At 39.3% G+C, this 60948-nt stretch overlaps 1 protein-coding gene across 1 annotated transcript; it reads right to left on the bottom strand.

The window, feature by feature from the left end:
- Nucleotides 1-717: 717 nt before the first annotated feature.
- On the bottom strand, nucleotides 718-36693 carry LOC135466208 (exportin-7-like). Its single transcript, XM_064743612.1, has 30 exons — nucleotides 36675-36693; nucleotides 33359-33505; nucleotides 32775-32868; nucleotides 31914-31984; nucleotides 31335-31430; nucleotides 29996-30064; nucleotides 29240-29389; nucleotides 28706-28832; nucleotides 28054-28127; nucleotides 26815-26934; nucleotides 26153-26299; nucleotides 25737-25912; nucleotides 24283-24340; nucleotides 22970-23102; nucleotides 22477-22582; nucleotides 21623-21758; nucleotides 19579-19652; nucleotides 18865-19009; nucleotides 12302-12458; nucleotides 11864-11931; nucleotides 10978-11066; nucleotides 10245-10352; nucleotides 9608-9690; nucleotides 9346-9400; nucleotides 8753-8912; nucleotides 8007-8145; nucleotides 7065-7225; nucleotides 5454-5552; nucleotides 4809-4936; nucleotides 718-4128 (listed from the first exon to the last, which is right to left on the bottom strand). Exons 1-30 carry the CDS (start codon nucleotides 36687-36689, stop codon nucleotides 4032-4034), a joined length of 3282 nt encoding a protein of 1093 aa, XP_064599682.1. The 5' UTR covers nucleotides 36690-36693; the 3' UTR covers nucleotides 718-4031.
- Nucleotides 36694-60948: the final 24255 nt, after the last annotated feature.

Below are 60948 nucleotides of genomic sequence, written 5' to 3'. Positions count from 1 at the left end.
TAGAATAGGAAACTGTTAGTCTGAGTTGTGTTTTCCACCGTAGTCAAGATGACAGTCAGCTAAATAAGAGGAAACAAGGGAGTAGTCAAAGGAATCATCGCACAGGGCCCACCCGCTTTTCAAGATTTTTGCCCCGAATTTAAATATTTTAAAAATTTTTTATCAGTACTACAGCTTTAGACCTCGCGACGGGGCATAAATTAACTCAGAATAGCTTAAACTTGGTCAATACGGCTATCTAGTGGCGCTGACCCTAGCTCGTTTAATGTGCTTGGATACACATCCCCGTCCCAACAACACTATCTTTTTATCCTTGTAAATTTTACCGCTCTGTTTGTCTAGGTGGTCCAGCTGAGAATGGCTTTTCAAGAATATGTTCATTGCCTGATGTGTTAGGGTAGACTTTTAAAACTTTTTTTTCACCACGTCACTTTCCCGGCTTAAGATCACATTTCTTGGTGCTCCAAAATGGCCGAGATCTCATCTACGGCAACCTACGGTTGCGGAGCTTGCGGGGCCCGTTGCCTAATTTGCTACAATAATCGAAAAGTTACAGACCAGCCGACGGCACTTACATTCGAACACACAGCCGGAGAGGCCAATCAAAAGGCACAACTTGCTGTTGCACATAAACTTCAAGGACATACGTATACTCAGGTATAGCACAATGTATCTTTATCTAGACCAAAAGACGAACACATACTTTCATATTCACCGTTTTTTATTGCATTTTCATGTGTGTTTTGAATTTTTGAATATTTTAATATAACAAAAGCATGTCAGCCAGAATACATGAAATTCAGTTGCTCTTCGCATGATTTACACACATTATACAAATCCCATTTTCCTGCCACTATACAAGTGTAGGTTTCTACCAGCGACTCTCATGGCGGATCACATCCATAGCCAAGTTCACACGCATCAGTCCTTTATACATGTACATGAAAACACACATAACCCATACCGCTCAACCAGTCACCAATAAAACCATCAAATATACAGCAAATCCTGATCTATATGACCACCTGGACCACACCTCCATGCAATCTGTACAAGCCCAACACTTATATATAAGGCTAAAACGTAAGTGGTCCAAAATAATGCATATGGCGCTGCTTGTCACACAGTACAAATTGTCACCTATACATGCAAGTAGATGGTTCTATACTTCGGCAAGAGAATGTTGAGAAATTATGTCCGTTCACTTCGCTAAAGCTTCGATCCAGATGTTGACAGGTATACTATTAGACCAAATTCCTTCTACCAGGTCAGAAAATCAAATCTGTGAATTGTTCAATTTAGCGCAATTTCATGCTCACATACTAGAACATGTGAAAAAATATCAAAAGAGAAATATCCTCACAAGCACAGCCTCATAGCGACTCGGCTGCCCTGTAGCCTAATTATCTCCCTGTTATCTCCCTGTTCGCTATATCCTGAGCATTCTACATGTGTTTTCATCAAGTGTTCAACCTCTTTCAAGAAATTAGGCACAAATCTAGCAAAAAACGTGAAGCTAAATGTAAATTTACGACTCTGGTCTGCCGCATAACTTTTACTTTTTAAACACTGACGGATGTTAGCATTACGTAGATCAGTAATGGAACGTGGCTAAGTTATTATTGCGTAGATCAGTAACTGGCCTTGGGGCAGCAAAAGAGCTGAATTCTCCCAACTGACCAGTCCCTTACATTCAGGATAGTGCACGAATCAGATTAACATAAAACATACAAAACTTCTGAGCAGACGTAAATGTAAATTGAAATAATACCCCGTTTAGCACTTCAAGTGGGTTGCCCTGACACACATCACGGCAAACAAAGATCTACGCCCCATCTTCTTAAAACAATTTCTGGGAAATTCTGCATAAGTCATGTCATGTTGCACTCAGGACCCTTGTTAAGTGAAAGGCTCACGTTAAAAAATTGAATTTTAAAATCTGACAGACCGACAAACAGATCGAACGACAGAGATAGTAACTATAGAGCTGCTTGTCGCAGCTAATCCGTTCAAAGACTAGAACTGAATGGGAGTAGGCCCACATGAATGCACAATTAAACCTAGTTTAGTCATGTACGACCAAAACATCCAAGAATGAAGCAATCGCATTGTAGCCAGAGATATTGACCAGACTAAGACAACTGATATTTAAACGAAGGTCGAACGAAGGAAGAAGCATTGGTTCTCTTTTGGCATGAGAATGAAGCTGAGAGACTTAACAATGTACTATCTTAGACTGGTCAGTAAAGCTTAGCACGTTGAGCCACTTACATACAGCTGTGCAGGAAACGATAAAAATAAATAAATAATAATAAAAAAAAAAAGTTCAACAGTTACGCAAGAAGCAATTTGGAGGACGGTTACTATCCATTTCTTCACATTCTTACCGCAAGTGGTGAAAATGGTTTAACTGCCGCCTCAGAACGAGGATAAATTTAGCTATAATTGAAATACTGGCAGTTGTAAAGACTAGGTTGATCCTTTAAAATTCCGGACTTCTAGACATAACTGTCATGTACTCAATTGTGGTTTCATTTACACAAGGAAAAGCCCTGAGAAAATTTGCCAAGTTTAGTTATGTCCTTCACCAACTTTCAACAAAATAGCTAAAGCCGAGACAGAGGGGTTTCAAGAAGAAGAAATTGTTGCAAAGGCCTGTTCTCCACAAACTTCTGAGCACTTGGACAAAAAAGGGCTGCACAACACAAGAGCACAACTTGTGAATAAAGCTAAAGCACTTTCTACGATACTGGTAATGAAGGATTCAACATTTTACTTTTCAACGCTCTGAAGACTTTTACATGTAAGCACTCAACAGGTTTTGCGTGGAAAGATTCATATCCTATTCCACATGGCAATAACAAAAAAATACTATAAAAACAATTATGTTGTAAGTAAAATACCCTGATGATATAACTTAAACCTATCCTTACTCTGTATCAATTATTAGATATAAGTAATTGTTTAAAAGTGGGCCACGGATATGCGTGTAGATGAATGCAGACCAGAAGTGGGCATCTGCTTGTGTTGAAGTCCTTGCTACGTCCTTATCTTTCTATGAAGGAAGACACTCTGCACTGTATCAATTAGGATCCGTTCACTCAGCCTCTCAGTATTGGAACAAAACCTGATCTCTTGCTTCAAACACTGGTCAACAATATCGTTTCATTCTGCACAACGAAGAAATGGATTTCTTGTAAGTTCTTTATTTTTTATGAATGAAACCTTATCAGATCAACACCTTCTTAAGAATGTCCAAATTTATAATTTATAGCCAACTAATGCACATTGTCACAGTTAGGAGTGTTATTTAAAATAAAAAAAAAAGAAAACAAAATGAAAATGAAATATCACTGTGTTCGTGTGTTTCTCTCATATGAAGACATTTTAGGTGAAGCCTTGTTTTCAATTTACCATGTTGAAGTGATGTACAGTGGTTCCAACAAATACTGACTTGGCTTGCATTGGGGTCTTCTGAAATACACATACTACTTGCACCAAAAACTCTGCGCACCGAAGGAGTTCTTTAACACAAACCAGACTTCTCACTTCTGTTTTCTCATTACTCCTTTAACCATGAAACAAAGGTTGTATGTTCCATCGCATGAATCAGCACACAACAAACCTCTTTCCTGGTTTTGTCTACATTATATACCTAGCCTGGGCTTTGTATTTAAGGAAGATGAAACTTGAACTCATTCTTTGGAACATGTATTTGACATAACAAGATGCCATCATCACCGGTAAAGCAATGAATTCCAACACAGCTCAGCAGAACTAGCTTTGCACTGGGCAAATGCTGCTGAGTTAAGTGTATGTGATTCAAACCATTTACATATTTCTCTACCAAGCTTCCACATATGCCACACCACTTTAACTAACACTCAAATGAGGTGATCTGAAGGCGCATGCTTGCAGCATTACCAATAAATGTCACAGATAAATTATTTCCCTTTCCTTCCTTCCTCTCGCTCTTGCAGGCACATGCACACTTTCAGGTTTTCACATGGATGATGAGATGATCAGGGGAGCTAATTCATCAACTCTAAACTGGGGCTGGGACTTGTGTTCGGTGCTTTTAAGGAATCATTGACATCCCGCCGAAACAATGACAAATTCTGAGTGAACCTGAAAAAGACAAAATTTTGTTAAAATTTGGAAAATTCATGAAATAAGACTTTCACTAAGACCAAATAGTGTGATGACACTATTCAAGGCACGACATCTACCTATTCAGACTTGTACTTTACACGAGTTTTCATAATGGCTAGGGTTTCAAACACAATTACACAGACTTATTTAGAACTTTAATTTATGACTGGACTAAAATTCACCTGTTATTTATATGTTTGCTTGGAGTTTTACACCGTACTCAAGAATACTTGACTTATATGACGGCCGCCAGCATTTCAGTGAGAAGAAACAGGGCACAACATGAGGGAAGCCCTAAACCATCTGCAGATTGGTGGTAGACATCCCCAGTGTACGCAGGGAGAGGAAACCACCATGAGCTGGACTTGAACTCACAGTGAGCGCATTGATGAGGCTTCTTGTTCATTACGCCACACTGGCATGCTAACCACTAGGCCATGAAGGACCCCAACTGCACTTAAACAAACTTTCCCTCCTACAAGTGAAACTGATTTCACAGGAATAGAAGATTTGGTTATTTGAAAATAAAAGTCAAGAGACAAAGTGGGGAAAGTGGCATATTGATGTGGTACATTTAACTCACTGCACTAGTAACACCATATAAAATTTAATTAACTGTCCTGAGGGCTGATAAACACTTGATTTGTATACTTTACCTGTCTCTATTTTTGGTGAGCAGTGACCGTTCAATACCGTCCATGAGGTTTTCAAAGCACTGCATCATACTGCGCTGTTTTTCTGAGGCCTGACTTGAGATGATGCTGTCTCGCAGTTTGTTGAAATACTGAGAAGAATTGGACAGTTTTTGTCAAGTTTGTTAACTAATAATGACACAGATCACTACTGTGACAGTAAGTAAAACAGCTGTGTATAATAATCAGGTAACAATACTGCAGGACACTCCCTGCTCACCCCTCAAAATACATTCCTAATGCTTGATTCACTAATCAACACTGCTATCATTATCTTTTATACAGTAAAGGGCACCATCACCATCTGAATATTTTAATAAATGCATTTGAAATGAAAGATCAGTGTTCAACCTGAAAAACTCAATCTTGCAATAAATGCCATCCAGTCAGGATTTACCGTGGTGTCTATGGTAAGTTCAATCCAAATACATGTAATTAACATGTTTTAGTCAATGAGCTGCCAGACCTAAGGACCTGTTGCAAACAAACCAGTGTTTGTCACACTAGACATATGACCACATCAGATCGATTTGAACACAACATATGCTGTGATGTTTCACTGACACTGTGAATGTGACAAAGTCGTGAGGATCTGCTGGTCTGTCTTACCTCTTCATTAAGGAGGATGAGACCAAGTAGAGGACGTGACATGGACCACTGGTTCCGGCAGTCTTCAAACATGATGATATTGAGCACTGTGGATAACATCTGCAATAAAAATAGTTCCCCTGAGACTAGGAATCATACTAATATGAGCACTCCTGACAACAGGAAAACACTATTCAAGTAGCCCTTCAATGATACATATATGTGAATCTTTGGTAATCAAGCACTCTGGAAGTATTGCCAGAGCAAACACATGTCCCCTACTGGATCCATCAGGATAATAGCTACATCAAAGTCCATGTCCCCTACTGGATCCATCAAGATAACAGCTCCATCAAAGTCTATGTCCCCTACTGGATCCATCAGGATAATAGCTACATCAAAGTCCATGTCCCCTACTGGATCCATCAGGATAATAGCTACATCAAAGTCCATGTCCCCTACTGGATCCATCAGGATAATAGCTACATCAAAGTCCATGTCCCCTACTGGATCCATCAGGATAATAGCTACATCAAAATCCATGTCCCCTACTGGATCCATCAGGATAATAGCTACATCAAAGTCCATGTCCCCTACTGGATCCATCAGGATAATAACTACATCGAAGTCCATGTCCCCTACTGGATCCATCAAGATAACAGCTCCATCAAAGTCCATGTCCCCTACTGGATCCATCAGGATAATAGCTACATCGAAGTCCATGTCCCCTACTGGATCCATCAGGATAACAGCTACATCAAAGTCTATGTCCCCTACTGGATCCATCAGGATAATAGCTACATCAAAGTCCATGTCCCCTACTGGATCCATCAGGATAATAGCTACATCAAAGTCCATGTCCCCTACTGGATCCATCAGGATAATAGCTACATCGAAGTCCATGTCCCCTACTGGATCCATCAGGATAACAGCTACATCAAAGTCTATGTCCCCTACTGGATCCATCAGGATAACAGCTACATCAAAGTCTATGTCCCCTACTTGTTTGATGACAGAATAATTTACTTATCATTTATCTCATTGGTGTTCTACATCGTACTCAACAATATTTCACTTATACAACAGCGGCCAGCATTGTGGTGCGAGGAAACTGGGTACAGCCTGGGGGATTGTAAGAAAAGTAGCTATAACAAAGTCCATGGTACCTAGGGGCTGTTGTCAGAATAATAGCTATATCAAGGCCCATGTCCCTTGTGTCATAATAAATAGCTACATCAATGTCAACAATACAACAAAAACGACCACAAATTTGTTTAAACAAAAGATGAATTAGGCGAAAACTCAAACTTGATACGTAATTTGTCAATGGGAGGGACTCCAGTTTTAATTCATGCTTTGTAAAAGTCTGTGATGGACTGACGAAAAGATGGGATGCAACCTGTAATCCTATCTGGGGACTGGTTGGGGACTAACGAATACAGAAGGAACATTGATATTAAAGGTATTCAACCCCATCACACTGTCTCCAGTATTAAGAAACAGATGTATCGCAAATACTCTGAAGTTTTTCAATGAACCAACCTATATATACATGTTGAAATAAGTGGAGTTTTTATGCACTAAGCCAAATTCTAAAACTACATGTAGGCTTCATGATTGGTGAGAGAGTACCTGTTGTAAGATTTCTGGATGTAATTCTAGAATCCTAAGGAATGGTTCGCTGTCTGTAATTGAATGAGGATGACGTTTTTTCTTCTTCTGAGTCAGTCTCCTGAACAGGTAAGTGATAATGTTGTCTAATATCGCACAGCAACCTGTGCACACCATTGTATCTGCAACAAGAAAACAAACAATGTGAGGATCAATATTTAGGACCAGACATTCAATCTTTCACATGAATATATGCTTGGTGGCGGTGGTAGTTGCTAACTTGGTCCGATGCCCCCAGCAAGTCCATCAATGACATCATTCCCCAAAATTATCCACCTTTGACAGAAAATATACAAAAAAAAAAAGAAGAGATTTCATGAAGAGATATGAAGTAAGGTTAAAAATGAACATTCTTCATTTCCTATATTTAACATTTAGAGTTCCTTTTCATGCATCCATTAAGACAAACAGAGCATCAGACTTCTGCATTCCAAATACATACACAAATACAGCTACATGTATGAGTGCATCAGCAGAATGGACCTTTAAATGAACTACATGTATTTGTCATTGACACCCACTGGACATGCCGGATCCCCACAGACCGCCAGAACATTCTGATTTTTATTTGGTAGGGAAATATTCTTAAAAAAAATTAAATCATACTAACCCAAATGGCCTAAAATTTCGCCCACAAAAGTGCATTTTTAGAGGTAAGTAAATGTCTCAAAATGTTGTTTTTGGTGCGGACACTTACAATTTTTCAGTAGAATATCATCTTATGTTCCAGTCAAACCTCAAAACAGCTTTCTAAAATCGATAGAACCCTCAGAATCAGGAAAAACGAGTAAATTAGTCATAGACAAAATTTATGGTCATTTAGTGTGTATCCTCTTGGGTAGTGTTTAATATTTATTCATGTATGCATCATTTTAGTGTTTTCTTTGTCATTAAGCTACATACCTAATGCTGTGAGCCCCTCTGATATTGTGGAGAGAATGTAGAGGAAGACTGGAGCCTCGAGATTGCTGACAAAGGTCATGTGATCCTGTGCCAGACACTCCAGTAAGCCGTAATAGTTCTGACTTAACTTGGGGTAATCCTGTTCAACAGCAGGTCAAATTCATACAATTAAGTACATACATAAAACGCTAAAAGGTAAACACGAGGTTCAGATCACGTGCAGTAGAAAGCAAAATAAGAAACCAGACTCTTTTTCTGTTGCATTCACAAATATTTTTCTTGTCAGGTGTGCATAGATTAGGAAACAGAAAATTGAAATGTTCTGATTGCAATGGAGCCAAAAGACAAACACTATGTTTTAATGGAGTATGCGTTTTGTTATCTGAAAGTTCATGGTACAATGTTGTGTTCACACAATCTTCACTCCTGTCCATTTTATAACACACACAAAATATTTATGTCTAAAACAAGACATTAAATTACATCTGACACTATTTCAGATGAAAATTATACTAAAAGAAGGCAAATATAAATGTATTCTGTTTTTGCCTTAAATAGGGTTCTTGTCACAAAATATGACTTTCAGCAGTTACTGAGCGAACAACTGCCATCATGTTCACAGGCCTTTTCCTATACAACTTGTGGTGTATTTTGTCCTTATTGAAATATCCATTTAAAACTCCAATACTTTTTAATAACAAACTTCAGTCAGAAAATCTCTAAATATTGTTTAAGTACCAACTCACCAGAAGATCTGTCTGAGAAATTGAGAGTAGAAGTTTGACGAACATGCCCAGAGCATTGTCCAGGGCATCATCCCCATACAGACGGAACACACCAAAGTTGACATAGTTACCACAGAGAGCTGCCTTTAACATGGAAAAACACACGGAAATCCCCTTCAATGTGACATGGTCATTAAGGATCAACAACAACATTTGTACGCATGTAAATACACCAAATATTACAATAAGATAAACTTGAAGAGTGCCTACATTTTCAAAGTATTGGAAAAAAGGACAAAGATAATATGAATCGTTTTCCAGAACTGTAACCAATTACTGAAAATCTTTCATATTTCCACAGTTTTTTTTTTTGTTTCTATTTCAGCATCGAACAAACAGAACATTTTTCGTTGCTTCCACTTTTGCCTGGAAAAAACTTTCTGCAACTCCAAAATTTTATTTATTATTATAAACAAAATATTTCAAGATGGATGTTCACACTTGACTGAATCTGAGGTCAAAATTGTATCAAATGGTACAAATATTTTAAAGTTTAATTAGGGTTATAATTTTAAGCTATAGCCCAAAATCTACGCTTTGCAATAAAAGGATATTTTAACGGGTATATCTGGTCCTTTGCTATCTCCCCCAGCGCCAGTATCCGTGATCCTGTAAATGATACGACAGTTAGGAAATCATATTGTGAACATTTGCAACACTTAATACTCAAAACACTAAAGGACATGTTTATTTATTAGATAGCCTATCTCATACAATGTAAATCTTGCTCCAAAGCACAATTTCTCTGTACATGAATTTCATGCAATGCTGTTACAACAGATAATTGAGTGTCTACCCATCCTATGACATACTAACCATATCCACATATGACTTTGCTGATTTCCCGGAATAGTAGGATGCCATTAGGTGAGGAGACATCAAACTGTAACCTCTGAGATCTTAAAACAGACAGAATAAAAACAGACAGCACTTAGACTGACAGATGTGAAGAAACATGCAATCATTTAATATGATTACTGATTTATTTGATTTATTCCACTGCAGCTTAATACCTAAGGAATTTTCCTCTGAAACAAATTAATGGTAGTCAGTTTTATGGGTGTTGGAAACCGGAATGCCTGGGGTAAACCAACAACCTTCAACAAACTTTTCCAATATATCACAATACTAATATAGGAGGAAGGCCAAGTGGTTTTCAATAAACACTATGCAAACTGCAATACGCGCGTTGTTAAGTGCTAATTGTCAGCAAGCCTACACGAAGAGTGAGAACGATGGAATCTAAAATTTCCTCGTCCAAAGCTGGGACTGAACTCATACTTTGTGACCCTAGAGATCGAACAATAATTGAGTAACCACTCGGCTATGTCCTGTTCCCACAACGGCAAATATGTTTACTTCCAGTTTAGTTACATTCGTCTTTCTGTGAGGTCATGCCAGCTTTTGCAGAAAACTGTCATGACAAGACGTGTGAGATGACATCCATACATACCTGTTCTGAGCTAACTCTGCCATCAGCTTGAGGACTGGTGTTGTAACTGAGGGATCATGGTACCACAACTCTATAGCACGCTGTAAGATCGGGGTGTAACTGGGGTAACTTGAAACAGTCAAGGCTTTGTCCTCATGCGTGAAAAGTTTTATGTACATGTACATATTTAGTTATTTTGATTTATTTGATTGGTGTTTTACGCAGTACTCAAGAATATTTCACTTATACGACGGCGGCCAGCATTATGGTGGGAGGAAACCATGCAGAGCCTAGGAAAAACCCACGAACACCCGCAGGTTGCTGACAGACCTTCCCACTTACGGCCAGAGAGGAAGCCAGCGAGAACTTGAATTCACAGCAACCACCTTGGTGAGAGGCTCTTGGGTCATTGCGCCGTGCTGGCATGCAAACCAACTGAGCCAAGCAGGCCACCTTATGCACACAAGGCTAGTACAGGTTTAGCCAGGGGGTGTCTCACTGGGTCTGAGGCACTTCATTCTGATAAAATTAACAAGGGAGAGGGAGGGAAAATACGAGAAAATTGGAGATGAGACGCCCAGATTTCAAATTCTGGCTAAATCTATTCAGACGTTATGAAATTTGTCCAGCCTAACAGAAATTTCCACTATGTGCTTGAGAACAGTCTTAAATAATGACAATACCACAGCATGTATATTCCTTTTATATATACTGACACAGTTTCCTTGCACTTAGTGCCTGCAAAAAGGGATACATCCAATCAAACAGCATCATATAGCTTGCCTTTGTGTTAAATGCAAAGGCCACACCCCGTAAATCTCGAGCTAGTCCAATCAATGATCTCTGAAAAAAAAAAACACATGAACAACTTTCATGAAATTAATTTTTATTACAACATAATATACCATATTGATGAAGTGTGTAGAACTGGTAATTTGTGAAGAAAAAATATATGACCTGTCATACACAGCACTCTAGCACCCTTTATCCATATCATCTTACACAAAACCAACGCAGATGATCATTTAAGAATGTTTCCTCTGAATAACACGATCATCCTCACTCAAAGATTCATACCGTGTTTCAACTGAATCTGCGAAGAATCAAATGCTGACAAGGCACATAATTTGTAATGGCTGGAATAACCAGAAATCTGAATGTGACTGATGACAGTTTTATGATTCAATTTCGATACTCACTTGTGTTGACTGAGTTACCCGGTTTAATAAAGCAATATCAATTATAATACGAAAATTCTTGGGTGTCTCGCATTAAAGTCTTGAAACATTCAGACATTATCTCGCGTAAAGCGATTTACTAAGAACTTGATATACACTCAAATCTGGCCAAAAGCAATGCCTAGAGGCATACCTGTGATAACTACTTTGCATTTCTTCCATGAATATTTTGATATTGGTACCATAAAAAAACACAAAGAAAAGGAGAGCACCACACCATCGCATTAATTTGGATTTCACGGTTAATAGATTCGAGTAAACTTGAGGGTCCAGTGTAAAAAGTTTGTGAAAATCAGTTTTCAAAGTTTTATGAAAATAGGACAGCTTGGTACACCTTGGTAGCCATAAATCATACTGCACAAACATTCTGTCTCAAGGGTGTGCCCTTCAGCCGTGCCTTACCTTGGCCTCTTCTGCCTGGGCTGGGTTATCTACATTAGCCAAGAGATTTCCCACAGCATCAAAGGCTGCTGAAACACCAAACATGCTTAAGTCACCAGAATAATACAGGTTTTAATAACAAATTATCACAATTCACAGTTTCTCAGAGCTCTGGTAAAATCAATACATGTAAATGTTTACCACAGATGCACTGTTTGAATGTCCGTCCTTCTACAGTTTAACTTTATTTTTTGTCAACATAACACAACTACATTTACAGGTACAAAGAAGAAAAAGAAGAAAAAATTCTCTTTTCTGTTTCAAGTTATTTTGTTCAATACACTACCTAGGAATCCACTGAAAATAAATCTAAAAGCAAGGAAACCAAAACAAGCGTATTTAGCTTTAAAACCTTTATTTGAGTTCTACTTAAGGAGGTGGTGGGAGATCCCAACTTACCTGTTAATGGCATCATGAACAACTCAAACTTTTCTTCATCTTCCCCCAGATCCACCATGAGCAGACGCCCTAACGCTGTGTAAAACGTCGTCCTGCACCTCATGTCTCCCACCGGCGTGTTATTGGCATTGATACCCAGGAATGGAAAGTGATCACTCTACAAAACACAAGCATCACAGTTTAGAGCGTTATTACACATGAGAGAATATCTGTAAGCAGAACGAATACAGGACATCTGTCTTCCTTTAATTCAGCAGTAGCAGAGTGAAAATGAAACAAATCCTCATAGACCGCAGTGAATGTTAACACTGGTGGGAACATGTATTTCTTTATGAATGGTGTTCATGCTTTACTATCTCTACAGTATGTCTAATTCAGGCTGTGTCATCATATTTATTTGTTTGATTGGTGTTTTACTCTGTATTCGAGAATATTTCATTTATACAATGGCATCCAGCATTATGATGGTCAGAAACCCACAATCATACGCAGGTTGCTGGAAGACATTATGATAGTCAGAAACCCACAATCATACGCAGGTTGCTGCCAGACATTATGATAGTCAGTAACCCACAATCGTACGCAGGTTGCTGGCAGACATTATGATAGTCAGAAACCCACAATCATACGCAGGTTGCTGGCAGGCATTGTGATGGGCAGAAACACACAATCGTACGCAGGTTGCTGCCAGACATTATGATAGTCAGAAACCCACAATCATACGCAGGTTGCTGACAGACATGATGATGGGCAGAAACCCACAATCGTACGCAGGTTGCTGCCAGACATTATGATAGTCAGAAACCCACAATCGTACGCAGGTTGCTGACAGACATGATGATGGGCAGAAACCCACAATCATACGCAGGTTGCTGCCAGACATTATGATAGTCAGAAACCCACAATCGTACGCAGGTTGCTGGCAGACATTATGATAGTCAGAAACCCACAATCATACGCAGGTTGCTGACAGACATGATGATAGTCAGAAACCCACAATCGTACGCAGGTTGCTGACAGACATTATGATAGTCAGAAACCCACAATCATACGCAGGTTGCTGCCAGACATTATGATAGTCAGAAACCCACAATCGTACGCAGGTTGCTGGCAGACATGATGATGGGCAGAAACCCACAATCATACACAGGTTGCTGGCAGGCATTATGATAGTCAGAAACCCACAATCATACGCAGGTTGCTGCCAGACATTATGATAGTCAGAAATCCACAATCGTACACAGGTTGCTGGCAGACATTATGATAGTCAGAAACCCACAATCGTACGCAGGTTGCTGGCAGACATGATGATAGTCAGAAACCCACAATCATACGCAGGTTGCTGCCAGACATTATGATAGTCAGAAACCCACAATCATACGCAGGTTGCTGCCAGACATTATGATAGTCAGAAACCCACAATCATACGCAGGTTGCTGCCAGACATTATGATAGTCAGAAACCCACAATCATACGCAGGTTGCTGGCAGACATTATGATAGTCAGAAACCCACAATCGTACACAGGTTGCTGGCAGACATTATGATAGTCAGAAACCCACAATCGTACGCAGGTTGCTGGCAGACATGATGATAGTCAGAAACCCACAATCGTACGCAGGTTGCTGCAAGACATTATGATAGTCAGAAACCCACAATCGTACGCAGGTTGCTGGCAGACATTATGATGGGCAGAAACACATAATCGTATGCAGGTTGCTGGCAGACATGATGATGGGCAGAAACCCACAATCGTACGCAGGTTGCTGCCAGACATTATGATGGGCAGAAACCCACAATCGTATGCAGGTTGCTGGCAGACATGATGATGGGCAGAAACCCACAATCGTACGCAGGTTGCTGGCAGACATGATGATAGTCAGAAACCCACAATCGTACGCAGGTTGCTGGCAGACATTATGATAGTCAGAAACCCACAATCATACGCAGGTTGCTGACAGACATGATGATAGTCAGAAACCCACAATCGTACGCAGGTTGCTGACAGACATTATGATAGTCAGAAACCCACAATCATACGCAGGTTGCTGCCAGACATTATGATAGTCAGAAACCCACAATCGTACGCAGGTTGCTGGCAGACATGATGATGGGCAGAAACCCACAATCATACACAGGTTGCTGGCAGGCATTATGATAGTCAGAAACCCACAATCATACGCAGGTTGCTGCCAGACATTATGATAGTCAGAAACCCACAATCGTACACAGGTTGCTGGCAGACATTATGATAGTCAGAAACCCACAATCGTACGCAGGTTGCTGGCAGACATGATGATAGTCAGAAACCCACAATCATACGCAGGTTGCTGCCAGACATTATGATAGTCAGAAACCCACAATCATACGCAGGTTGCTGCCAGACATTATGATAGTCAGAAACCCACAATCATACGCAGGTTGCTGCCAGACATTATGATAGTCAGAAACCCACAATCATACGCAGGTTGCTGGCAGACATTATGATAGTCAGAAACCCACAATCGTACACAGGTTGCTGGCAGACATTATGATAGTCAGAAACCCACAATCGTACGCAGGTTGCTGGCAGACATGATGATAGTCAGAAACCCACAATCGTACGCAGGTTGCTGCAAGACATTATGATAGTCAGAAACCCACAATCGTACGCAGGTTGCTGGCAGACATTATGATGGGCAGAAACACATAATCGTATGCAGGTTGCTGGCAGACATGATGATGGGCAGAAACCCACAATCGTACGCAGGTTGCTGCCAGACATTATGATGGGCAGAAACCCACAATCGTATGCAGGTTGCTGGCAGACATGATGATGGGCAGAAACCCACAATCGTACGCAGGTTGCTGGCAGACATGATGATAGTCAGAAACCCACAATCATACGCAGGTTGCTGGCAGACATTATGATGGGCAGAAGCCCACAATCATACGCAGGTTGCTGGCAGACATTATGATAGTCAGAAACCCACAATCATACGCAGGTTGCTGGCAGACATTATGATAGTCAGAAACCCACAATCGTACGCAGGTTGCTGACAGACATGATGATGGGCAGAAACCCACAATCATACGCAGGTTAATGGCAGACATTATGATGGGCAGAAACACATAATCGTATGCAGGTTGCTGGCAGACATTATGATAGTCAGAAACCCACAATCGTACACAGGTTGCTGGCAGACATTATGATAGTCAGAAACCCACAATCATACGCAGGTTGCTGGCAGGCATTATGATGGGCAGAAACACACAATTGTACGCAGGTTGCTGCCAGACATTATGATAGTCAGAAACACATAATCGTACGCAGGTTGCTGGCAGACATGATGATAGTCAGAAACCCACAATCATACGCAGGTTGCTGGCAGACATGATGATGGGCAGAAACCCACAATCATACACAGGTTGCTGGCAGGCATTATGATAGTCAGAAACCCACAATCATACGCAGGTTGCTGACAGACATGATGATGGGCAGAAACCCACAATCATACACAGGTTGCTGGCAGACATGATGATGGGCAGAAACCCACAATCATACGCAGGTTGCTGGCAGACATTATGATGGGCAGAAACCCACAATCGTACACAGGTTGCTGGCAGACATTATGATAGTCAGAAACCCACAATCATACGCAGGTTGCTGCCAGACATTATGATAGTCAGAAACCCACAATCGTACGCAGGTTGCTGACAGACATTATGATAGTCAGAAACCCACAATCATACGCAGGTTGCTGGCAGACATTACGATAGTCAGAAACCCACAATCATACGCAGGTTGCTGGCAGACATTATGATAGTCAGAAACCCACAATCGTACACAGGTTGCTGGCAGACATGATGATGGGCAGAAACCCACAATCGTACACAGGTTGCTGACAGACATGATGATAGTCAGAAACCCACAATCGTACGCAGGTTGCTGACAGACATTATGATAGTCAGAAACCCACAATCATACGCAGGTTGCTGGCAGACATTATGATAGTCAGAAACCCACAATTGTACACAGGTTGCTGCCAGACATTATGATAGTCAGAAACCCACAATCGTACGCAGGTTGCTGCCAGACATGATGATGGGCAGAAACCCACAATCGTATGCAGGTTGCTGGCAGACATTACGATAGTCAGAAACCCACAATCATACGCAGGTTGCTGACAGACATTATGATAGTCAGAAACCCACAATCATACGCAGGTTGCTGGCAGGCATTATGATAGTCAGAAACCCACAATTGTACACAGGTTGCTGCCAGACATTATGATAGTCAGAAACCCACAATCGTACGCAGGTTGCTGGCAGACATGATGATGGGCAGAAACCCACAATCGTATGCAGGTTGCTGGCAGACATTACGATAGTCAGAAACCCACAATCATACGCAGGTTGCTGCCAGACATTATGATAGTCAGAAACCCACAATCGTACGCAGGTTGCTGCCAGACATTATGATAGTCAGAAACCCACAATCGTACACAGGTTGCTGGCAGACATGATGATGGGCAGAAACCCACAATCGTACACAGGCTGCTGGCAGACATGATGATAGTCAGAAACCCACAATCATACGCAGGTTGCTGGCAGGCATTATGATAGTCAGAAACCCACAATCATACGCAGGTTACTGGCAGACATTATGATAGTCAGAAACCCACAATTGTACGCAGGTTGCTGGCAGACATGATGATGGGCAGAAACCCACAATCGTACGCAGGTTGCTGCCAGACATTATGATAGTCAGAAACCCACAATCATACGCAGGTTGCTGACAGACATGATGATGGGCAGAAACCCACAATCATACACAGGTTGCTGACAGACATGATGATGGGCAGAAACCCACAATCGTACGCAGGTTGCTGCCAGACATTATGATAGTCAGAAACCCACAATCATACGCAGGTTGCTGACAGACATGATGATGGGCAGAAACCCACAATCATACACAGGTTGCTGACAGACATGATGATGGGCAGAAACCCACGATCGTACGCAGGTTGCTGCCAGACATTATGATAGTCAGAAACCCACAATTGTACGCAGGTTGCTGGCAGACATTATGATAGTCAGAAACCCACAATCGTACACAGGTTGCTGACAGACATGATGATGGGCAGAAACCCACAATCGTACGCAGGTTGCTGGCAGACATTATGATGGGCAGAAACCCACAATCATACGCAGGTTGCTGGCAGACATTATGATAGTCAGAAACCCACAATTGTACGCAGGTTGCTGGCAGGCATTATGATGGGCAGAAACCCACAATCATACCCAGGTTGCTGGCAGACATGATGATGGGCAGAAACCCACAATCGTACGCAGGTTGCTGGCAGGCATTGTGATAGTCAGAAACCCACAATCATACGCAGGTTGCTGGCAGACATTACGATGGGCAGAAACCCACAATCGTACGCAGGTTGCTGGCAGGCATTATGATAGTCAGAAACCCACAATTGTACGCAGGTTGCTGGCAGACATTATGATAGTCAGAAACCCACAATCGTACGCAGGTTGCTGGCAGGCATTATGATAGTCAGAAACCCACAATTGTACGCAGGTTGCTGCCAGACATTACGATAGTCAGAAACCCACAATCGTACACAGGTTGCTGACAGACATGATGATGGGCAGAAACCCACAATCGTACGCAGGTTGCTGGCAGACATTATGATAGTCAGAAACCCACAATCATACACAGGTTGCTGGCAGACATGATGATGGGCAGAAACCCACAATCGTACACAGGTTGCTGGCAGACATTATGATAGTCAGAAACCCACAATTGTACGCAGGTTGCTGGCAGGCATTATGATGGGCAGAAACCCACAATCATACCCAGGTTGCTGGCAGACATGATGATGGGCAGAAACCCACAATCGTACGCAGGTTGCTGGCAGGCATTGTGATAGTCAGAAACCCACAATCATACGCAGGTTGCTGGCAGACATTACGATGGGCAGAAACCCACAATCGTACGCAGGTTGCTGGCAGGCATTATGATAGTCAGAAACCCACAATTGTACGCAGGTTGCTGGCAGACATTATGATAGTCAGAAACCCACAATCGTACGCAGGTTGCTGCCAGACATTATGATAGTCAGAAACCCACAATCATACGCAGGTTGCTGGCAGGCATTATGATAGTCAGAAACCCACAATCATACGCAGGTTGTTGGCAGGCATTATGATGGGCAGAAATCCACAATCGTAAGCAGGTTGCTGCCAGACATTATGATAGTCAGAAACCCACAATCGTACGCAGGTTGCTGCCAGACATTATGATAGTCAGAAACCCACAATTGTACGCAGGCTGCTGGCAGACCTTCGCAAAAATGTTTCAACATATTTAACTTTATACATGATGACAGTCACCTGACAGCTATATGAAACTGAGTGGCACTCAGGTTAAATCTGCCCCCCAACCCCCACCCCCCACCCATTCGTTCAGCTTCACTTGTTGGATATGAACACTGTACATCAAAATAAGCTAAAATGAAACAATTTCAAAATCGATAAAGGCTTGAATCTGGACAATATGACAGCAGTACGTACCGTGTGGTTGTTCAACATGAACTGTACAGCCTCTAGTTTGACTAGTTTCCGGACAGTGCTGTATCCCAAAGACAGGTCACTCAACAGCTGTAGCGTCTTCGAGATGATTTGTTCACTCGTACCCCAGTATTTCAAATTCGTTATGCTGCCGTAGAAATTACAGATGATTTGTTCATTTGTATCAGTGTATCTCTACTTGAAATTTGTTCATTAAACCTTACAGTGTACCACCAATCAAGCAGTGTCTCTCCAGTCATTAGGTACAACCTATTAACACATCTACATGTAGCTCTTAGATTTATTTTTTTACATGACAGACAACTGTAAAAACACGCTGTAAATGAGGAGAACTTATGATGATAAAAAAAAAAGGTATGATGCTGATTCCATTGAATAAGGTGTCTTTAAATCTGAACCTGTCCCAACAAATCCAGGGTAGACTTGTTCAAATTTTGAATTTATGGAACATATGATATGACTTGTATTACTTATCTGGAAAATACTGGGCTGGTGTCTCAACAAAATCAGCAGATTCAATTATTTATCAGGCGGATAAATCTACATCTACCAGTGGAATACTCCATTCTTACATTTCAAGTGGAAGACAATTTAATACTGATTTCACAACAAAAAGAGCTCAATGATGAGAGGTAGTGCTCATAAGTTGCCAGGCTACAAACATACAATTACATAAATGTTGATGTTTTGACTCACATTTTCCCAATAAAAACACTAAGCACCATTGATTCATCACACAGACCAAGAACCTCTGACAGCCGTCTGTATACCTGTTGCAAAAAAAAGAAAAAAAAATTTGCAGCATGCAAATATCAGTACTGAATAGTGTCAATTTTTTTTGTGTAAAAACCAAGTGACAAAATATATGCAGCATACTATAATCGCTCATCTCTAATATTTGATTAATTTTAGTTTATTTGTTGTTTTACTCCACACCCAAGAATTGTTCACTTATACGAAAACGTCCAGTTTTATGAATGGAAGACTGCCCAGGGTAACCCACAGAGCCTTGTCTGTCAAGTTAATGGAAAACCACGCCACTCAAAGATTTAGCTAAAATTTTAAATCAGGTCGCCTCAGGTCCAATTTTCTCTATCTGTCCCATGTTGATTTTCTCAGAATAGGGTGTCTCAAAGACACTGATATCCCCCTCCCCCTCCCCCGGCTAAACCTATGTTGCCACTTGCAATGTACAGACATGCAACCCGTACTTGTGGAGAACAACTGGTCTTTGATGAACATAAGGCTGCACAAATGGCTATAGCGAGGAATGCTGACTGTTCATCGTCACCCATAACAATAAGACCAAGGAAATGGCACAGCTTATCTTGATTTCAAAATAACTAAGACGGTTCATACAGGTACATGAAAATGAAATACAAGGAGTTTTCCAGGAGTTTTTTGTCGTTTTCAAGGCTAGTTTAAACATACCATGGTGCAAATTATAGACTATATTCTGTCCAAATTACAGATGCTTTTATTTGCATGCATGTATATTAAATAGCACGCCTGCTTTTGTAAGAAATATCTGCCCTTCACCTATAGCGACACATTCTTTGACCCGGCCTTGGCTCAGTCAAAAAAATGAATGCTATATATCATTATGCAGGGCTTCCTCTGGGTCAGTATTTTTTTAGCCACTCACTTTAGCCACTCATTAGATTTTGTAGTAAATGCTATTTTTCTTTGGCCATACTTCCTTAGCGGCCATGACTCTTGTAGGTCTCCTTCTGTAATTCGTTTTTATCTGCCTTGGTGTAGCTGCTAGAATTACTTTAGTCCCTTACAGCTATATCTGGAGTTTATCAAACGTTACATTTAGAACAATTGCCCTCAAAATAATGGACCAATGCTTGGCAGCATGTTTTTGTTTTGGGGGAAAAAAAAAAATCAATCCTTTTTTCAACATTTCTGTAAGATCCTAGTAAAATGTAATTTCCTCTATCAGAAAAATTTGTTACAAACTTAATTTCTAAATTCAGTTTATTTAAATGCAACATTATGATCAGTACACTGGAGTAACACAGTCAGACAGAAGAAAACCAAACAGCATAATGGCACATATTCTGAAACATTTAATTTACTTTGGATCCAAAAAAAATAGTTTATAAAGTGGAAAAGTTTAAATTTTTCATGGGAGATAACTTCATTTACAAGTTTAACACTACCTTGATACATTTCCCTTGATAATATCTTTTTTTTTCCTCATTCGTTATTTAACAAACATGATTTCAAACGTTATTTAATGTAAGTCAACTTGCAACAATGCTGAACCCGCTTTGTAGATTTCTGTCAAGTAATTGCCATACGACTGTGTTGTTATTGTTTCGCCGAGATGAGGCCATTTGAAATGAAAGTAAGTGGATTATTTTCATAAGAAAAAATTGTGAAAATCTACTAAGAACCCCCGAAAACTCTCATGGGAGATTTCGTATAACGTTTGTAGTTATGTTGAGTAGATAAATTTGTCGCCAAAAACATTCGCATTTTTTCAAATTTTATCGCCATTTCAAAAAATTGTTCTGAATCTGCGACAATGGCAAGTGACAGAGAAAGCCCTGATTATGGGAAAATTATCTGCGAGCTCCTGATATAGACTCGGCGGTCAGCAGACAATATTCAAGTTCGGGACAAACTAAGATTTTCAAGGAGTTTCCAAGAGTATTAGTCTTTTTTAAGGACTTTCAAGTACTTGAAAATGAAATTGTATTTTTCAAGGACTGTGCGCACCCTGACTAACCTTTGAGGTTTTCTGCACTTGATCACCCACATATATTTTCCTGAATTGTTCAAAAAAACTGAGCATGGCTAATTCCAGCTTTTCACTTCCTGCCTGAGCCAGTCTGGAATCAGTCAAATTCATCAGCTGTAAAACCCTGAAATGCCAAAACAGAAGGCATGACTTTCTGAAACTATTCCATGGATATGCTAATATATACGCAGATCTATTCTCTATTTGATTTATTTATTTATTTGATTGGTGTTTCACGAGGCACTCAAGAATATTTCACTTCTACGATGGTGGCCAGCATTATGGTGGGAGGAACCAGGCAGAGCCCGGAGGAAACCCACGACCATCTGCAGGTTGCGGCCAGACCTTCTCACGTACCGCTATTTTCTATTTGACATATTTAACAATTCTCATATTTGTCACTTGTGTACTGAAGATGTTTTGTTTTTTAAATATTGTAATATAGCAGTTTTCACTGGCAAAACAACGCAGAACACAAATATTGGCAACATAAGCTCACAAATACCCATCCTTTCAAATGTTATCATGGTGTTGCATTAAATAATATTTTCAGGTAAATATTATGTGTAGACTGATAACATTACAAATTCTCTGGTCTCCTGAACAAGATAATGTAATTTTACCTCCATAATTACATGTAAATCATTCGGAACTATAAATGATATTCAACATTGCGCTTCTACACGAGAAAATGTTGAAGTCCAGGAGTATTAAATGATTTAAATGGTGCTTCACTTACAATGGCTTACAGGGTTTCCCAGTTCCACATTGCATTACTATATAAGCATTCAATAAATACACTAATCTATCCATCTATTCCTCAGAGCAATGAGAGTGCTTACCTGCAGACCAGCTCCCCATCCATAGCATCATGCTCATCTGTACTGGCAAATGAGACCCGCCCCCCTATCACAGACCCAATGATGTACACCAGCCACGATAACCTCCCTGCATAAACAATTAACATTATATACATATACCATCAAAAATAACATATATATATAAATATAAATATATATATATATATATATAAAAAATGAAGTCAACCATCAAATAGGGTTATTTCTCTTTTTAAACAAAACAGTAAAATGACCAGAATTACACAGGGGTAAAATAACAAATTACTATCAGCACAAAAGCTTGAAAACAACACCGCATATTTAAATTAAAATTTTAAAAAGTTAATTTCACAAAAGGCTGTAACAGCATTACATGTAGGTACATAAACATTCATGAAAGTCAACGATACTACAGACAATGCTTTATACCAACGTAGTAACCACATGACAGTTTGACAGCTTTACGACACTGGCCGCTGCCACAGACAACACTTACCTTCCTGTACAGTGATCTCCGCTGGCTGGGAGGCTGCTGCTATCAACTCCTGGTACCGCTGGGCTGACTCGTCAAACACCTGAACCAACAGGGCACATGTCTTCTCATACTCACACCGGCCTATTGTCGACAACTGTCACACAAACACAAACAAACATCATATATGTAGATAATGGGATGTTCATTTAATAGGTGGCTTAGCCATTTTCATTCTTGTTCATCAGCCACAAGTGTTTTTGTGGGTAAAACACTACAGAATTAATGATACACTGTCTCAGCTACATGTACTAGTGACCAGAAAATAGAATTATCGACAAAAACATCATACATGTAGAGTGAAACACTTCTTCAGTTGTTGGCTATAGGGTAGAACTACTGAAGAAGAAACACCACACAACAATGTAGATCCTCAACAAGTAGTATAGATTTAAGAAAACACCACATAACGATGCACATCCTCAACTAGCAGCATACATTCAGGAAAACACCTCACAATGATTCACATCCTCAACTAGTAGCATACATTCAGGAAAACACCACATAACGATGCACATCCTCAACTAGTAGCACAGATTCAGGAAAACACCTCACAATGATTCACATCCTCAACTAGTAGCATACATTCAGGAAAACACCTCACAATGATTCACATCCTCAACTAGTAGCATACATTCAGGAAAACACCCCACAATGATGCACATCCTCAACTAGTAGTTCAGATTCAGGAAAACACCTCACAATGATTCACATCCTCAACTAGTAGTGCAGATTCAGGAAAACACCACACAACGATGCACATCCTCAACTAGTAGCACAGATTCAGGAAAACACCCCACAATGATTCACATCCTCAACTAGTAGCATACATTCAGGAAAACACCTCACAATGATTCACATCCTCAACTAGTAGCATACATTCAGGAAAACACCCCACAATGATTTACATCCTCAACTAGTAGCACAGATTCAGGAAAACACCTCACAATGATGCACATCCTCAACTAGTAGCATAGATTCAGGAAAACACCACAAAATGATCCACATCCTCAACTAGTAGCATAGATTCAGGAAAACACCACAGAACACTACACAAAATTCTGCTTAGTTCAGGAGAACTGCTGTGGAAATATGTAACACAGTGGACATATAAAATAGGTCCATGACTTCACAAACAAGGTCCAGCACCTTAACTGAGTAACAAAATTTCACTTTACTTTACACCTGTCAGATTTCAGTGACCAGACACACCACAGTGTATTAAAATCAGTGCATACATACAAACTCCAGATCTACCAAATCCTGGATGGTATTACCTGCTCTAACTGCTGTGAAATCATCCCACTGTCCTCTAGAGGGTCTTCTAAACCATCTCTGTCAACAACAACAAACGATGGAAAACTGTGATCATTCTATTATTAAAAATATTATACTTATACATGTTCAGACATTATCATTTTGACACCAGGACTACTGCTTCTTGCCACAACAATATAAAGTAAATATTGTGGATCTGGCCTTGTGCACAATCACATACCTTTAGCCAATAGGCTTTTTGTTAAGTCTGTCTAGTATTAAACAGACCACCTGAGCTTAAGACCACATATATTTCCCACATACATCACACACTTGAAATTATAGTGGATATAACACAGCCCGCTATTCATACTGGAACACCACGGATACTGTTTAAGTGAGAGATCAAAGAGGCTACAATGTATATGCCTTAAGTTAATGGTGGAAAGGAAATGATCTCAAACAAACTTCATGTATTCATTTAAATATTTCACGTATACGACGGCAGCCAGCATTATGGTGGGAGGAAACCAAGCAGAGCCCAGGGGAAACCCACATCCATTCGCAGGTTGCTGGACTTGAACCCACGGCATTGGTGGGAGGCTCCTGGGTCATTGCGCTGTGCTTGCATGCTAACCCCACTTGGCCATGGCAAACTTCATGTAAGCCCATCTGAACAGACACCAGACATGATTCTGAGGCCGAAAAAATAAAAGTGAAATCTTCCTTGATGTACTTTAGTCTTAGATTGATTGATTGGTGTTTTACGTCATGAGCAACATCTCAGCTTTAAAACGCTTGACACGCACACAGATGTTTTCACTCTCCATTATTTGGTGTTTGTGCGGTTGAGCACTTCGCATGCGATACGACAAGCTGAATGCCGAACCATGGAGAATGAAACAATGTATCTTGTATCACACTGCAGAACTGACAGTTAAGTCCAACAACGCAAGTCTTAGCAGACACGTGTACCCTTGTGCGGGGAGTTTTATTGTTTGAAATAGTGATTGGAAAGAAAGAAAGGCAGCAGGGCGCAATGATCTGTTTAAGAAAGACAGCAGGTCGCAGTTTTATAAAGGCTGGGCGCTGCGCCCTACACATGCGCCTAACAAGGGGTCTTGAAAATAACAAAAAAATTTGCAAAAAATATCACCCATGATCAAAAAATGGAATTTTAATTTAAAGATCGAAAACCAGGAAAATAAGAAACAGAATTCCGTTTTAAAATGGAAGAATATCATGTGTGAGAAATACAAGCTCAGTTGATCACCTATTGTCACCAAGGCCTAAAGATTAGTTGTGGCAGGGGAATGTCAAAAACCCACTGTATAGCATGGGGTTGAGACTGAACCAACAACTTACATGTCACAGTTAATGAAAAAAAAACATTTTTACCATTTTTTAATGGAAGCTCTGACATTCCACATTCATATGAAAAATAAAAGGAAAAAATTTATTTTGGATAGTTTACCTGAGAACAGCATGTACTGATTCGAGGCGTGATGTTATATACGCCTTTGTCACCTCTGGTGTGTAGGTTTCCAGCATGTGCGGTTCTGAGGCCTTCACATACGGTACCGAGGCTACCATCCTCTGCCACAGGCTCAACAGATAATGTACACTGTTTGGGGAAAACTGCCACATTTGCTGTAGGGAAACACCAAATTGGGGAAAACATGCATCAACACTGAATTAAAATATAAGGCTTCACAATTAAAATGTATTACACTGCATATCGAATCGTTAAGATGTATAAAAAAAAAAGTAAAAGAAAACTTAACAATTACTTTATAATCCCTCACTGGTACTTCTTAGATGACCATATGTACACTGAAACACAGGATTCAATGTATGGCATAGAAGGGGAGGTAACTCAAACAGACTTACTCGTAAACTTGTGACTGTGAACTCAGCCACCAGTTTGATGATCTCTGGATAGTTATCCACTTTCACAAGCTCTCCCAACTGATAGTTTGTTTTTAAACGAGCCAGTAACCGACAGAATTCATGATAGTTACTGGGATCAGATAATGACTGAAACAGATATATAAATGATACACTTTCATGTTGGATGACAAAATCCTTTCTGCATCAGAGTAAACATTTCACATATCATGTAAATATTTTAAAACTTATTTTGGTAATATATGAATGACTTATATGAATTGCCATCAGGCAAATGGATGGAGAAGACCAGTGGAGTGCCCGGAGTAAAACACCATATTTATTTAAATGTTATTATATTTATTTATTTATTTGATTGGTGTTTTACGCCGCACTCAAGAATGTTTCACTTATACAACGGCGGCCAGCATTATGGTGGGAAACCCACGACCATCTGCAGGCTGCTGTCAGAGCTTCCCACGTACAGCCATAGAGGAAGCCAGCATGAGCTGGACTTGAGCTCACAGCAACCGCATTCACCAATTATATGTCCAATACAAAAGCCCCCTGCAGCCGAAAAAATTGACAGCTGGATTTGAGTCTGCAAGCAGACGTGATAATTCTTAATACACCACAATTTAAAGAATTTAAAGAACATTACAAACCTGTGGCTGCTCTAAGATTGACTTCACGCCTGTCACCAGATTGTTCAGAAATTTACACCTCTCATCGTTGTTAAACAAAGACCTCCGCACAGAGGCTATCTGAACAAGGCAAGACAAGGCCTAGAGTAAAGAAACGTAAAGAGCGGGTCTTAATGTAAGTCATTTCTGAAACCTCTACTTAATATTTTACTTGTAAAAACACATAGTAAAATGCACAGAAATCGAAATACAACATACATGTGTAGACAAAGATTCATATGAAATTTCAAAGGAAGGGGTGAAACAACATTATTGTTTTATTGTTGCTGATACAGCCAATATGCTGAACCATTTAAGTGCTATTTCAGTCCTAAGTGAAGCTGGGCAGAAATATTAAAATATGAAGGATACCCTAGGGAACAGAGCCAACCTAACAGTTCAAAAATACTTACAACAAATAACACTTCCTTTCTTTCTTTTCTTTGATTGGTGTTTTACACCGTACTCAAGAATATTTCACTTATGCGACGGCGGCCAACATTATGGTGGGAGGAAACCGGGCACAGCCGCAGGTTGCTGGCAGACCTTCCCACTTACGGCCGGAGAGGAAGCCAGTATGAGACAAATAACACTATTTAACTCCCACAGGTAAACAGTGCTGAAAAAGAAGATCTTCGGCAGTTTCCACAAAATTTTCCTGATGTGATGTGATAATATTCCTTATGTGACGATGAATCAGACAGATATGACGAAAAGGCAGCTGCTGGAATGATGGTATCAGCGTTTGGAAGTACAACGTCATTTTTTGCTACAAGTGAGTGATGGGTGACGTCAAGTGTTCTAGCATGACGTCACACCAGGCAAAATTGGAAATGACAGAAAATTTTTTCTTTCCGTAATATCCGCTGAAACTAACGACAGCAGTTTTAATACATGGCAATTTTTTTACAATTTAGGAAAGCAATTCAGACAATCTTCTTGTCATTTAACTCTGCTTTTAAGACATACAGGTCTTCACACTATAGTAGCTCTTTACGGTTGTTGGATGCCATACACGGTGGCACTAACATTCACTGAAACTGTGGCAGTTTGTTATCCAATCTTACAGAACACACCAGTGAACATATTGCCATGGGCCGAGCCTCTACTGGACTGCTACAAAGGTTCATCTGACACCACTTAACGTGACAATTAACTACGGAGGTAGATCTGAAACACATTTGAAACAGATGATAAAGACAACATGCAAACAACACTTACCATGGCTGATAATGATGAAGGTAGGCCCGCATACAAGTCAAAAAACAGACGTAATGTGCTGAAGTCAAGAAATGCTGAAAGAATAAAATAAAATTGTTCAATGATAAAAAATAATGAAAGAACCTAACTGTACAGCTAAGTATGCACAGATACAACTTCTTGCAAAATTTTACATATATGATCATCTGGTTTATGGGCAAAGAAAACGAAGAAGGGAATATTTTTGAAAGACCTAATATCTTTTTTGTTTCCAGCACTTCAATGCTATTCAGTTTAAGTATACAACCTCCATGAATGAATTCTATTTTAGCAGCTTATTCATTGGTTCATTTTTAAATGCAATACGATATTCAACACTGAAACATCAAGTTCTTTCAATTACTTTAAAAAAAAATAATTGAATTTCTAGCATTTTCTAGACCTTCTAAGCCTTTCAATCCAAATTTCAGGAATATTAAGGGATTTTCAAGGACCAGTGGATGGATTTGAAACACATTAATTTCAACAGAAAGGGTAACACCCAAGATTAAACACCATTACAATAATGTACATGTATATCTAAATTCAAACTGGTCAAATTAAATACACATATACACGTAACAAATTCATATGTAACTGTAACAACTGAAAAAAAGAATGATGTGCACAGTACCTGACCGCCAACTGGTGGGTATTTGAACTGTACATAAATCATCCGAAGATTCGTCGGTGGAGGTTCCGATAAAGTCAAAGGTCAGACAATTGTGTGCTAAACGGAGGGCATGTGATAACAAACCATGCTGGATGAGAAAAAGGACACCAGTGATAACACAGCAGTCACCTCGCTCTACATTAACAGGCACAATGTATGGTGCGACAAATATCATGTGATTAGTATCTACAAAACTTTATCATTGTTAATAATATACACTCTACATTTATGCATGGTGTATCTTGATAAAACGTCATGTAACTAATGAGAACAACTAGCACCATAGAATAGACCGTGAAAAATAACACTAAGACATGACAAAAATGTGACAAAGCATTGATTTATCATTATTTAACATCTGAAATTAAAAGTGCTCGCACTAACACTTCAATGGCATTGGACCCAAAACCACTTTTTTTTTTTTGTTTGTTTCTGGGTATAACGTTTTTTAATGATTTCACAATAAAAAATCAAACTATTAAGAAATACACCTACTTGTGCATCATCTGTGAAGTTGAGGTCCTTGATGTTCCCAGCTGCTGTGCGTAATAACGAACATGCTAACTGGAATATCTCAAACAACTGAGAGTCGCGAAATGACGACGCTATCTTCCGGTGTTTGGCAAGGGACCGACTAGCCTCTGCCTGTGAAAGGCAAACACAAACAATTTCTGCTTGTTAGATCTTCAGTTAAAATCAAAACCAGAAAATCCTTTGTAAAAATAAATTAAAATTTTAGTATACGCTCAGAATGAGTGGGACAAGGAACAGATAATCTTTCATTTCTTACCAATAGATAGACAACATCAAATATATTTTGTGTTTTACCTGTGAGCTGACACTAAAAATTCCCAGAACAGATTAAAATAAAACGGACAATTCACCTCTTCATTTTATCTGATTTTGAGGTTTTATGAATTTCCCGTTTTTCACAGTTTTCCAATCATACAAATATGTCTTCAACTTGAAAAATTTCTGGGATAGTTTCTGGGGCATTTTCCAAGTATTTCGAATTTTTTCTACACCCTCATTTGACATTCAAAAAAGCTTATTCTGCCAGTAGAACAACAACTTAAACTGGTGTGGCTTTTATACCTCTGAAAAAATAGTAAAACCTATATAGTTTTGCCCTTTGCTTACTTTAATTTTGTTTTTTTTTTTGTAAATTGATATAAGGAAGGTTTCACACCTAACAATGTGAGGAGATCTGTCAGAGTTTTGTAGAGCGCTGCTGATACTCACCTCACTTACCTGGTTCATCTCACAGACTAGCTGGGAGAGGAGTTGTACCCCAATCATCACATGCTGGGTGGAACCACTCTGAAACACATCACAAATAGACTTAAAGCCAACTCATTTTTTTGTTTTATTTTACAGCGGAGAATCCTTATCAAACTCTTGTATCACTAAAGGTAAAAATATTAAGCAACCTTTGTTGATATTAATTTACCGATGACCCGTCTCACTGTGTTCCGGAGACACAAATGACACCTCTTTTCTTCAGAAGCTTAAGTTCACCAATTTTCTACATCATTCGTCTAAACGAATAACCTTTTGTTAAACTATATCCGGATGCCCATGTTAAAGTAAATGTGATCAAAAATAGTTGCCTAACATATGGCATTTCACATAATATAGTAGGACTTTTCTCTACCTTTAGCAATAAAAGTGTTTGAACTCTAAACTCCACTACTGACTACTGCTACCTAAAATTCCTGACAAGGTTAACTCAGTCTGCCAGATTCTGACAGTTTCATTATTTTTGCAAAAGGTGTTTTGAGGTTTGTATGGAACATTGGTTAATATTTTATCGGAAAAATGGAAGTTTAAGTACCAAAAGTAATATTTTATAACCCTTATTTGCCTCAAAGTTTGCACTTTTTCAGGCAAATGTTACACAACAAATACAGTAAATGCATCAGCACTCTTGATTGTTTAATTTACTGGACAGCACACTTAGCAAAATATTAAAGAGATAAATAAAGCACGCTTCGCGAAGCATATCATGAACACATATAAAAACCAAACTGTGGTTGGTTTCACCACTATTTCTGTCAAATCATGACTGTGTTTTCCTTTAGTTATCTGGTTTCAATGCCAACAATTTATGTTGCTGCCTAACTGGAATGCCTTTCTAATGCTGCCAGACACGACATACTAGCTCTGGGCCGATAACCTCATTGAAACATCACAGTTCGTAAGTCGTGTCAATCAAGGCTTGATTTATTTCCTCATCATCAGATTCATTTCATGGTAAAATAAATCACAAAATTAGGTCAAGATGAAGCACTGATTTTTTGGGTCATTACTACCTGTGGACAATAAGCAACTGACAACACCTGTGTGGCCTTTCAACGTTTATACAAGACCACTGGTCTACATATCTGTACATCACACATGTGAAAGTTCGTCAGTAATTTGTCAGAGGCTGGTGGTTTATTCCACCCACAAAACTGATCACTCATAACTCCTTAAACTATAATACAGCATATGGAAATAACGTCACAACCTCTAACCCCCCACCCCCAACCCCCACCCACCCACACACCGTCACACCTAAACACATAAAACACTGTCCTTTAAAGCTTACCTGTATGAACTTTCCCACATCACTGACAACATTCCGGAACACATACTCCTCCTTGCTGAGGTCAAACCAGCCTAGTTTAGTCATACGAGCAAACAGCTGAAAATGTAACATGATAAGATGTAGTTGAACTGATCAGTATTTTACACTGTGCCCATTTTCAAGTTTACTGATGGATGAAACAGTTATGAAAATCCCATCACATCGCAGTTTGTCAAACAAATTCCTGTACTTTGTTCTGATTTTTCAGGGGAGCTATGAGAACCAACACCAATGTGACAGCTTTAATACATATTTAATATGACTACAAAGAAAAAAAAATGCACTGTGAACAGCCCGTATGAGCAGAGGCTCAGTCTCACATCCTTGGCTGTTGCCAAAGTTTTCTGGGAACTATGAACTATGACAATTAAACTGATTATTCTTTCGAGCCAGGCTATATAAACAAAGTTAATTAAATATGACTTGGGACCTGCTTAACTAATAAAAACTGACGGTTTGACTTTGTTGTCCATCACCACCAGTTGAAACATTGGGTTAAAAGTGCTGAAGGCATGGTATTTCACAAGTTATCTCTCTCACCTGAACCAGGGCTTGGAGGACATAATGAACCAGCTTAGGCCGAGTGGCCAGATAGTTCAGAATGTAATTTTCTACAACAGATGAAGGAAATATTTTATTTTTGTCATCCAAACATATACTTTGTATCACTGAATACAAAACCAGTCCAATGCAATGAATTAGTTTATGTTCAAAATGTATATGTATATATCAAATGTATATATATATCAAAGTGTTTATGTACACTGTATATGTACACTAAAAAAAATCATGAAAAATCTTACATTACACACACTGCTCAAATATGTTTCTTTATTAAGTACACGTTAAGGATTCAACATTCTCAGAGGAACCAAAGCCAGATGTAGGTGGACTTGCGACACCAAGCATCTGGGTACAATCAACGAAGTCAAAATATGCATTAAGCCAATGTATCACTTATGTCAAAATGTTTCCATAAACCTTGAGATCATGAGCATCTGACCAGGTTCTGTCCAAATTTCACACTGGTCAACCTTTCCCTGGTTGTATCTTGCATGTGAACCATCACAAAAACCAAAAGTGTGCAAATTGCGCTCAACTGGGCACACTAAGCATACACAGATCAACTGGGTACTCAACTGTGTTCAACTATAAGCTAATAATGAGTCGGCACTTGTTAGCAGTAGCAAGCCCATGAAGATCAACTTAAACCAACCCCTGATCAACTTCTCCCAGATGCATGCAGATGCTCTGAGATGCTAAGAATCACCAAACACTGAGCTGCTACAAGTTAATCTACACCTAGCTTAAAATTCTGTTAACTGAAAGATAATATAATGCCAAGGCAAAATATTGACATCATACCAAATTCTTTGCACTGTTGAGTTGCAATGCACTTACTGATGTCAATGCGCTGTTCTAGAGGTAACATAACATTGGGACGAGCCACCAGTTTCGTTAGTGTTGTGGCAGCCAGCAGCTGAGCATAAGGGGACTGTAACACAAAGCAAACATATAAGACAGCATGTTACGAGAAACACGCATCAACACACAGGACATATCAATATCTTCTTACTAGTAACCCATGAGAACACCTGTGCACATGTATTTTTTTCAAAACAACAAGCAAATTATATAAAAACTTCCAATTGAGAACAAGACACCCAATCATCAAGGATGACTTATCTCCCCTGCACAAGACACAGGAACAGAGATTTGACAGAAAGATATTAAAGAATCTTAAACCAAAATTTTTTATCAATGGTCAGTGCAGTACGAGTTAAGCTTGAAGTAAACACAGAGGACATCTGCAGCCCATTTAACATGATCTTCCTACTGATTGGCAATTTTAAAACTTCTCCAGCCTGTTTCAAGACTGCTCAATCAGCCAGTAGCATGAGCAAAATGGGTCCAAAGTCAACTTTGTTGCTCTACTGGTCTGAAATATGTGAATATATGTAAATCAAAATGGTGTCCAGTCTTACATTTCCTCTCTCCAGTAGCAGCTGACATTTGTTAAGACAATCCGGTGAATTAGCAAAAGCCACCAAAGTTTTCTCTGCTTCAGATCGAAGGTTGCTGTCTGCCGTCTCATAGAGCTGTTTACAAAGCCCTTCTAGCTGGACCAACTCCTACAAGACACAAAACAACTGAATTGTAACACTCTTTTCTTATAACATATAAACAGACCACTTGCATAATGAAGTCGGACAACACCTGTGTAGGTAAGATCTACATGTAATGAAGCTACATGTATTCCTGTAGAAGATTCAATTCCTGTATCCCATCTGACCAACCCCCTGTCATTCAGATTATCACAGAGTAATGAAAGTGTCACATTGACAAAACTCAATGTTTCCTATCCCCTAATCTTTCCCCACAACTGTCAATGTTCTTTGCTTAAAATGCTAATACAATTCAGCTTGATTTACACCGTGTAGTGCTCATTTTTGCCAGTCTTCAACTGCTAAACTGTTCTAAGAAAGGCATTTTAACATGTCTGTATGTCCTAATCAATAGGGCTAAGAAAAACTTTCAGAACATGGCCTCAGAAAAGTAACAGCTTCAATACCTTTAAGATACCAATCCTTACATATCAGCCTTGTCATCTGAACATTATCATTTAGATACATGACCATTTTCACAAGAATGCTTGACCACTTCAATGCTTCATCTTTGATGTACTTGGTGTCCGAACAATGCTCCAGGATAAATTTGACAGGAGGGAAACCAGCTGACTTTGACCAGTTATGCTGATTTGTTTCCACAGTTATTATACTGGGGATAGGGCAACCTCCTGGTTTCATACAGCACTTAGGAGATCTTCTGGAGAATGACTGTATAAAGATGTTGACCACTGTGCGTCCTTGGGCATATGACGTCTGCAGCCACTGCTCATTTCTGCATCAACCTATACACTGGTCCCAAACCTTCTTTGTCCATAAAGTTTCATATATCTAGTAATTTTGAGTGAACAAACAGTGTTCAGTTTTATCTGTGTTTTCACTTGGACAATCAACTCTCTCAAGTCGCTGTATTTACAAAGAGCAATTATTTTGAGTCCCTTACCTAACCTTCCCTTGTTGCCTAGATCACGAGAGATATTCAGCCAACTTGAAATGTCAAGGCACAGTGTTGTCTGGTAATTATGCGTTCTACCATGTAACTTAAGTTCTTCTTTATAAAACTTTATAAAGTACTAGACTTATAAAATTCACTTTCAATCCTTCGTATTGTTTACATGTGCGATTCACAAGGGAATGCTGCACTGTGGGACTCTTTGCACGACCTTATTTTCCTGTTATCTTGCTGGGCGGGCAATGTAAACAACTGACAGATTTCCACACATAATTCTCTTAATTGACATTTTTCGGATCATAGGCCCAGGAGGTATAGTTAGGGGTCAAATGCAACTCATTTTTGTATTCATCAGAACCAATTCAAAACTTCTGAATTATACCCCATTCACGCAGACAAAATTCAGACCGGATCAAATCTGAAGCGGTTTAAATCGAAGTCAGTTGTAAAAATGCGTGCGTTCACGAAGGGCCAATCCGGTTTGAAGCCAGTTCAGGGATTTGCCCGTTCACAGTCACATTAAAGCCGGTTTAGTAATTACGATGTCATCCTGACATCCAGGTAATCGGGGCATTTAATCCAGTTACATTCACGTGGCACAGATAACCCACTCAAAGCCTGAAACTGGCTTAAAGTTACGTCGCTAGCTGGAGTACATAAACCGGACTAAATGCCCCCAAATTGCATTCACAAGGGCCATGTTAAACTGGTTCAAAGCCACTTTCGCAAGTGAAACCAGCTTAACTCTGTCCGTATAAACGGGGTATTTCTTTCGGCAGTATGTCCCTTTAACCTAGTGATAGTCTAAGGAATAAGATACTGACTGGTTCTATTAAAATGAGAGTGCAATGTGGTGATATTTGACAACCTGATCCTTGTTTATCACACTGACACATCAGGCGGTGACTTCCAACTCCACTTTGAGTTTTCAGAATGAGGTGCAATGGAAGGAATCTCAAGGAAAATCAATTAAAAAGCATATCTCCACAAGATGCCCTACTGACCTCTTACCTTTATCTAATGTCTACATCAGTGTTCTCAGATTAGCCAGAGTCTAATAAAATTGTCTCAAGTAAACTCACTGGTTTTGGAATGAAAAAGAGATGAGCATGTTTTGCATGTCTCTTTTGCCAATCACCATTTAATTTAATTAACTGACTTATTTATTTATTTCTCTGATTGGTGTTTTATGCCGTATTAAGAATATTTCCCATAAACGGTGGGATGAAACTGGGCAGAGCCTGGGGGAAACCCACAATAATTCGCAGGTTGCTGCCAGACCATCCCAAGTACGGCCGTAGAGGGAGCCAGCATGAACTAGACTTGAACTCACAGCAACAGCATTGGTGGGAGGCTCCTGGGTCATTGCACTGGTGTGCTAACCCCCTCAGCCACAGAGGCCCCTTGAGCTGACTTACATATGGCGCTGAAATCCCATATGGACATATTACGCGCAAAGAATTCAGACAGTCTGGGCCATATCTAGAGCCATTTTAGTTCCGGAAGACTGTTGGGCCCCTAAACTATTCAAGTTGTATTCAAGTAAATTAAACAAAAATATGACCGTTTACCTACAAAAGTTCCAGTTCTCATACAAATTTTCTTCATTCACAGACTTAGAAGCTTTCAGAAACCATCATTTTGAGTTGCAGTTCATAAAATGTGTTTATGCGGGGTTACAATGTCACCTGTAAAGTTTGAGATCAGAACCATTTTGTTGTAGATGTGGCCCTGACAGTGGACAGCATCTTACTATGGAGGACATCACACTGAGAACAGTGGAGTGCCCTGTACGGTGTGAGTCTGTTATGTGTGTAATTATATCCGATAGAATTATATGACCGAGTCTGGACAATGTATAGCTTGCACGTGCTAAAAAATGACGTTGTCTAGACCATAGGAAACATTTATTGCATTCTTTTATAAATTTCCGATCTGTCTTCCACTTAATAATTTGAACGTTGCCCCTTATGATCATCGTAATAACAAATCCTATAGGCTGTAGCCCTGTTCCCATCGCGTGTGATGGAATGCACATCACTTCACCACTGTTACTTGAATTGTTTATCATTTGTTCATAACTACCAGTACCGTAACAGCGGGTGCATCGGGCAACTGGTTATGCAGTTGTGTTATCGTTCAGGTTTGCGACGTTGAAAACTGAAGAATTACGCAGAAAAACTGAGATTTTGGGATCATTTTTCTTGAATCCGCGCCACTCACCTGTTCGTCCGCCATTTTTGTTTTCTCAACTGTCGGAATTAAAGCGCCCTCTGGACAGGGGAAATCACCTTTAACAACTTCGGCCACCTTGCATTCATTAGGAACAATTCAAATATTCTGCACAGCAGAAAGACCCTGACGCCCTCTATTATAGAAACTAGCACCACTGTGGAGTTTTGTATTCTCAGGATATATTAGACACGAAAGGAAACGTTTTAGACATCATTATGTATCAAGAATAATCTTTCACTAGATTACGATGGTTACAAACTATGGAATGTAGGCCCCTATTAGTAAAATCATGTACACGAGCAATGCGGTAGGCAACCCAAACATTCTGTGTAAGAAACAACTTGAGATTCTTCGTTGACACCCCGCCTATTGGACTTATAGAGTTTACTGAAGCTAAAGTCTGTTGTAAGTTTTTGTGTCAAGGTTTTATTTCTAAAAAATCTAGCACCAAGTCTATTGATTTATTTATTTATTTGATTGATGTTTTACGCTGTGCTCAAGAATATTTCACTTACACGACGGCGGCCAGCGTTATGGTGGAAGGAAACCGGGCAGAGCCCGGGGGAAACACACGACCATTTGCAGGTTGCTGATAGACCTTCCCACGTGGGCCTACGGCCGGAGAGGAGGCCAGCGTGAGCGATCACATTGATGAAAGGCACAAGGGGTCATTGCGCCGCGCTGGTGTGCTAGCCCCTCCGCCATGGAGCCCCTTTCCACCAAGTCTATTGATGTTCATAACATAAATGCTAGAAACGTATGGCTACCCTTTTGGTTGTGTGTTGATAACAAGGTTAAGTCCTTCATTACAAAATCTTACGTACCGGTACTATTTAGTTCTACAACGTTTTTCTACATGTACTCAGTGCTATTCCATCTTTAAGTTGTTCCACGTGTGGCCATTTAAATAATTACCAAAGCGGTTAAATAATAAGAAACGGTTCTGTATAGTAAAATCTTGTATAAAGCACACTATCGAGGAATACAGTCTTTTGCCATGCTATAGAAAAATTCTTCTAAATGTTCCTAGATCCTATCTAGATATACAAGTCAGCGGTCAGCGTTTTGGGAGGATTCACTCATGAAAATGCCGAGGAGAAACTATTAAATACTCATCAGCGAAGATGTAAATCGAAAAAGATACAAAACAAATTGAAAACGAGATACAGATGAAATTTTTACAGGCAGAGGATATACATTTAGTAAGGCAAAAAGAATTAGAGGGCGTTATGATTAGAACAAAATTAAAATCAACTGAAAGTGGAGAACAAACAACGAAATCGTGAGAGAAGAGATATTATAGGGCCTATGGCCTACTAGTAAACTTATTAATATCAAAACTGACATTAGACGGTGGAGATGATACATATAATCATCTATTATATGTATGACCTGCGATTTTAAACCAAAAACTCTATTATGAAAAATTATATGAAAGGACTGAACAAAAAGTCTTAGTAATCTGTCAAACATCAAGGCGCAAACATTAGCTCAAAGTGTAAATAGCTATACGGAAGTAAGAAATGACTGAAGAATATAGATGAAAATCTATAACGTTCAAAGTCCAGCAAATAATGGATTTCCAGTAGCTCTTTATAAAATGTTTTGGAATGGGATAGGATATTTTGTTCTCAGATCGGCCAACGAAGGTTTTACTAATGGTCATATGTCAGTTTCAAGAAAACAAGGCTTAACAACCTGACTCCCGAAACCTAAAAAAACTTAGAGATAAACTAGAATCTGGGTGTCCGAAATATATACTCCTCGACGAGTCTTTAAGAAACGTTATAGCAACATTAGATCTTTATTACACTACTGGGGCCTTTGTGACCGAGGGGGTTAGCACATCAGCCCGGTGCAATGACCCAGGAACCACTTACCAATGCGGCCGCATGACGTCCAGCCCATACTTGCTTATTCACCGGCCGTACGTGGGAAGGTCTGGCAGCAATCTGCGGATGGTCGTGGGTTTCCCCCGGGCTCTGCCCGGTTTCTTCCCACTATAATCCTGGCTGCCGTCGTATAAGTGAAATATTCTTCAGTAAGGCATAAAACATCAATGGACTAAATAAATAAATACATAAATAAATAAATTATTACACCTCCTCTAACATAAAGTGGAGTAAGGCTTTCATTCCGGCTTTCCCTATACAAAATTGAAAGACCTGCAATATATTTATTTATTTGACGTGTTTTACTCCGTACTGAAGAATATTTCACTTATACGACGGCGGTCAGCATTATGGTGGGAGGAGACTGGGCACAGCCCGGGGGAAACACACGACCATCCACAGGTTTGTTGGCAGACCTTCCCACGTACGGCCGGAGAGAAGCCAGCATAAGCTGGACATGAGCTCACAGCTACCGCATTCGTGAGAGGCTCCTGGGTCATTTCGCCGCGCTGGCGTGCTTAACCCCTCGGCCAAACAGGCCTCCCACTTCCAACATAAGCTTTTGCACAGAATAATTCCAGCCAGTATATATCGTCATATAAATCTGGGCGAAAATCACGCGATACTTGTGATTATTGCAAGCAAAATAAAGAAACAATAGACCACTTATTTTGCTCAACTGCTCGGCAGTTTTGGGATCGATAGGTAATCGGGATGGAGATAATTTGAAAACTCTGGATGCAGTTGTATTAGACTTATCGACTGTACGCACACACAACGTGATGCGGCAATCTAACCACGATAAAAGCAAACATCCCATTAATCCGCTACCGAAGGTTAAAGACAAAGGAACAACTCTTGTATTTACCTTTCTGTAATTTTAAGCAGTGATAAATCAGGGTACATGTATTATGTAGGGATACAATTAATCATCAATGTTCTTGAATTTTCATTGTTGATAGCGGGAAAACATTTCTGTTTGAAAGTGATGGCTAGATTTTCACTTACTGTAAATTGCATAATTCAAGACTTCAGTAATTTATGTTTTGAGCTGAAGTTTTGCATTCATGTGTCTCCTACAGGCGAAATATTTAGTAACCTTGCTACTAATCTTTACGTTTTTGGGGATAGTGTACGAACGGTGCAATAAATTGACTCTTACTTTTTTGCTTTCTGAGATCTAATCCATGGAAGCCGATGTCGTTCGTTTGTTCCTGGTCAAGCCGCATCCCATATTCTGTAAAATTTCTGATAGTGTGATCACAGTTTTCTCCCACCTTTTCCTGTATTCCACAGGGTACTGCGGCGCAATCTCGCCTCAGATCTATAACTCTACGGTTTAGATTGTCAAGTTTTCACAGAAGTTTATTTGTATACAAGTATGTTTATTTCTATTTATAGGACAGATGGCCGATTCCCCCTCTGGGGCCTCTGGTGTAGTAGGATTACACACTTATGCCTTACCATTGGTATGATATGCCTTTCTAGGAAGACTGCTTGATGCGGAAACAAAATGTCGAGTGGGGTGGTTGCCGGCTCACAACGCATGCTTTTGGCCTATATCATAAAATATAGTTTTCCTACCTAGACATAAAATTTTCCAGATATGTTTTAAAAACATTGTGGTTTTTGAGTTTTACCTACGGCTTGGGGCTTTTAATTAGAGGTTTATGTCATTCAGGCTAGAATCCCTGTTGTACCTGTTCGGATTATTGTTCTCACTAAATTTTTGGAGCGTTTTTTGAGAAAGCGGCTAGTTATAACATTTATGAAACTTCTCTGTTATGTAAGGGCCTGAAGTTGTGCACAAAAAATTGACAATAATTTCCACACTGTTGAAAATTTCACTGTGGCAAATCGTTTCTCTGATGAAGTTTGGACACTTATTCTGAATATACAATTTTCTCAATAAATACCTGTGTGTTGTGATACGAGCTACATGTAAGGTGTCATGAGTATACCGCCTATTATTAGCATACGGCCCAAGGGTCAGTTTGTCTTTCGATGCGGCCTTACCTACTTTGCACTTGCCTTTCTCGAAGTGCTGCATTACCTGACTGGGTAGCACCATCTTTGTTGAAAGCAAGAAGCGTGCTCAAAGTTTGCCGGCATAAATACCATGTGCTGCTATTAGAAATATTTAAAGAGCGATAAGAAAACAGTAAACTACATACCTTTCACTTATAAACTTTCATCGCATGGGCAATAATATTTCTTACGGATTCATACTATATATATATATATTACATACAGATATGCAAATAATGATCCTTATATATATTATGAAATATTCTTGAGTATGGAGTGAAACCTCAGTCAAATAATAAAAACTATGCATATTACAGTACCAAAGTGGCACAACTCTTATTACTCACAGCATACACATATGTTTATGTATTTATAAATGATGATTTCGTATAAGTTGTGTTCTACACCTTTCAATCAGATCTCAGAATAAACGCATCCTTTCTCTTCAATATGGTCAAACGAGTGTAGCCTGACTGCTTATATGTTGACTGTTCGAGTACTTAGCTATTTGGATTGTATTCTGTTTCTTGTATCCTCTGTTCTCAATACTCCTCAATCTGATCTACTCTTTGGTTTGAATGAGCATGTGCTACCTCGAGTTTCGTATTATATAGATCATGTGTAACTTTGGCCAGTATAGAGCGGTGATCGGGATGTGGAACAATTTTATCTCTTATAAACCTAATGTATACTTAGTTAAACCTTTTAATTTCCTAAGTGAAATTAATGCTTATCTGAAAGTATTTTCCTCAGTGTTCTATTTTATTGCTTAATGTATTGCCTCTGCATTTTGTAATGAATCTTACATAATTGTATATTGTATGCAATTACTTTTACTTTGTGGTTATATTCACCCAAATCCTGTCCCCACACACGACCTGAAATGTTGCCATATAAGCGTGTGGAGCTTGACGGTTGTGGGTGACGACGACCTTTCTACGTATGTGAAATTAGATGAAATTAAATCCGTTCTATGCCGTCAATACAGCTATGATATTTTATGTATGTCCGAAACATGGTTAAATGATACAATAACTGACGATTTAATACTTCTTGAGGGTTATAATATTGAACGCAAAAATAGAAACAAGCAGGGGCGTGGGGGGAGGTGTTGCTATTTACATAAATGGTACTCTCCCACCTAAAAGGCGTTATGACCTAGAAAGTGATAACGAAATGTTATGGACTGTTATCAGTCAGAAGAATTTTAAAAAGTTTTGGTTGCTGCTTGTTACCGGCCACCTAACTAATCTGTCGAAGGACGTGGTTATTTCTTAGAAAATAGCGTTCGGCGTTCACTATCAGATAACCCCGACGTTTTTCTTGTCCTATGAGGACTTTAATGATCGGTATACCGACTGGCATTCTTACCACCACAATGGTGAATTTAACGTGGAGTTATACGACATGACCAGATAATGCGTATATTTTAGGCTTAATTTTCACCGATAGTATAGGATATATCACTGACTGGTTTGTCCATTGTGTAATCTAGATCATCATACTGTTTACTATATACCCATCAATAATACCGTTGTGCACATATTAAAAGAAAAGTCATTGATAGATTCTACACCTTGGGAGATAGTGACTGATATATCTGATGATACTGACCATAAAGTTTACTCCTAGAATAAAACGTTTTTATGTTGAAAGGTATCAATTCCAAATAAAGAGGTTACGGTAAGTTCGCGGGATAAACCCTGAATGACTAGCGACGTTCGATATAAACTAAGAGTTAGAAATGGATGTTTTAAACCGTTTAAACGTACCTATTCTGAGGAACATAAGTTTTTGTGGTATTTGGCAAGGAGCGAAGCGTGAGGCATTAAAAAGCTATTCCAATTCACTTAACAGTAAACTTTCCAATCCTCAGTTGTTCTGGGCAAAATCATATTGGTCAACAATGAAAACTGTTCTGGGGGCTAAAGCTAAACCTCCACTACCTCCATGTTAGAAGACGGTAATATCTTGAATCGGGTCATATTCATTTCGGGCTATGCATATTTTCGTCAATTTGCGAAAAACTGCAATTTCTCCCATGTTTGCAGGTCACGTGATAGAAATCTGTTACATTTGTAAATCTGAAAATCACTGAGTGAAGCGAGCTAGAAATGCACTTATGTAATGCTGAAAATTATCCATCTGTGTAAACAGTCCTTTAAACGTTGTCTATAGCGGATGTACTACATCTGGCACATTGACATGCACATTCTAGATAGTGTACACGCAATGTCTTGGTGGCTATTATAAAGGTGCACCTTCTAACTAAGTTGCTTATATCTCATTGCATACAAATATCATTAAGTTAATCTGAAGTGACACCATACTGGCTTTAACCCCGGCATTGCTGTTTTAGCAACTACTTTTCATTTTAAAAATGTCGATCTATTTTATTTGATTTGGGATGTTCTTATCGCACGGAATACTATATGCACTGCCTCCTCGTTTCAAATGGTGTTAATTATTCATTTGATTGAATTATTTAATTGATTGTTTTTTTAAGCTGAAAATCTCAAGAATATTTCACTTATACGATCAACCCTGAAATTCAATAGGTTTCCTGCTCTCTCAAAGAATAGATCATTGTACATGAAATGGTTGCATACTATAGTTTAATCGTTTACCAAATGTTCAGAAAACAGTTGCGGCAGTAGCGTTTATTATGTTTGTGTTTATTTCATCTATAGATGATGTCTAATGCATGGAAAGTCGATCCAGGGCGGGCACGTACACAAGGCATCAGCCAGCAAAGTTAAGAAGCACTGCAGGATTGCACTATATTTTGACGTTTTAGATCATATAATCGTAAGGCCAATTCCAAAAACATGTAACACAAAAGTTCGAAATTAAGACGGCATCAATGTGCTCAATGGTCCTGGAAAGGCGCAAGGTATGTTCCAGAGGAATAAGTGAAATCAGTGATCAGATCGTGCACCATGCTAGTATATAAGTTATTCATAATAAAATATGTGTCTCGGTTTCGCTTTGATTGTGATTGTTCATATACCTAATGTAGCGATCGAATCAAGACGATAAATATATGCCCCTAGCTGCGAGTTGAAAGAAAAGAACACATCTATACAATCCAAAGCTTAAATGCAAGAGCCACACCTAAAGTTCAATAAAATATCGAAATTTTCTGTCAGCAGGGCTTGTTATTTGAGTATTCAATAGCTAAACATCGAAGGCTTAGAAGTCTCTTTTACACCGCCATTGGAACAGATTACATACGTCATCGTGCTTAGCTTCACCCAGTAGCTCTTGAGGACATGGCACTACAGACATAGTTTGGCAGACAAGGAGGCGTTTGATTGGACAAGCCTAAAACATGGCGGGCTATCAATGTGCCTCGAATCGGTGGATTTTGTAGAAAATACCTATGTTCAAAACCGTTTTACTCTCTTGCGACAATTTAAAAAAAATCTAAAAAAAAATAGAATTCCACACAGTGTGTATAGCTCTTTCATTTTAGGTATAGTTTGTATAAATGTGTTCTTTTCTTTTAAGCGGAATTAGGTACAAGAGTGAAGGCGTTTTATTGAACATAAACTGCTTATGACGTAGATTAGAATCATCATATTTTACACTGGATATAACAAACGCGTATTACTAAAGGGAAAGGTCAAACAACTAGGTCCAGTGAATGAATGGGAACCAGTGAAAGTGCAGTATAAAGGTACCTACAAGCAACTTTATTTGCAAGGCAAACGAAATAAGCACTGCCTTTAACGAACCAGGTATATGGCAAAGTCTGTAAAGATCACCATGCCACCGTGTTTCACATGCAGAGATTCTAGGAGTGATATTCAGATCAGACCAAAGGATATGTTGGCAGTTCTGTAAATAAAATCAATTTAAGTTGTGCGACTACAGAAAACGAGGTTATGTTGTCTCTGTTTCAATCATGGTGAGACCTATGCCTTTTAGGACACGCTATTTGATAATCGTATATACATTTTCACCCATCGGTTGATTCTCCTAGAGACTGGACTTGACGCCATTTATACGTTTGGCGAATCATATCCTTACGAATATAAGTCATTCAGATAGCATGGTGCTTCTGAAGCAGTTGTTCTGGAATAGTTAGCAACGAAAATGCCTCATGATATCGTTCCAGTTTCATGACAGGAGTTTCAATACAAAATACCACAGCATAATGAGTAAAATTAATTAGGACTTATTCTGTAAATGTAAATGTTGAAACATAGCAACTCAGATGCACCCTAGCACCATGACTGAAGCAAAATTAGGTTAAAAGCTTGCAGTGATATCAATTACAATGTATTAGATGTCACTGGTCTAGAATTCCTAAACTCGTTTGTGTTGAAACCTACTGATTGGACATCGACTCGGTGTTTCACAGGAATCGTTTGTAGTTATGTTATCAGGATCAAGCGGCGGATTCTTGAAAAGTCAGAATAAAATCCTGACCGAGGTAATTTGACACCGGATTACAACCACATCGTCAGACACCATACTATACCGTCGTCTTTGCTTTGGTTTTACCCCCTATGCTATAGTCTTTTATGTTGTAAAACACAGCTCATCTGGTTGACGCACGCCTTTCCAAGATAGAGACGTCAGGGCTTTTATGTGTACATAAAAGCTATGTATGATGATGTCACGTACAAATCCTCTATTTGCGTTCTAGAAAATACCTGTAAATGAGGCCAGACTGAACCAATGCGCAGTTTTAATTTCACATTTGGTTATAAAGGTACACATATTTAGCTTGATTGGTCCACTGGAGATTATGGATGATGAAACAACAATAAAGCATACAAAATAAGTGACGTGGTATAGAATGTTACCAATGAGGTTTTGCCCTACAGATAGGCTCTCTGTATCCTTCTACTCATAATAAAGAGCTACGTATTTATGTTTCTAGTTTCATGAATACTCAATAATTAGTAACACTGTTATTAAATATATCCCCCTTTGCAAAAACCGTGTTGTCCTTTCAATACATAAGTATAAGTTTTGTTTCCATTCAAATACATTTGTCATTTCTTGTCACACTAAAATCCGGTAGAGCGTAAAACAAAAACACATGGTTGCTCCAAACTCTACCCTCTCAGCAGTGTAGACTCCTATATTTGCGTTCATCCGGCCGTAAGTGGGAAGGTCTACCAACAAACTGAGTATGGTCGTATGTTTCCCCCAGGTTCTGCTCGGATTCCTCCAACCATAATGCAGGCCGCCGTCGTATAAGTGAAATATTCTTGAATATTGCGTAAAACACCAATCAAATAAATAAATAAATATATTTGCGTTCGCCATGTTATGGACGGGTGACGTGTACGTCATGACAGGCGTTGTAAGGCGTTCTACATGTGTACTAACCTATGATACTACACTGTCTTACAAGATAATTAAAAATTTTTGGAAAAATTTATTTGGTATTTTATCTTGATACCTGCACTCTCTGTTCTGAGGGTTACTTTCATGGGTTGATTGCGTATAGCGGGAACATTGATACACGTACAATGATGCACTAATTGGTAAGTTAGCAGATTAATACCTTAACATGGGTGTTTGACACTCTGGCTTCAGGGTGAATAAAGTCTTCACTCCCAATTTAATTATCACAAATATATTATCCACTTTGAAGGGCTGTCATCAACAGCTAGACTATATGGATCGATGGAAAGGGCTAACTTATCAGGCAAAAAAAGTTATTTTTGAAAACTATTTAAAAGCTTATTCAAACCGAGGCAATCATGCGGAGTAATCTATACCACGTTCAGATCTGTGTTTTGTCTGTTTCATAGCGAAGGTGGAATTGCTCCAAGAAAACCCATAGGTGAGGTCAGGCCGAACGAGGGGCGCGCAGTTTTTCTTTCACTTGCGTTATAGGTTTGCCACTCTATCTTTCTCTGACTTCCACATTTAGCCAGAAATCACCCAACAGGGCGGTCATCTTTATATCGCTGGTAAGTTAGTCAGATTAATTCTGCTTTACAGAAGATTGTCAGTATTGTAAGTCTTCTGATACTCGTCTTGATTTACAGATCAGAAACATTCAGTTTATAACTCTTTTCTCTGTAAGTCACAGCTAGTCTGGTTATGTAGGCCATAACTGCTACATTGGCCATATTGTATACTGACGTATACAGAAGATTTCATGAGCAGCGTAGACATACAATTGCCCAGTATACAAGATTTGTGAACATATATCTTTAAAATATGTCAGTCCACGATATGTCATTACGACGGGTCGGGCCGCATGTTTGAATCTAGCTATAGTTATCGTATAGCCTGGAAATAGTCCAAGGCACTGGCTTCATGGAGTCATCTTGCAAAAAAATACAAGCTTATTTCACTTGTTTAATCAGGTGTTTCACACAGATACAGAAAATTACACGAATTTTCGTCCCAATGTTTCGTCCCAATTATAGCTGTAGCAGATTTAGTGCATGTTTATTACAATATTACACAATCGCTTTGGGGTTATTTATAAAATTGAAAACTCGGCTTAGTTAAATCTGAAAATTAAGTTTGAACACTTCTCTCTCCTCAGTTCACATAGCCTTCACCTGGCAGTAAAACGGGTAACCATGGCCCAGTCCAAACCCCTTCTCGTGGTCGCCATTGATATCGGTACAACATATTCTGGCTACGCCTTCTCCTTCCAACACGAGTTTCTGGCTGATAAACTCAAGATTACAACCAACAAGGTTTGGTCAGATGGGGACAACCACCTTCAGACCTCGTACAAAACCCCGACCTCTGTACTGTTTGACCCGGATGGACATTTCCACAGTTTCGGATATGAAGCGGAGACAAAGTACTCGCAACTCGCCAAAAACAAGGAGGAGAAAAACTGGTTGTTATTCCGTCGATTTAAGATGAGCCTCTACAAATCTGAGGTAAGACAGAAAAACGAAAACTACCTGGGATGTAAAATCTTTATTTATTACCACGACAAAACATGTCGTTAATTCAAGATGACGATGGAAATTTTCCTTTGCAAAAGTGGGGATATATACCAATGGATCTTGAAATACCCCATGGTACAATTCCTGATATACCATCGCTCAGCATGCACTGTTTGTATAATGGATATAAGTACTGAAGATAACATTTCGATGATGAACAGAAAAATGTGCGGTGTGCTCTGTTATTGTTAATAGGACTGGCATAGACGAATGTCAATGGGGTAAAAAGAAACAAATACTAGAGCATGTACACATGTCACCTGTATATGGAAATGCTAAGGATCAGTTACAAAAGTTGTGTCCTCTGTTTTACTTTCTGCCCTGTCTACACAGAGATTATTGCATGTCTTTTGTGAAACATTAACTTGCAAATTTAACAGTTATATCTCTGTTTTACGAGCAAATATTTATTTATTTCACTGGTGTTTTACACCGTATTCAAGAATATTTACTAGTAAATAAGCTTAACGAATAAGACAGTACCGTACCATTCCTACAATTACTGATCAGTGTTCCATTTCATTCGTACAAAAATACCACTTTATTGATTGATTTTTGTCAAAATACATCTGCATTAGCCTATCTGGTTTTTGTTTGTACCTCAGATAAGTGAGACTATGGAGCTGGAGTCGGTGTCCGGACAACGGTTGAATGCCCTCAGTGTATTTGCCATGTCAATACTGTACCTTAAGGAGCATTTCAGTGGAAGCCTTCAGCAGCAAGTGGCTGACTCGGAGATCCAATACGTGCTGACGGTACCTGCTATATGGGACGAGGATGCCAAGCAGTTCATGAGGAAAGCCGCTATGCAGGTACAAATTCCAGATGAAATTTTCATGTAATGGTTTCTTTGATGTTTATGATTTTCTGTCATATAATCTGATTAACTGTTAATAATCTATTACACACAAAACGCTGGTGTTCACTTGGGTTATTGTTTTAACACTCAGCCTTGGTATTTACTCAGGTGTAAAGAAAAGTCATTGTATTCTTTTGCCATATTCATAATTATGTTCACAATGAAGAAACCCTTTTCGATATCATTTAAACAACAAATGATAGCATATATTTACATGTTTTGTTTCTTTAACCAGTCTGGCATACTTGGAGATCAACTGGCTATTGCACTGGAACCGGAAGCGGCCTCCATTTTCTGTCAGTCCTTATTAGCGAACAGCCGATCCGATGACGAATTCTGTGACGCAGACGACATCTCGGGAATTGGATCTCGCTACATTGTTGTGGACGCTGGAGGTACCTGACTAAATCTGAACGTAAACGCATTATCATTCGTATGCCATGTGCGTAGGGATTCTAGTCGTGGAATTAAATCTAAACCATTTTTGTTTTAACGATTCTATAAGATCTGACGTCATTGTACTCAATCGTGTCGTTGTTCAAATCGTAGTGCACAATGAAATGATTGCACTCGCTTCAGAAGACTGAGGACAATTACGTATTTATGCAGATGAAGTGGTAACTGTTCATCTAGTACATGAACTCTCCATATTGCCTCCCGCCTGGATATTCACAAGTTTAAATTATTATTCATTAGAATGAACAACCATGGCGATGAAGCTATATACTACGCTGAAGAAGTCAATTTACAAGATATTGATCATTGACAGAAAATCAGTTGTATTCGCTTGTGCCTTATAGAGCATATACTGAATAGATCTTATATATATTGAGTAGGTTTATAGGCGCATAGATAATGTTACTGCTTATCTCGGAATTGAAGTTTGAAATATACAGAAACTCTTTGATTTGGAACAGTTAATTAGCAGAAAATAGGTAGAGAAATGGAGATTAATCGGATAGGGTTTATATGATCACACTGTAGACAGTGTGGGCTGTTGCACTGTTGACGGCAAAAGCTAGGTGTGGGCAACGTCAATAAACAGCAAAGGTATGATGGAACTATACAGGATCATTTCCCAGAATTTTGGACACAGGGCTTTTACTCACATCATTTATTTCAGCTAAGCTCATTATTTTGAAACTGTGTATTTTGAATCTGTCATCCTGACACGTGTATCTAAATAAAGAATGTAATTCATGGGCCTAAATTTGGTTGATAACGTTTCATTTTACCCAGGTGGTACTGTGGACACGACTGTGCACGAAGTGATGTTCAACGGGGAGCTCAAAGAACTACACAAAGCCAGCGGGGGAGGTTGGGGCGGCACTCAGGTAGACGACCAATTCACCGATCTGTTGGTCAAGATTTTTACCGTAAAGGTGATGAAGGAGTTCGGCAAACACCACAAATCGGATTGGCTGGAACTTGAGAAAGAATTTGAAATCAATAAACGGAGGATATCTAGTAATGATGAACAGAAATTCACCTTCCGGTTGCCGGCGTCCCTACGTGAAGTATTCAGCTTTCAGAGCAAGTGCTCGTTAGAGGACCAAGTGGCTGAGTCTGGGTTTTCCAAAGATGTTAGGTTTACAGGTGACAAGATGAGAATTAGCGGTACAGTGATGCAGTCGTTGATGAAACCAACTATCCAGAACATTATCACTCATGTAGAAACACTAATGGCGGATCCCAAGTGTAGAGGAATTTCCCACATCTTACTGGTGGGTGGGTTTTCCGAATCGCCACTTCTCCAAGAGGAGTTCCGGAAGAACTTCCGGTCTGTGACTGTGGTCACTCCACTGGACGCCGTGTTGTCTGTGGTGAAAGGGGCGGTGATATTCGGCCATCGGCCCGGTGCCATTGGAATCCGTCTGGCTGCCTTTACTTACGGGATTCGTAGCGTATCCACTTTTGTTGATGGTGAACATGATCCTGACAAGTTAATTATGATTGAAGGTGAGAGGAAGTGCGAGGATATTTTTAACAGATTTGTTTCTGTTGACGAAGAAGTGCCACACCGTATGGAAACTAGGGAACACATCTTTGTTCCGGCTTACTCTGGACAAACAGCATTGGAGCTCGCCGTGTACAAATCTACGGTGACGAAACCCAAATATACAACTGACCCTTCATGTCTTAAGTTAGGTAGTTTCACTGTAGACATGCCGGATTTGACGGGAGAGAAGAAGCGTAAAGTTGGAGTGAAGTTTATAGTTGGCGGTACAGAGCTCAAGGTGAAGGCACACGTGAAGACGACCGGGAAGATCTTCGACGCTATCTTTAACTTCGTGACTAAGTAAGTCAGACCATCTATATACTATCCAGAGCCACAGAAAGCGGACTTAAGATTAAAAATGTGTACATGGGAGCTCTTGGAACAGCTTACCTCGACCTAATATTCTGAACACGAAAGGGATTAGGGATTTGTCGCTGAATACTGTTGTAATCTTTGAAAGCACATTCACTGAAAAACTAACAAGAGGTATCACGTGATTGTTGCTGTGTCAGTAAATGTATTAGATAATATATTGCACATTTTGTGTTTATCATTTATGTTTAACATATACAATTAACCAAAAATATAGTTTTCGTAGTATGCGGATGGTTGCTGCGCCAGTAAGTATTAGACAAGGTAAGCTGTCAGAGTAAACCGAAGAAATTTTATTTTTAGCTGACACATTACATATTTGGTGTTTCTTATCATATATGTTTAACATATACAACTAACTAAGAATACAGTCTAATATACCATAAAAATTTGAGAGTCTATTAGTCTCATCTGGCGAGATGATCCAGTGCCCTTTCACTAATGCTGTCGCTGTGAGTTCAAGTTCAGCTAAGTTCACTAAAACGAGACTTGCTCCAGGAAATTGCGTTTGGAGTCGCTAAAACCTGTCCTAGAAATTACAATGATATTTTGGGATCGAATAGTGCTGCAGATAGTGTTATCAGATCTTCAGCGCAAACTTTTTATATCGTATGTATTATGCATATCCAGGTATGTCGTTAAATAATCGAGACATATCTCATGTTGCCTTAAATCTTGGATACTAAATTGCTAAGTATGCATGTGGGAAGGATTCGTACCTCTGTGCTATTGTACATGTATCACTTTAACCTTGAGGTGAAACAGGCGATAAATCACAGCTTTGCTTTTTGGATGATTTGTGGCGATATGAAAGAGTAGATGCACTAAGCCTTGAACGTAACAAATATCCGTTCACTTTTTGGTTTACTAATTGTTTCCATTAAGATGTTAGAAAATTTCATTATTACTCTGGTTATGTAAAAGGCTGTATCCCTGAATAAAAGTTATCTCGATGACATCGAAGACGTTTTGCCAGTAAACAGATGTTATTAAACGTCAGCTCAATTAATCAACTACCTGGGCCTTGGGGGCCGCGATGGTTAGCACGTCAGCGCGGCGCATTTATCAATGACCCAAGAGCCTTTCTTCATTGCAGTCGCTGTGAGTTCAAGTCCAACTCACGATGGCTCCCTCTCTGGCCGTACGTGGAAAGGTTTTCCAGCAACCTGCGAATGGTTGTGGATTTCTCCCGGGCTCTGCCTGGTTTCCTCCCACCATAATACTGACCGCCGTCGTGTAAGTCAAATATTCTTGAGTGCGGCGTAAAAGAAATCAAATAAATATAAAAAACTCAAATAATCACATAAACATCAGATATGACACCTCACATAATTACAGTCAACTGCCATAATACATGACACACCAAACATAATACGTGTACATAATCTATTCACCGTCAACTGACACGATACATGACATATTATACCAATAATATCTAGCAAACACCAGACAGGATAACATACAGGAGACAGGGTTTCTCACAGGTAACTGACATGATGTGTGATGCTTTACCAGCCGTACAAGTAGCAGATAATTTAATTATTTGATTAGTGATGAATATTTCAATTATACGACGGCGGCCAGCATTAGTAACAGATAAGATACCTTCCATATTTACATGCAGTCCACTGACACAATAGATGACACATTGCCTCAGTGTCAATACCTGTACGTCGTATGTTGGAAATTTGGTGGACAGCTTGCCAAAGGTCGGTAGTTTACCTAACCCATAGAAAATGACTGCCATCGTATAAGCGAAAGATTCCTCAGGATGGTGGTAAACAATCACAATCAAATAAATTAATAAATAAATCATGCATACAGAAAACATGAATAAGGCAAAATACTTAGATAAGAAAATCACGGTTAAACCTAAATGTGTACTTAGCGGATATATTTATGGATGTCCACGGTATTAACTACCAGTGATTGAGAGACGAATATCCGGTAACAGATTAAATAAAACCGGATTATGTATACTGATTCGGCTTTTATATTACTTCTTTCACTGCCATGAGGTAACGATGAGTCGGATGTTCCTTTACAGGCCGTCATCACTATGCCTGTCAGACACGTACGCGCTCATGTTTGCAAACGTTTATGCAAACATAAAATTAGACGCACTTATGAACTGCACTAAATATAGAAATAGAGCTAAAACATAATGATGATAATCCTGTTTTTGTGAATAACACGTGGATGGCGCGAAAAGTGCTTCTGTTATCAGATGTTACCTTTCATCGACGGCCGTGTATGCGGAGAACCTATGCACGTTGTTGCTTCGTCTGTTCTGTCCATAATTATAGGGAAACTACTATTTTACTATTTATTGGGTACTGTATTTATACTGATAATCATCAGCTATAGAGTGGGGTGGATCATGTATAAAACTGTTTCAGTTTTAGGAAAACACACCTGACACAGTATGAAGTCAGGCTATATTGCCAGAACCAATTCGCCTGGTAGACATACCTCCGAACAAGAGAGTATACCAACATTTTTAATGACTTGGGTTCACCCCAGCCACAGTCCACAAATCGGATTGGCTGGAACTTGAGAAAGAATTTGAAATCAGTAAACGGAGGATATCAAGTAATGATGAACAGAAATTCACTTTCCGGTTGCCGGCTTCTCTACGTGAGGTGTTCATCTTTCACAGCAAGTGCTCGATAGTGGACCAAGTGGCTGAGTCTGGGTTATCCAGAGATGTTCGGTTTACAGGCGACAGGATGAGAATCAGTTGCAAAGTGATGCAAGGGTTGATGAAACCATCTATCCATCCATCATCTTACTGGTGGGTGGGTTTTGTAAATCGCCACTTCTCCAGGAGGAGTTCCGAGAGAACTTCCACTCTGTGACTGTGATCACTCCACTTGACGCCGTCCTGTCTGTGGTGAAAGGTGCGGTGATATTCGGTTATAACAAAACTGTGTGTCTATTAGTCTTATCGGGTAAAATACTATAAAAGACAGCAATCAAGAATTGCGTCATTGCTGGTCTAGGAATCTGCATATGGCTTCGCCAAAAGCTATGTCAGGGGTTGTAATTATGTTTTCAGGATGAAGTAGCGCTTCTATGGTCGCAGATCTCAAGTCCCATTGGTGAAGAGGAGGACATGTATTTTTTGTTTTACGCCATATGCATCGTGTGAAGAGAAACATGTGTATTCCTTCAGGAATAAAATGAAAGTAATTTTGTCTTATTTCCTAGAGCTTTAGTTGTTTGTTATATACTATACCATAAGCTTTACGATCGGTATGCATGTGGGGAGAGCTAGTACCTTTATGTCATGGGCGCTCCTTTATACATTTATCGTTTGAACCTTGAGGCGGTATGAAATGGCAGATAAACCAAGAGCTAGATTTGTAGCTGGACCGTGGCGAAGATTTGTTAACTTCTGCAACCTCTTACCTCACAACGCGTAGTTCTGGTTATTAATTGTTTCGATTTTAACGTTTGCAAATTTTATCACTATTTCCGTTAAGGACTGGGCTGCATCGTTGAAAAAATTCATGTCTGTAAATACGTTTTACTCCTACACAGACGTCAGTAAACGTCAGCTCATCCAACCACATACATGTACGTGGAAACACCAGACACAGTACCTCACAGTAAACTAACGTCATACATGACACACTATATAGGAGACAGGATAGCTCAGCTGCTCACAGTCAACTGACACGATAGATGACACATTACCAATCATACTCAACAAACATTAGACACGATATCTTACAGTAAACTAACGTAATACATGACACACTACACAGGAGACAGGATACCTCAGCTATTCACAGTCAACTGACACGATAGACGACACATTACCAATCATACTCAACAAACATCAAACATACTTCACAGTAAACTAACGTAATATATGACATACCAGACAGGAGACAGGATACCTCAGCTATTCACAGTTAACTGGGAATGTACATGAGACATTACCAATCATACTCAACAAACACCAGAAGTTATATCTCACCTATTCACAGTCAACTGAAACGATACATGAGATATCACCAATCATACTCAACAAACACGAGACATAATACCTCACCTATTCACAGTCAACTGACACGATACATGAGACGTTACCAACCATACTCAATAAACACGAGACATGAAACCTCACTTATAACTCGTCAACTGACACGATACATTACACATTACCAACCATACTAAACAAACACCAAACAGCATACCTCACCTATTCAGTCAACTGACACGATACATGACATATTACCAATCATACTCAACAAACACTAGACAGGATACTTCACCTATTAACAGTCAAGTAACACGATACTTGACACATTACTAGTCATACTCAACAAACACCAGGCAAGATACCTCACCTATTTACAGTCAAATAACACGATACATGACACATTACCAGTCATCCTGAACAAATACTAGCCATGATATTGCACCTATTAACAGCCAACTGCTTTGGAATTATCCACAACAGAACTTAAATATACTATTTTGAACTTTCCTTTTCATGTCTCACTTCAGATGTGAATTGGATTCATTTTCACTTAATATTTACTTCACGGACAATACCCTGGTAACGGCTTACACCACCCAGACACTACCTCAATCGCTCCTGCGTTTACACCATTTCTTTTACTACTTTTCTATGACGCCTACGCGGTTGTCTATCTCTTACAGACCTTAACAATGTCATTCACACACCTGCTCAAGTTTGCAAAGGGTTTAGTCAAATAGAAATTTTCAGACGCAGCTGTGAAATGCACTGAATGTACAGAAATCACTGAAAGATAAATTATATTTCAAATAAATGATTTTGACATCACGGTTTTGTGTGATACCAAGCTATGCAGATGATTATGCCGTTTTCGCCCCCAGTCGTACAGAGAGAGTGAAAGGTGCTTCTGTTATCAGATTTTACTTGCCATCAACCGTCGTGTATGTGGACAACGTTTGCATGATGTTTCTTCTTTGCTGTCCATCGATGTATGGAAACTACTATTTCATTGGGTAGTCTGTTTATATTAATATTCATCAGCTATTCTTGGGTGGATCGGTCATTTCGGCCTGTTAAATGAAGACAATACACATATCTACATTATATGCGACGTGTCAGACGTAATAAAATGAAGATGTAACGAACGATTACAGATTAATGAGAATGGAAAATGGTGTCAGAATTATTCCTTGTTAAAGGTCTTTCATTGACAGGATTGTATAACTCTCCTAGTACACATACTGGCTGCTGATTAGAAACATTCCAGCTATAATTCCTTTCTCTCCAAACAGCGTGTGTAAGTGTTGTGCCCTTCGTCATGCACACGTCCAGTCCAGTGGGCAGTCCTGTGCCAACGTCCCCTAACCACCTGGTGCTGCAGGTCATCTGATAAGTGGCTATTAAAAAGCCTAATACGAATTCCAGAAGGAATGACAGAGCCGTGATAAACTCACTATGATCATTAAGGGGATTTAGTGTCAGTTGTGTTTCATACCTATCTTGATAAGGAATAATGAATAAACAATGAACCCATGCATAACCATAACAATGTATATTTGCGCATTTTAGTTACGGGAAGTTTTTACAATATTTGGATCATGAACTCGGTGATTTCATTGATTCATAATTGTCTATATCACACATATAATAGCAGTTGACATTTATAATAGGGATTGATTACGTTGACATTGCATGTAGAGATTTATACGGTACAACGCTAAATGTATTTCTGTTTATATCGATATAAATAAATATATTGTTATATATACATGTATTTATAAGGCAGTGATGTGCAATTTTTCTTTCACTTTCGTTATAGGTGTGCTAACGTAATACATGACACACTAGACAGGAGACAGGATGCCTCGGGTATTTACATTCAAATGACTCGTTACTTGAGACAATGCCAGTTATACTCAACAAAGACCAAGTAGGATACCTGACCTTGTGAATTGACACGATACATGAGACATTACTAATGATACTCAAAAAACATTGGACATGATACCTCACCTATTCACAGTTAACTAACACAAAAATAATACATTATTAATCGTCCCAAAAAACAGGAGACATGATATCTCACCCACCCCATGTCAATTAACACGACACATGAGACATTACCAATCATACTCAACAAACACCAGGCATGATACCCCACAGTAAACTAACGTAATACATGACACACTAGACAGGAGACAGGATACCTGAGCTATTCACAGTCATTTAACACGATACATGAGACATTACCAATCATACTCAACAAACACCAGATATAATACCTAACGGAATACATGACACACTAAACAGAAGACAGGATACCTTACCTATTCACAGTTAACTGACACGATAATAAGACATTGTCAGTCATACTCCAAAAACACTAGACATGATACCTCACCTATAACTCGTCAACTGACACGATACATTACACATTACCAACCATACTCAACAAACACCACACAGGATGCCTCACATACTCAAAGTCAAGTAACACAATACATGACATTCACCAGTCATAACAAATACCACACTGGATAGCTGTTTACAGCCAACTGCCTAGGAAACATCAACTGCAGAACTGAAATGTACTTTTATGTAACCTTCCTTTTCATGTCTCACTTTAGATGTAAACTTGATTCGTTTTCACTGATACCGGCGGTCATGTTTACCGACCCCCACTGAGTAAACCACCAGTGATTCAGGGACGAGACCCCGGTAACGGCTTAAATCAAGCCAGACACTACCTCTATTGCTCCTGCTTTTTCGTCTTTGCTGTCCATCATTAAATACTGTTTCATTGGGTAATCTTTTTATATTTATTTTCATCAGCTATTCTTGGGTGGATCGGTCATTTCGGCATGTTGAATGAAGGCAATACACATATCTACATTATATGCGACGTGTCAGACGTGATAAATGAAGATTTAACGAGTGATCACAGCTTAATTAGAGTGGTGGGCAATGATGTCAGATAAATTCCTCGTGAAAGGATCCTTCATTGACAAGATTATATAACTCTTCTAGTACAAATACTGGCTGCTGTTTAGAAACATTCCAGCTATAATTCCTTTCTCTTCGAACAGCGTGTGTAAGTGCTGTGCCCACTTCATGCACAAACGACTATAGGACTCTAGACCATGGAAGAAAACGTGTTATGTAGACAGGCCACATAGTAAAACAGGTATTTATGTATTTATATGTATATATAGTCGTGAGTGGCTGAGAATGTTTTAGTTTTAGCAAAACTTCCCAGACACCGCATAAAGTCAGACTATCATACCACAAGCAATTAGGCATTTTTAAGAGACAGGCCTCCTAAATAAGGCAGTACCAAGATACTTGATAAAACTCAGCGTTGATAGCACCCACCGCGTCTCGAGCCTGACTCTCTGCCATCTCAGAGCACCTGCTTTCGGTGAGGGTCGATGTTTAATACACAACTTCACCTGGGCGCTGCAGATCATCTGATAACTGGCTATTAAAGATGCCTAATACAAATTTTAGAAGGAATGACAGAGTCGTGATATACTCACTATGATCATAATGGGATTTAATGTCAGTTGTGTTTCATACCTATCTTGATCAGGAATAATGAATAAACAATGAACCCATGCATGACCATACCAATGTATATTTGCACATTTTAGTTACGGGAAGTTTATACAATACTTGGATCATGAACTCGATGATTTCACTGATCATAATTGTCCATATTGCACATATAATAGCAATTGACATTTATAATAGAGATTGATTACGGTGACATTGCATGCAGAGATTCATACGGTACAACGCTAACTGTATTTCTATTTATATCGATGCGTGAAGTACTCCAGGAAAATCCCAGAGCGAAGTCGGGCGAAGGTAGTGATGTGTAATTTTTCTTTCACTTTCGTTATAGGTGTGTCACGTCATCTGTCTCTCCAACCTGCTCATTTAGCCAGAAAGCATCCAGCAGGGTGGTAATCTTTAGCTTGCCAGCGATCAATATACTTCAGGTGAGTTGTCCACACTACAGATATAGGATTAATTCCTCTTCACAGAACGTGTCAGTGTTTTAAGTCTTCTAGGAGAAAAGTTGATTACCGAGTACAAACATTCAGTTTCTAACGCTTTTCTCTGTCAGCCTGGAGCAGGCCTACTGGTGTAGCCTATCTCAGCGTTGTATCGATCAAGGCCTGCAAGCTTACCGAGGGAGATTTAACATGCTATATAGGCCAAAACTTACCAAATATACACGGTTTATGTCCGCCTATATAGAACCCAGCGGTCTAGAATGGGTCAGTTCAGAGACTACATGTTATTACCCACCGGGTCGCATGTTCGAATCGACGTATAGCTCATCATACGTACAAGGGTCTGTGGGGCACTTAACGTGGATTTCTCCTATACGCTCGGCTAACTTTGTTGTATCTTGAAGATATTCTTAGGTACTTGCCCAGTTTAATCACATTTGCAAATTTTCACATGTTTATTTCAGTACTCTTATGTGATGGACAAATAAAGAAATCACAGTAATGAATAGCTTACATGTACTTGTTGAATCATATATTATAATCAGTTTTAGTTAATATCGACTTATTGTCCTATGATCGGTTATTCAAAAATGTATTAGCTCATACTTGTATTAAGTCAAATTTTATAGTCAACGGTTTAGCATACCCCAGAAGCAAATACTCTTGTTTCGTCCCAATTATAGCAGTAGCAGATTTAGTGCATGTTTAATACAATATTACACAATCGCTTTGGGGTTATTTACAAAATTGAAAACTCGGCTTAGTTAAATCTGAAATTTAAGTTTGAACAGTTCTTTCTCCTCAGTTCACATAGCCTTGACCTGGCAGTAAACCGGGTAACCATGGCCCAGTCCAAACCCCTTCTCGTGGTCGCCATTGATATCGGTACAACATATTCTGGCTACGCCTTCTCCTTCCAACACGAGTTTCTGGCTGATAAACTCAAGATTACAACCAACAAGGTTTGGTCAGATGGGGACAACCACCTTCAGACCTCGTACAAAACCCCGACCTCTGCACTGATAGACCCGGATGGAGATTTTCACAGTTTCGGATATGAAGCGGAGACAAAGTACTCGAAACTCGCCAAAAACAAGGAGGAGAAAAACTGGTTGTTATTCCGTCGATTTAAGATGAACCTCTACAAATCTGAGGTAAGAAACAAAGAGACCTGAAAACGACAACCTAAGCTCTAAAATCTTTATTTATTGCCACGATAAAATATGACGATGGAAATGTTCGTTTGCAAAAGTGGGGACATATACCCATGGATCTTAAAATACCCCATGGTACAATTCCTGATATCTCATCGCTCAGCATGCACTATTTGTATAATGGATATAAGTACTGAAAGTAACCTTTCGATCATGAACAGAAAAATGTGTGGTCTGCTCTGTTATTGTTAATAGGACTGGCACAGAACACACAGATGTTAATGATAAAAATGCAACAGAGGCAAGAGCATGCCATGTACACATGTCACATGTATGGATGAGTTACAAAAGTTGTGTCCCCTGGTACACTTTCTGCCCTTTGTGCACGGCGTATATTGCATGTTTTGTATCAAGCATTCCCTTGCTAATTTAACAGTTATAGCTCTGTTTTACTAGTTAGTATTTATTTATTTGACCTGTGTTTTACACGGTACTCAAAAATATTTACTAGGAAGTAAGATGAACGAATAAGGTTGTACAGTACCATTGCTTCAAGTACTGATGAGTGGTATGTTGCCTTTCTTTCGTACAAAAATACCACTTTATTGATTGATTTTTTCATAATACACCTGCTTTAGTCTATCTGGTTTTTGTTTGTACCTCAGATAAGTGAGACTATGGAGCTGGAGTCAGTATCCGGACAGCGGTTCAGTGCCCTCAGTGTATTTGCCATGTCAATACTGTACCTTAAGGAGCATTTCAGTGGAAGCCTTCAGCAGCAAGTGGCTGACTCTGAGATCCAATACGTGCTGACTGTACCTGCTATATGGGACGAGGACGCCAAGCAGTTCATGAGGAAAGCCGCTCTACAGGTACAAATTCGAGATAAAATTTTCATGTAATGGTTTCTTTGATGTTTATGATTTTCTATCATATAATCCGATTAACTGTTAATAATCTATTACACACAAAACGCTGGTGTTCAATTGGGTTATTATTTTAACACT

This window comes from Liolophura sinensis, chromosome 6 (genome assembly GCF_032854445.1).
Source record: "Liolophura sinensis isolate JHLJ2023 chromosome 6, CUHK_Ljap_v2, whole genome shotgun sequence".
Taxonomy (NCBI): domain Eukaryota; kingdom Metazoa; phylum Mollusca; class Polyplacophora; order Chitonida; family Chitonidae; genus Liolophura; species Liolophura sinensis.
The sequence above is the reverse complement of the archived record's forward strand: the minus strand, read 5'-3'. Positions and strand labels throughout refer to the sequence as shown.

Coding starts and splice junctions, on each gene's coding strand:
- LOC135466208 (XM_064743612.1), bottom strand. Junction 10,353..10,977: donor ATGATGCTGTTTGATTGGAT/GTATCCCTTTTT, acceptor GACTGTTTCAAG/TTACCCCAGTTACACCCCGA. Junction 5,553..7,064: donor ATCCAGAAATCTTACAACAG/GTACTCTCTCAC, acceptor TTTTTATTGCAG/ATGTTATCCACAGTGCTCAA.